We start from the raw sequence: 57,614 nt of genomic DNA, 5'->3' as shown, positions 1-57,614 counted from the left end.
TACTAAGGCAGGTGTATTAAGGTGTATTAAGGTGCACTAAGGCAGGTGTAGTAAGGTGTACTAAGGCAGGTGTATTAAGGTGTACTAAGGTGTACTAAGGCAGGTGTATTAAGGTGTATTAAGGTGCACTAAGGCAGGTGTATTAAGGTGTATTAAGGTGCACTAAGGCAGGTGTATTAAGGTGTACTAAGGTGTACTAAGGCAGGTGTATTAAGGTGTACTAAGGTGCACTAAGGCAGGTGTATTAAGGTGTATTAAGGTGTACTAAGGCAGGTGTATTAAGGTGTACTAAGGTGTACTAAGGCAGGTGTATTAAGGTGTATTAAGGTCCACTAAGGACCATCAAAACTGTAGCCCCCAGCTCCTATTAACTCCCATTGGAAACAAAGGGGGATGAGGCACTTTGGACAAATTTGGGAGTCCATAACTTTGGACTCCCTAAACCAAACCTCACCAAACCTGGGTGGTATCATCAGTAGGGGCTCACGAAAAAACTCTGAAATTTTGGTGCCTCTAGCCTAAAAACAGCTCCCCCTGCAGGCCAAAAACGGAAAACCACCAAAAAATACCCCAATACGAACCCTGCATTTTTGGTGCCCACCACAAAGTGGCGCCCTGGGCACTTTGCCCAATGGGCATTATGCTCCTGTTTTGGGTCCCAGTGGGCAGAAAAACAGGGTTAAAACTCTCGAAATAAATAAAAAGCATCAGCCAAGAATAAATATGTTGAGGGTCACAGGTCGCACATTCGTTATCTGCATGCAGACTCAACAATTGCTTTCCTATGGACTGTCAGACCCTGTCAAAAAGACACTGTTGACTGTGTGTCTGTCAGTTGTTTTGCATTGCATCCTACAAGGTGGACTACTTTGAGAATCACTGCTTCAACATGGCCTTGCCCACCAATTAAAACCTTCACAAGAGTCCCTTTTGGGGGGTTTCTGTGCCGTTAAAGGCCAAGCAGGTGGCTACCAGAAAACGAGCCTTTTTCTGCACTAGCTTGCCGGTCATAGCATTCCCCGCTCCAGTTAAAGCTGTCTGATGCCATTTTTACCATAAGTGAAATCTGTCCTCCTTGTCTTTGCTTTCATTAAAATATCTGCAACAGGGGCATAACGAGGCAAACTGTAGCCCTGGGCAAAACCTGAGTTGGATGCTTTCTTCCACCTTCGCCAAGCCTGGCGGCTGGTCCCCTTCCTCTCCCAAGCAGACCTAGCCACTGTGATCCATGCAACGGTCATCTCCAGATTAGACTATTGTAACTCGCTCTACGCGGGCCTTCCCTTGCGTTTGATCCAGAGATTAAAACTGGTCCAGCATGCAGCGGCGCGTGTGCTGACAGGTAGCACCGCCTGGGATCACATCCAGCCTGTATTGCGCCAGCTGCATTGGCTCCCAGTAGAGTTCCGGATCATCTTCAAGGTGATAAACAAACAAACAAACAAACAAACAAACAAACAAATAAATAAATAAATAAATGCCCCCCCCCAATGGTCAGCTACTTCACCACGATCAAAAAAATTTTTGCACCAGGACATTGGTGCGTGCAGGGGAGCATTTTTAGACATATCAGCACTAAAATTTCAGCGTATCATCAGGAGACTGTCCTTATGCTACCCCCCAAGTTTGGTGAGGTTTGGTTCAAGGAGTCCAAAGTTATGGACTCCCAAAAGGGGTGCCCCATCCCCCATTGTTTCCAATGGGAGCTAATCCCCAAATTGCGTGCCCTATGCAGCCCTTTGTCTGGAGTTAGGTCAAAACTCCTTGGAATCAGCCGCTTGGCTGAGGGCTTTTAGATTCTGGCTGCGAATTCATTTTGTCTCGGACCGTAACTCCCTGGTCCACCGTCTGCTCTCTGACACCCATTCCAACCCCTGGTTTTCCATAATTGAAGAAAAAATGGCCTCTATTGGACTGTCAGTGGATTCACTTTGCCCTTTGTCCTATGCAGAAGCTTATAGGAAATTAAAAGGTCAACTATTGGATAGAGAGTTCTCTACCCTAATCACCGCAGCCGAGAAAACATGCTCCCCCCTGTATTTTTCTCTCCCATTTCAACAGGGCCACTTGGCACACTACCTGTGCTTCATAAACCCTGTTCAAAGGAGAGCCATAATGCTCGCCAGGTTTAATGTTATGCCTTCTGCCTTGTTACATGGCAGATTTAATAAGCAAGAAAAGCTAAAAGATTGTGCCCATGTAATGATGGCTCAGTTGACTCTCTGGCCCACCAATTACTCTGGCCCACCAATGTCTCAGATTGAAGGAAATCAGATCTAAGTATGTGAATCTTACTCCTTTACATTTACCCGACCTCCCCGATTTATTTAGATTACACTACTTGTTGGACAATCCTGATCCTTCTCTCTGTATAATAGTGGCAGACTTTATCTTGGAAATTACTAAACGCTAGTAGATTTCCTTTGACCTAACATTTATTTCCTGTATTGTATATGCTTCTTAATCCATTTTTATTATTGTTGTACGGTTGTCTATGCCAATAAAGGCTTGCAATGGGAGCTAATAGGAGATGGGGGCTACAGTTTTGAGGGTCCATAACTTTGGACCCCCTGAACCAAACCTCACCAAACTTGGTGGGTAGCATAAGGACAGTTTCCTGATGATACACTGAAATTGTGGTGCCAATATGTCTAAAAATTCACCCCCTGCAGCCACCAATGTCGTGGTGCAAAAAAAATTTGGTCGTGGTGGGGTGGCCACCCATGGGGGGGCATCCAACTCAGGTTTTGCCCAGGGCTCCAGCTTGCCTTGTTACACCCCTGGGGTACCCCATCCCCCATTGTTTCCAATGGGAGCTACCAGGAGATGTTAACTTACAAACAGTTAACCCGTTTATGACTGAGGCGTGACAGACACTTGCAAAGACCAGCATTTGGAAAAGAGCCCAGTACTGACAGCAAGATTCTTCCCACAGATTCTTCTCCGGCACAGACAGACAGACTTGGATGCCTCAGCGCATGATGGCTCCACCCCGCTAATCCTGGCTACACGACTGGGGGTCGAAAATGTGGTGGAAGAGCTAGTGGCCAATCATGTAGACGTTGGTGCCACAGACAAGAGAGGTAAACGCTGGTGGATAAAAGAAGAGCTCCGTAGCCCCTTCATGACTGACACAATTTATTCCTGTGTGAGGTTTTTTGTGTTGGAGCTTGCTTCCCGGAGGTGGGATCCAGCAGGTTCTCACAGGTTCCCGAGAGTAGGTTACTGGTTATTTGTGTTTGCCGAGAGGGGGTTACTAATGGGTGATTTTGCCACGTGATTTTTGCCTTAGTTACGCCCCTCCCCTCAGCAGTAGCGCGCAGAACTTGAAGCAGTCTAGCAGGAGGTGCACCCGCGTGCGTGGCAGCCTGCGCCTGCGTGCATTCGTTTCCCGCCCAAGGACTGGCGCAGCGGCTGCGTCCTTGCCACAGCCCCGCCCATGAATGCCCCGCCCCCAGAATGCCCGGCCACGCCCCCAATTGTGCCCCGCCCAGCCCCATTGGCGCTACGCCACAGTTTGAATCCCACCGCCATGGGAACCTGTTACTAAAATGTTTGGATCCCACCAATGTTGCTTCCTTAGATGTGCCGAATGCTGATCGTTCCACCATAAATGCTGTTCTGTTCCTGAGAAAGAAGTAATTGGTTACCGTTGTGGGGCTGGACTGCAGGGTGCGGAGCAGCTTCTCTTGAGTTAAATTAAAAGAACTCTCGTTTTCTACACTCCACTGGGCTGCAGCCGTCAACCACGTACGAGCTGCCGTTGTCCTGCTCCGAAGTGGAGCCGATAAGGATGCCCAGGACCAGCGGGTGAGTGACGCAGTCTCAAAAAGGACGTGGTGCCGTGGGAGGAAGAGCAAGAAATGGGTCACTCAAAAAATCAGGGGGCTACATTGTCTCGATGGTGTTATCTTTCCGAAGGCTACAATGCGGGTAGACGGCTCATTATTTCGGCTGTTTCTCTTTCCCTGCAGGCGCAGGCGCCACTCTTCCTTGCAGCCCAAGAGGGGAGCTACAAAGTGGTTTGCCTCCTCCTACAACACGGTGCCCAGCAGAATGTCCCGGACCACGTGGGCCGCCTGGCAAGAGATGTGGCCCAGGAGCGCCTCCACCATGATATCGTGGCCCTCTTGGACCCGCCCCACCCCTCCCCCCTAACTGGCCAGCCCCCATCACGCAGGCCACGCCCCCACCACAACCGCTCAGCAGCCGACTCCCGCAAATTATCACGGCAGGCCGGCAAATGTCAGCTTCCCCGTCCCAGAAAACGAAATCCCTCTGAAGCGTCTTCCTCCCACCACGTTGCCCACGAGCATATCAGAGGCTGTGCTGCCATCTCCTGAGTGATTCCAACCCCCTCTGGGTGTGGGTGGTTCAGGGGAGGGTGCTGTGGGGCCCAGGGGGCAGCCAACCGAGCCAGGGGTGGGATACTCTGCAGAGAGGTCAGGCAGGGAAGGACTTCAGCGGTCACAGGAAGACGCTAGAAGCTTCCTTGGAGTGGAGGAAGAAGTGCTCTGGTGCCCCTGCATGGAAGAATTAGGACGGCCATGACATCAGAGGAATGTTGGAGAAGAGATCTGATGTCACGCATGATGTCACACGGCAGGAAAGGTGACCGTGCTTATGAATAATGATGCCTCTCCAAAACTGAAGGCTGCACGAAAGGCCTCCTCATCAACTAGATCTGGCTATAGGGAAAGACGAGGGGGCGGTCTCAAGGCAGTGCGTTACGCCACCCCCATTTTTGAGAACTGCCGCTGTTCCTTCCACACTCCTGTGTCTACACTTGGCTTCTGCACTGCGGGTTCCAGTCAGACCAGAGTCCTTTTAAGGAGATGGACCGGGGGTGGATTGAAACCAGGTGACTCCTGTCACCTAGCTGGAAAACGGCCGCATGGTTGTCACTGAGGCATCAACTACACATTATAAAAACCCCTATTGTCCTCTGTATCTGCATGTTCATTATTCCCTGTGTTCCTCTGCCTTTATCTTGTCCGCCAGTCTTCCCTGTGATTGTGTTGCCTTGATGCTTGGTTGTCTATCCACATGTTTTTGACCTGTGCATATCAGCAAGGCAGCAAGAGAACAGTGTCGCCCTCGTGCCAATTTACAAATGTTTTTCTCTGTGGCTTTCAAACCTTTATGAAGAAGAAGAAGAAGAGTTTGGATTTATATCCCCCCTTTCTCTCCTGTAGGAGACTCAAAGGGGCTGACAATCTCCTTGCCCTCCCCCCCTCACAACAAACACCCTGTGAGGTGGGTGGGGCTGAGAGAGCTCCGAGAAGCTGTGACTAGCCCAAGGTCACCCAGCTGGCGTGTGTGGGAGTGCACAGGCTAATCTGAATTCCTCAGAGAAGCCTCCACAACTCAAGCGGCAGAGCAGGGAATCAAACCCGGTTCCTGTGGGGGGGGGGGGGGGTGGGGGGGGGGGGGGGTGGGGGGGGGGGGGGGTGGGGGGGGGGGGGGGTGGGGGGGGGGGGGGGTGGGGGGGGGGGGGGGTGGGGGGGGGGGGGGGTGGGGGGGGGGGGGGGTGGGGGGGGGGGGGGGTGGGGGGGGGGGGGGGTGGGGGGGGGGGGGGGTGGGGGGGGGGGGGGGTGGGGGGGGGGGGGGGTGGGGGGGGGGGGGGGTGGGGGGGGGGGGGGGTGGGGGGGGGGGGGGGTGGGGGGGGGGGGGGGTGGGGGGGGGGGGGGGTGGGGGGGGGGGGGGGTGGGGGGGGGGGGGGGTGGGGGGGGGGGGGGGTGGGGGGGGGGGGGGGTGGGGGGGGGGGGGGGTGGGGGGGGGGGGGGGTGGGGGGGGGGGGGGGTGGGGGGGGGGGGGGGTGGGGGGGGGGGGGGGTGGGGGGGGGGGGGGGTGGGGGGGGGGGGGGGTGGGGGGGGGGGGGGGTGGGGGGGGGGGGGGGTGGGGGGGGGGGGGGGTGGGGGGGGGGGGGGGTGGGGGGGGGGGGGGGTGGGGGGGGGGGGGGGTGGGGGGGGGGGGGGGTGGGGGGGGGGGGGGGTGGGGGGGGGGGGGGGTGGGGGGGGGGGGGGGTGGGGGGGGGGGGGGGTGGGGGGGGGGGGGGGTGGGGGGGGGGGGGGGTGGGGGGGGGGGGGGGTGGGGGGGGGGGGGGGTGGGGGGGGGGGGGGGTGGGGGGGGGGGGGGGTGGGGGGGGGGGGGGGTGGGGGGGGGGGGGGGTGGGGGGGGGGGGGGGTGGGGGGGGGGGGGGGTGGGGGGGGGGGGGGGTGGGGGGGGGGGGGGGTGGGGGGGGGGGGGGGTGGGGGGGGGGGGGGGTGGGGGGGGGGGGGGGTGGGGGGGGGGGGGGGTGGGGGGGGGGGGGGGTGGGGGGGGGGGGGGGTGGGGGGGGGGGGGGGTGGGGGGGGGGGGGGGTGGGGGGGGGGGGGGGTGGGGGGGGGGGGGGGTGGGGGGGGGGGGGGGTGGGGGGGGGGGGGGGTGGGGGGGGGGGGGGGTGGGGGGGGGGGGGGGTGGGGGGGGGGGGGGGTGGGGGGGGGGGGGGGTGGGGGGGGGGGGGGGTGGGGGGGGGGGGGGGTGGGGGGGGGGGGGGGTGGGGGGGGGGGGGGGTGGGGGGGGGGGGGGGTGGGGGGGGGGGGGGGTGGGGGGGGGGGGGGGTGGGGGGGGGGGGGGGTGGGGGGGGGGGGGGGTGGGGGGGGGGGGGGGTGGGGGGGGGGGGGGGTGGGGGGGGGGGGGGGTGGGGGGGGGGGGGGGTGGGGGGGGGGGGGGGTGGGGGGGGGGGGGGGTGGGGGGGGGGGGGGGTGGGGGGGGGGGGGGGTGGGGGGGGGGGGGGGTGGGGGGGGGGGGGGGTGGGGGGGGGGGGGGGTGGGGGGGGGGGGGGGTGGGGGGGGGGGGGGGTGGGGGGGGGGGGGGGTGGGGGGGGGGGGGGGTGGGGGGGGGGGGGGGTGGGGGGGGGGGGGGGTGGGGGGGGGGGGGGGTGGGGGGGGGGGGGGGTGGGGGGGGGGGGGGGTGGGGGGGGGGGGGGGTGGGGGGGGGGGGGGGTGGGGGGGGGGGGGGGTGGGGGGGGGGGGGGGTGGGGGGGGGGGGGGGTGGGGGGGGGGGGGGGTGGGGGGGGGGGGGGGTGGGGGGGGGGGGGGGTGGGGGGGGGGGGGGGTGGGGGGGGGGGGGGGTGGGGGGGGGGGGGGGTGGGGGGGGGGGGGGGTGGGGGGGGGGGGGGGTGGGGGGGGGGGGGGGTGGGGGGGGGGGGGGGTGGGGGGGGGGGGGGGTGGGGGGGGGGGGGGGTGGGGGGGGGGGGGGGTGGGGGGGGGGGGGGGTGGGGGGGGGGGGGGGTGGGGGGGGGGGGGGGTGGGGGGGGGGGGGGGTGGGGGGGGGGGGGGGTGGGGGGGGGGGGGGGTGGGGGGGGGGGGGGGTGGGGGGGGGGGGGGGTGGGGGGGGGGGGGGGTGGGGGGGGGGGGGGGTGGGGGGGGGGGGGGGTGGGGGGGGGGGGGGGTGGGGGGGGGGGGGGGTGGGGGGGGGGGGGGGTGGGGGGGGGGGGGGGTGGGGGGGGGGGGGGGTGGGGGGGGGGGGGGGTGGGGGGGGGGGGGGGTGGGGGGGGGGGGGGGTGGGGGGGGGGGGGGGTGGGGGGGGGGGGGGGTGGGGGGGGGGGGGGGTGGGGGGGGGGGGGGGTGGGGGGGGGGGGGGGTGGGGGGGGGGGGGGGTGGGGGGGGGGGGGGGTGGGGGGGGGGGGGGGTGGGGGGGGGGGGGGGTGGGGGGGGGGGGGGGTGGGGGGGGGGGGGGGTGGGGGGGGGGGGGGGTGGGGGGGGGGGGGGGTGGGGGGGGGGGGGGGTGGGGGGGGGGGGGGGTGGGGGGGGGGGGGGGTGGGGGGGGGGGGGGGTGGGGGGGGGGGGGGGTGGGGGGGGGGGGGGGTGGGGGGGGGGGGGGGTGGGGGGGGGGGGGGGTGGGGGGGGGGGGGGGTGGGGGGGGGGGGGGGTGGGGGGGGGGGGGGGTGGGGGGGGGGGGGGGTGGGGGGGGGGGGGGGTGGGGGGGGGGGGGGGTGGGGGGGGGGGGGGGTGGGGGGGGGGGGGGGTGGGGGGGGGGGGGGGTGGGGGGGGGGGGGGGTGGGGGGGGGGGGGGGTGGGGGGGGGGGGGGGTGGGGGGGGGGGGGGGTGGGGGGGGGGGGGGGTGGGGGGGGGGGGGGGTGGGGGGGGGGGGGGGTGGGGGGGGGGGGGGGTGGGGGGGGGGGGGGGTGGGGGGGGGGGGGGGTGGGGGGGGGGGGGGGTGGGGGGGGGGGGGGGTGGGGGGGGGGGGGGGTGGGGGGGGGGGGGGGTGGGGGGGGGGGGGGGTGGGGGGGGGGGGGGGTGGGGGGGGGGGGGGGTGGGGGGGGGGGGGGGTGGGGGGGGGGGGGGGTGGGGGGGGGGGGGGGTGGGGGGGGGGGGGGGTGGGGGGGGGGGGGGGTGGGGGGGGGGGGGGGTGGGGGGGGGGGGGGGTGGGGGGGGGGGGGGGTGGGGGGGGGGGGGGGTGGGGGGGGGGGGGGGTGGGGGGGGGGGGGGGTGGGGGGGGGGGGGGGTGGGGGGGGGGGGGGGTGGGGGGGGGGGGGGGTGGGGGGGGGGGGGGGTGGGGGGGGGGGGGGGTGGGGGGGGGGGGGGGTGGGGGGGGGGGGGGGTGGGGGGGGGGGGGGGTGGGGGGGGGGGGGGGTGGGGGGGGGGGGGGGTGGGGGGGGGGGGGGGTGGGGGGGGGGGGGGGTGGGGGGGGGGGGGGGTGGGGGGGGGGGGGGGTGGGGGGGGGGGGGGGTGGGGGGGGGGGGGGGTGGGGGGGGGGGGGGGTGGGGGGGGGGGGGGGTGGGGGGGGGGGGGGGTGGGGGGGGGGGGGGGTGGGGGGGGGGGGGGGTGGGGGGGGGGGGGGGTGGGGGGGGGGGGGGGTGGGGGGGGGGGGGGGTGGGGGGGGGGGGGGGTGGGGGGGGGGGGGGGTGGGGGGGGGGGGGGGTGGGGGGGGGGGGGGGTGGGGGGGGGGGGGGGTGGGGGGGGGGGGGGGTGGGGGGGGGGGGGGGTGGGGGGGGGGGGGGGTGGGGGGGGGGGGGGGTGGGGGGGGGGGGGGGTGGGGGGGGGGGGGGGTGGGGGGGGGGGGGGGTGGGGGGGGGGGGGGGTGGGGGGGGGGGGGGGTGGGGGGGGGGGGGGGTGGGGGGGGGGGGGGGTGGGGGGGGGGGGGGGTGGGGGGGGGGGGGGGTGGGGGGGGGGGGGGGTGGGGGGGGGGGGGGGTGGGGGGGGGGGGGGGTGGGGGGGGGGGGGGGTGGGGGGGGGGGGGGGTGGGGGGGGGGGGGGGTGGGGGGGGGGGGGGGTGGGGGGGGGGGGGGGTGGGGGGGGGGGGGGGTGGGGGGGGGGGGGGGTGGGGGGGGGGGGGGGTGGGGGGGGGGGGGGGTGGGGGGGGGGGGGGGTGGGGGGGGGGGGGGGTGGGGGGGGGGGGGGGTGGGGGGGGGGGGGGGTGGGGGGGGGGGGGGGTGGGGGGGGGGGGGGGTGGGGGGGGGGGGGGGTGGGGGGGGGGGGGGGTGGGGGGGGGGGGGGGTGGGGGGGGGGGGGGGTGGGGGGGGGGGGGGGTGGGGGGGGGGGGGGGTGGGGGGGGGGGGGGGTGGGGGGGGGGGGGGGTGGGGGGGGGGGGGGGTGGGGGGGGGGGGGGGTGGGGGGGGGGGGGGGTGGGGGGGGGGGGGGGTGGGGGGGGGGGGGGGTGGGGGGGGGGGGGGGTGGGGGGGGGGGGGGGTGGGGGGGGGGGGGGGTGGGGGGGGGGGGGGGTGGGGGGGGGGGGGGGTGGGGGGGGGGGGGGGTGGGGGGGGGGGGGGGTGGGGGGGGGGGGGGGTGGGGGGGGGGGGGGGTGGGGGGGGGGGGGGGTGGGGGGGGGGGGGGGTGGGGGGGGGGGGGGGTGGGGGGGGGGGGGGGTGGGGGGGGGGGGGGGTGGGGGGGGGGGGGGGTGGGGGGGGGGGGGGGTGGGGGGGGGGGGGGGTGGGGGGGGGGGGGGGTGGGGGGGGGGGGGGGTGGGGGGGGGGGGGGGTGGGGGGGGGGGGGGGTGGGGGGGGGGGGGGGTGGGGGGGGGGGGGGGTGGGGGGGGGGGGGGGTGGGGGGGGGGGGGGGTGGGGGGGGGGGGGGGTGGGGGGGGGGGGGGGTGGGGGGGGGGGGGGGTGGGGGGGGGGGGGGGTGGGGGGGGGGGGGGGTGGGGGGGGGGGGGGGTGGGGGGGGGGGGGGGTGGGGGGGGGGGGGGGTGGGGGGGGGGGGGGGTGGGGGGGGGGGGGGGTGGGGGGGGGGGGGGGTGGGGGGGGGGGGGGGTGGGGGGGGGGGGGGGTGGGGGGGGGGGGGGGTGGGGGGGGGGGGGGGTGGGGGGGGGGGGGGGTGGGGGGGGGGGGGGGTGGGGGGGGGGGGGGGTGGGGGGGGGGGGGGGTGGGGGGGGGGGGGGGTGGGGGGGGGGGGGGGTGGGGGGGGGGGGGGGTGGGGGGGGGGGGGGGTGGGGGGGGGGGGGGGTGGGGGGGGGGGGGGGTGGGGGGGGGGGGGGGTGGGGGGGGGGGGGGGTGGGGGGGGGGGGGGGTGGGGGGGGGGGGGGGTGGGGGGGGGGGGGGGTGGGGGGGGGGGGGGGTGGGGGGGGGGGGGGGTGGGGGGGGGGGGGGGTGGGGGGGGGGGGGGGTGGGGGGGGGGGGGGGTGGGGGGGGGGGGGGGTGGGGGGGGGGGGGGGTGGGGGGGGGGGGGGGTGGGGGGGGGGGGGGGTGGGGGGGGGGGGGGGTGGGGGGGGGGGGGGGTGGGGGGGGGGGGGGGTGGGGGGGGGGGGGGGTGGGGGGGGGGGGGGGTGGGGGGGGGGGGGGGTGGGGGGGGGGGGGGGTGGGGGGGGGGGGGGGTGGGGGGGGGGGGGGGTGGGGGGGGGGGGGGGTGGGGGGGGGGGGGGGTGGGGGGGGGGGGGGGTGGGGGGGGGGGGGGGTGGGGGGGGGGGGGGGTGGGGGGGGGGGGGGGTGGGGGGGGGGGGGGGTGGGGGGGGGGGGGGGTGGGGGGGGGGGGGGGTGGGGGGGGGGGGGGGTGGGGGGGGGGGGGGGTGGGGGGGGGGGGGGGTGGGGGGGGGGGGGGGTGGGGGGGGGGGGGGGTGGGGGGGGGGGGGGGTGGGGGGGGGGGGGGGTGGGGGGGGGGGGGGGTGGGGGGGGGGGGGGGTGGGGGGGGGGGGGGGTGGGGGGGGGGGGGGGTGGGGGGGGGGGGGGGTGGGGGGGGGGGGGGGTGGGGGGGGGGGGGGGTGGGGGGGGGGGGGGGTGGGGGGGGGGGGGGGTGGGGGGGGGGGGGGGTGGGGGGGGGGGGGGGTGGGGGGGGGGGGGGGTGGGGGGGGGGGGGGGTGGGGGGGGGGGGGGGTGGGGGGGGGGGGGGGTGGGGGGGGGGGGGGGTGGGGGGGGGGGGGGGTGGGGGGGGGGGGGGGTGGGGGGGGGGGGGGGTGGGGGGGGGGGGGGGTGGGGGGGGGGGGGGGTGGGGGGGGGGGGGGGTGGGGGGGGGGGGGGGTGGGGGGGGGGGGGGGTGGGGGGGGGGGGGGGTGGGGGGGGGGGGGGGTGGGGGGGGGGGGGGGTGGGGGGGGGGGGGGGTGGGGGGGGGGGGGGGTGGGGGGGGGGGGGGGTGGGGGGGGGGGGGGGTGGGGGGGGGGGGGGGTGGGGGGGGGGGGGGGTGGGGGGGGGGGGGGGTGGGGGGGGGGGGGGGTGGGGGGGGGGGGGGGTGGGGGGGGGGGGGGGTGGGGGGGGGGGGGGGTGGGGGGGGGGGGGGGTGGGGGGGGGGGGGGGTGGGGGGGGGGGGGGGTGGGGGGGGGGGGGGGTGGGGGGGGGGGGGGGTGGGGGGGGGGGGGGGTGGGGGGGGGGGGGGGTGGGGGGGGGGGGGGGTGGGGGGGGGGGGGGGTGGGGGGGGGGGGGGGTGGGGGGGGGGGGGGGTGGGGGGGGGGGGGGGTGGGGGGGGGGGGGGGTGGGGGGGGGGGGGGGTGGGGGGGGGGGGGGGTGGGGGGGGGGGGGGGTGGGGGGGGGGGGGGGTGGGGGGGGGGGGGGGTGGGGGGGGGGGGGGGTGGGGGGGGGGGGGGGTGGGGGGGGGGGGGGGTGGGGGGGGGGGGGGGTGGGGGGGGGGGGGGGTGGGGGGGGGGGGGGGTGGGGGGGGGGGGGGGTGGGGGGGGGGGGGGGTGGGGGGGGGGGGGGGTGGGGGGGGGGGGGGGTGGGGGGGGGGGGGGGTGGGGGGGGGGGGGGGTGGGGGGGGGGGGGGGTGGGGGGGGGGGGGGGTGGGGGGGGGGGGGGGTGGGGGGGGGGGGGGGTGGGGGGGGGGGGGGGTGGGGGGGGGGGGGGGTGGGGGGGGGGGGGGGTGGGGGGGGGGGGGGGTGGGGGGGGGGGGGGGTGGGGGGGGGGGGGGGTGGGGGGGGGGGGGGGTGGGGGGGGGGGGGGGTGGGGGGGGGGGGGGGTGGGGGGGGGGGGGGGTGGGGGGGGGGGGGGGTGGGGGGGGGGGGGGGTGGGGGGGGGGGGGGGTGGGGGGGGGGGGGGGTGGGGGGGGGGGGGGGTGGGGGGGGGGGGGGGTGGGGGGGGGGGGGGGTGGGGGGGGGGGGGGGTGGGGGGGGGGGGGGGTGGGGGGGGGGGGGGGTGGGGGGGGGGGGGGGTGGGGGGGGGGGGGGGTGGGGGGGGGGGGGGGTGGGGGGGGGGGGGGGTGGGGGGGGGGGGGGGTGGGGGGGGGGGGGGGTGGGGGGGGGGGGGGGTGGGGGGGGGGGGGGGTGGGGGGGGGGGGGGGTGGGGGGGGGGGGGGGTGGGGGGGGGGGGGGGTGGGGGGGGGGGGGGGTGGGGGGGGGGGGGGGTGGGGGGGGGGGGGGGTGGGGGGGGGGGGGGGTGGGGGGGGGGGGGGGTGGGGGGGGGGGGGGGTGGGGGGGGGGGGGGGTGGGGGGGGGGGGGGGTGGGGGGGGGGGGGGGTGGGGGGGGGGGGGGGTGGGGGGGGGGGGGGGTGGGGGGGGGGGGGGGTGGGGGGGGGGGGGGGTGGGGGGGGGGGGGGGTGGGGGGGGGGGGGGGTGGGGGGGGGGGGGGGTGGGGGGGGGGGGGGGTGGGGGGGGGGGGGGGTGGGGGGGGGGGGGGGTGGGGGGGGGGGGGGGTGGGGGGGGGGGGGGGTGGGGGGGGGGGGGGGTGGGGGGGGGGGGGGGTGGGGGGGGGGGGGGGTGGGGGGGGGGGGGGGTGGGGGGGGGGGGGGGTGGGGGGGGGGGGGGGTGGGGGGGGGGGGGGGTGGGGGGGGGGGGGGGTGGGGGGGGGGGGGGGTGGGGGGGGGGGGGGGTGGGGGGGGGGGGGGGTGGGGGGGGGGGGGGGTGGGGGGGGGGGGGGGTGGGGGGGGGGGGGGGTGGGGGGGGGGGGGGGTGGGGGGGGGGGGGGGTGGGGGGGGGGGGGGGTGGGGGGGGGGGGGGGTGGGGGGGGGGGGGGGTGGGGGGGGGGGGGGGTGGGGGGGGGGGGGGGTGGGGGGGGGGGGGGGTGGGGGGGGGGGGGGGTGGGGGGGGGGGGGGGTGGGGGGGGGGGGGGGTGGGGGGGGGGGGGGGTGGGGGGGGGGGGGGGTGGGGGGGGGGGGGGGTGGGGGGGGGGGGGGGTGGGGGGGGGGGGGGGTGGGGGGGGGGGGGGGTGGGGGGGGGGGGGGGTGGGGGGGGGGGGGGGTGGGGGGGGGGGGGGGTGGGGGGGGGGGGGGGTGGGGGGGGGGGGGGGTGGGGGGGGGGGGGGGTGGGGGGGGGGGGGGGTGGGGGGGGGGGGGGGTGGGGGGGGGGGGGGGTGGGGGGGGGGGGGGGTGGGGGGGGGGGGGGGTGGGGGGGGGGGGGGGTGGGGGGGGGGGGGGGTGGGGGGGGGGGGGGGTGGGGGGGGGGGGGGGTGGGGGGGGGGGGGGGTGGGGGGGGGGGGGGGTGGGGGGGGGGGGGGGTGGGGGGGGGGGGGGGTGGGGGGGGGGGGGGGTGGGGGGGGGGGGGGGTGGGGGGGGGGGGGGGTGGGGGGGGGGGGGGGTGGGGGGGGGGGGGGGTGGGGGGGGGGGGGGGTGGGGGGGGGGGGGGGTGGGGGGGGGGGGGGGTGGGGGGGGGGGGGGGTGGGGGGGGGGGGGGGTGGGGGGGGGGGGGGGTGGGGGGGGGGGGGGGTGGGGGGGGGGGGGGGTGGGGGGGGGGGGGGGTGGGGGGGGGGGGGGGTGGGGGGGGGGGGGGGTGGGGGGGGGGGGGGGTGGGGGGGGGGGGGGGTGGGGGGGGGGGGGGGTGGGGGGGGGGGGGGGTGGGGGGGGGGGGGGGTGGGGGGGGGGGGGGGTGGGGGGGGGGGGGGGTGGGGGGGGGGGGGGGTGGGGGGGGGGGGGGGTGGGGGGGGGGGGGGGTGGGGGGGGGGGGGGGTGGGGGGGGGGGGGGGTGGGGGGGGGGGGGGGTGGGGGGGGGGGGGGGTGGGGGGGGGGGGGGGTGGGGGGGGGGGGGGGTGGGGGGGGGGGGGGGTGGGGGGGGGGGGGGGTGGGGGGGGGGGGGGGTGGGGGGGGGGGGGGGTGGGGGGGGGGGGGGGTGGGGGGGGGGGGGGGTGGGGGGGGGGGGGGGTGGGGGGGGGGGGGGGTGGGGGGGGGGGGGGGTGGGGGGGGGGGGGGGTGGGGGGGGGGGGGGGTGGGGGGGGGGGGGGGTGGGGGGGGGGGGGGGTGGGGGGGGGGGGGGGTGGGGGGGGGGGGGGGTGGGGGGGGGGGGGGGTGGGGGGGGGGGGGGGTGGGGGGGGGGGGGGGTGGGGGGGGGGGGGGGTGGGGGGGGGGGGGGGTGGGGGGGGGGGGGGGTGGGGGGGGGGGGGGGTGGGGGGGGGGGGGGGTGGGGGGGGGGGGGGGTGGGGGGGGGGGGGGGTGGGGGGGGGGGGGGGTGGGGGGGGGGGGGGGTGGGGGGGGGGGGGGGTGGGGGGGGGGGGGGGTGGGGGGGGGGGGGGGTGGGGGGGGGGGGGGGTGGGGGGGGGGGGGGGTGGGGGGGGGGGGGGGTGGGGGGGGGGGGGGGTGGGGGGGGGGGGGGGTGGGGGGGGGGGGGGGTGGGGGGGGGGGGGGGTGGGGGGGGGGGGGGGTGGGGGGGGGGGGGGGTGGGGGGGGGGGGGGGTGGGGGGGGGGGGGGGTGGGGGGGGGGGGGGGTGGGGGGGGGGGGGGGTGGGGGGGGGGGGGGGTGGGGGGGGGGGGGGGTGGGGGGGGGGGGGGGTGGGGGGGGGGGGGGGTGGGGGGGGGGGGGGGTGGGGGGGGGGGGGGGTGGGGGGGGGGGGGGGTGGGGGGGGGGGGGGGTGGGGGGGGGGGGGGGTGGGGGGGGGGGGGGGTGGGGGGGGGGGGGGGTGGGGGGGGGGGGGGGTGGGGGGGGGGGGGGGTGGGGGGGGGGGGGGGTGGGGGGGGGGGGGGGTGGGGGGGGGGGGGGGTGGGGGGGGGGGGGGGTGGGGGGGGGGGGGGGTGGGGGGGGGGGGGGGTGGGGGGGGGGGGGGGTGGGGGGGGGGGGGGGTGGGGGGGGGGGGGAACAAGAAGAAACTGATAAAATGCAAAGAAACCAAGAAGAAACTGATAAAATGCAAACAACAAAGAAAACAAGAAGAAACTGATAAAATGCAAAGAAACCAAAAAGAAACTAATAAAATGCAAAGAAACCAAAAAGAAACTGATAAAATGCAAACAAAACTAACACAAAACAACAAAACAGCAAAACAACTCCTCCTTCAACTCCTCCTCCACCAACCACAAACAACCACCACCAACTCCTTCGCCTCTCATACACCCACAGAGCTCACCAACCGACCAGGGGTCCAGAGGACCAGCAGGGGGTGATGTCACTAAGGAGGGTGTGCCCTGTCGCTTAGCAACCGGGCTCCACCTGCCTGGCTTTTCCTCTCCCCCCCAGCCATGTGGGGGGGCTTTGGGGGCAGGAGGGATCTAGCCATTAGGGGGCGGGAGGGGGAGAGGCGGCCAGATCTCCACCCAGCACAGATCCGGAGTTGTTGAATGAGACCTTCCTTTAGGCCGTCCAAGCCCACAGTACAAAGCACAGGCCACTTGGCATCAGCAGGATCAGAGGCCCCCAACAGAGCAGACCATTCTGCTCTTCTTCCAAGCTTGGGGGGGAAAGAGGCCTTTTGGCCTGGCCCTGAAGGCATGCGAAGAAGGCAGCCGAGACTCATGGGGGTGTCGTCGAAAGATGGGGTGCCGCCCCTGAAGAAGCGCTGTTTCTAGTCCTCACCCAGCTCACTTCTCACAGGCCGGGGCTGTGGGGCAGGGGTGGGGCAGAGCATAGACAGCAAGGCTTGAGAGGCAGACTTGCAAGAGCTCCACACGGGCCCCAGAGAACCGCTGCCAGTCAATGATGGCCTTGGGGGGACCAGTGGCCCCACTCCTTAGGGGTTCCTGCTTGTGCTTGGGACTTCAGCCCTGCCCAGTGGCTCTGGCCCCGCAGAACTGGGTCTCCGGGAACTCAGGAATGGCTGCTTCCTGGAACTTCAGCTATCCCTTCTCATGGGCAACATGGCCGGTTTTCTGCTACTTGTCCCCAGTGAAACTGGATCTTGATTTTGTCTCTGTGTTGCTTTGGGGGAGGATTTGAAGGGCTGTATTTCCTTGAATGGTTAGCAAAAAGATTAGAACTTTGCCGTTTTTCTTTCATGCCCTCCATAAACATTGACCTGGCTACAACCCCAATGGTTGTCTTGGGCTTTGAGATGATAGAATCATCAGAGTTGGCAGAGACCACAACTACCCTCGTGTCCAACCCCCTGCCATGCACAGAGACGCTATCAGAGCACTCCTGGCAGATGGCCATCCCGTTTCTTTTGGAAAACCTCCCAAGAAGAAGAGTCCGCCACCGTCTGAGTCAGAGTTTTCCACTGTTGAACAGCCCTTGCTGTCAAGAAGTCCCTCCAAATGTTTAAGTGGGATCTCTTTTCTCACCATTTGAACCCACTCATCTGTGTCTCAGTCTCTGGAGTTGCAGAAGACAAGCTTGTTCCAGATGAGTGGTGGCGAACCTATGGCACGGGTGCCAGAGGTGGCACTCAGAGCCCTCTCTGTGGGCACACGCAAACAGAGTGCCCCCCCCCATCTAGGCTGGCCTGGGCCGCTGGGCCCGATTATTAGCATTAAACCCAAGACCAAGTTTTGGGGAAGATGTGTAGGTAACCCTGTCAAGCGCTGGGTTTGCTTGAGCAAAGAAATGCAGCATAGAAATATTTGAATGAATAAATAAAAGTGTGATCTGTGAGTTCTGAAAATACCTCTGAATCAAATTGTAAAACACCCAAATTTTCAAATCCTGATATTTAGATCCCTGTTCTTTTCCTGAGAGGGCTCACTTTAGAAGCACACGTGCAGCTTAATTTCTAAAAATGGAACACTTCAGCCACATTGCATATCAAAGAGGAAGGAAGCGACAGTCCCAGGAAATCTTTGCAAAGTAAACCCGGTGGAGAGCAAGTGACTGGGCCAGAGCCAGAAATACTCTCATGATCTGCCCATTTCTGGTTTGATCCTGCCATGTCTCCCGCCCGGAATGTGGGATCCTTTACTCATCCCCCCCCCCCCCTTTTCATCACTGTGAGTGGATGTACTTCCTCACTCTTTGTAGTTTTGCTCCCTGTAAGAAACAATCCGGACAAAGTTGGTGAAGCAGGTAACAAAGCTTTTATTGGTTCTCGGTCTTGCAAGCCCGGGTGCCCTCTCAGTGAGAGACACACAGTTCCCTGGCTGTGCAGCAGCTTATATTTCCATTTTAGGACCACCCAATCCCTCCCTCTCATCTCCATTGGCAGGAGATAAGAGGGCTTAGCCTATTACAATTCATCTGGACATATTATGTCATATACCAGGTGGCATCTCCTCCAATTAATATTTCTTTATATGGTCAATTCCTGCAATTAGTGTCAACCCTGTCAGTATCTTCATGATATATTTTCTTTCTGTTAGGACATTGTAGGTTCATCCAAAGGTTGCTTATCAGCAGGTGCCTCTCTTGACCCAGGCCTACTAATTGGAACTTGGATCCTGTCCCACCTTCCTATAACTATTGAATCCGGGCTTCAGCAGCATCTTAAAATGTTTCTTTATAAGATTTAAGTCAAAATATTGGATTAAACTGGTAGCTATCGGTCTAAAAGGCTTAATCGGATTTCTCAATAGAGTTTCTGCGGGCCAGCTAGCATCTAGGGCCCTCTCTAAAGGAGCAAACTGCCTTATGAACTGAGAAAAAGACATTTTCTTTGGCTATATCAAAGAGTTATACAAAGATTTTCATAAAGCATGCTCAAAATACATAAATTCTTTAAGTTCCATTACTTAGTTACAATATAGAAGCATTTTAAACATAAAAATGTATTATGAACTTTCCCCTACTAAACTCTTAAACCCTTTTTCCTGCCAGCTCATTAGAGCAAGTATACAGACACGCACACGTTATCGTTACACTCCCTTTTTCTACTAACGGACTTCAAAGAAGGAGATATGACAGTCAAGCCATTAATCTCTCCTTCTGTTCCAATTAGTATCGTTCAGGTGGGATATGATCTCAGAGCAGGTGTGCTTTATCCCAATTAGCCAACAACAAACTTTAAGACTTCTATCTGCTGCCAAGGTCACTATGCTCCCTTCTTGACGGACTTCAAAAGAGGAGACATGATAACCGTGGAGTCAACTGGACTTCTAACATCTTTAAAGTGAACTTTATATGAACTCTACATAAACTTTTATAAAGCTAAATTATAGTGAGTGTTTAACAACCTTTGTATTTTCTGTGAAGGCTATATTCTTTGTGTGTGCACTAAAATATGTTTATCTGTGAAAATACTTATTATAGTCTTACATTTTAGGAAAACACTTAATAATACCTTCTTTGTGTAAAAGCAACATTTTGCCATCTCTCACACTCCCCGAGTAATACCTTATCAATAAGATACTTCCTGTTGTAGTTCTGTGAGTGGGGAGGAATGTAGGTTTTTATGGCTCTGGGAAAGGTTGCATCATGTCTGGACTGCAGCGTGAGAGGGGTGCTATCCCCCCCCCCTTGGAAACTGGTAGTCAGGGGTGGCGTTAAGTGACAGGGGGCATCACGGGGGGGGGGGTATAATGGAGGGCGCTTTGCTGCTGATGCTTCAGTTCCGGCAACAGAGGTCCAAATGCTTATTCCTGATGCTGCACACAGAGTCCGGGGGGGGGGGGGGGGGGGCAGAAACACATAAGTTGAAATGTTAAGTTTTTAAGGTACCACTATTAGAGTTTTGTTTTGGGACCACAGACCAGCACAGCTACTACGCCTTTGCAGCGGTGGACAAGCTCAGCCCAGCCAATTCTTTCCGCCAAGCCAAGCCAGGGTTCGAACCGAGGTCCCCAGTCTAGCGTTGCCAGCTCTTGGAGATTTGGGGTGTGGAAGCTATGAAGGGGAAGGGAGGGCTGAGGAGAGGAGGGACTTCAGGGCGGAATAACGCCACAAAGCCCGCTTCCCAAAGTGCCTATTAATAATAATAATAATAATAATAATGATGATGATGATGATGATGATGATGATAATAATAATAATATGCATTTATTAATAATAGCCACATTTTATGAATAATTATTAATAACTATTAATAACTATAATAACTATTAATAATACCTATTAATAATAATACGCCATAAAGCCCGCTTCTCAAAGCACCTAAATAATAATAACAACAACAACAACACATTTTATTAATAATATGCCATATTTTATTAATAATAATTAATAATAATATGCTTTTATTGTCACGAAATTACAATTTCTGCAAGGTAACTGCTCTCCAGCCACCGCCTGGAGGTTGGCAAGCCCACTCTGCCGCGTTCAGCCCTGACAGGCGCGCCTCTTGCCCCCCCCCCCCCCCCCCCCCCCCCCCACCCCCCCCCCCCCCCCCCCCCCCCCCTGCAAAAGCAGACCCCCCGCCCGCCGGGCTCCCTTCAGGGAATCCACGTGGACCCGGAGAGCCAATCACAAAGAGCGAGGAAAGAGGCGGGATTGGCTGAGAAGGAGCTTGGATTTGCATCGATGAAGTCACCCCAAGAGAAAGGGGTGGGCGTGGGCGGGGCACCGCTTCTGCCCCGCCTATTCTCCTCTCATTGGAGGAGAGGGTCGGAGGAGGCGTGGGGGAGCAATTCGGAGGCGTGGTTCCAGGGAGAAAGAGGCCGGCTGATTGGGCAGTGGGCAAAGAGCGGGGCGGGGCCAGCGGCCTGTCTCCCCTCCCCCAGTTCTCCGTCGACATCTGTCCAGAGGCGCGGAGGAGGCCGGAAGGAGCCGCGTGGGACCCCCCCTCTTCCTGCCCCGCAGGTAGTTTCCCCCCACCTTTGACCCTGCCCCTCCCTTGAACTTTGACCCTCCCGCGAGGCGAAGCACCCCCCCTCCCTCCCTCTGCCCGCCGGAGCGACTCTCGCCCTTCCGCGGAGCCTTCTCCTTTCTCGGGTTTCTCCCCCGCTTACCAGACGAGACCTACAACAGCCCTGCGAGGTAGGCCAGGCTCTGAGGCGCTCATGGGGGGTTTGTTTTCACAACACGCCCCCTGCCAGGTAGGCTAGCGTAAGAGAGAGGGACTCCACCTGCAGGCACAGGGAATGGTTCTATATGCACCTTGGCTGTGGTTTACCTGGACAAGGCGTGACGGTGTTACAGGAATGGATCAGTTCCCTTGTATGTGGTGTCCTGCTGAGCTGCATGAATTAGCCTGGAACAGAGGTGTCAAACTCGTGGCCCTCCAGATGTTGTGGACTACAGTTCCCATAATCCCCTGCCAGCACGATGCTGGCATGGGGATGATGGGAACTGTAGTCCATGACATCTAGAGGGCTGCGAGTTTGACACCTGTGGCCTGGAAGCCAGCATGCAGTCGCTGAAGAGGGTCCCCCAGACCCCTTGCTAGAGGCAGGCGCGGGGCGGAGGGGGCGGCGGTGGCTGTGCTCCTGAGCCTGGAGGCTCTGTGGCCGTGGAGGCGGGCAGACAGGAAGAGCCCAGTCCCCAGCCTACGAGGCTCAGCAGGCGGTCTCTGCCCCCCCCCCCCCCCATCTTGCAGCGCTGATGTTACAGGCTCTTTTGATTTTGGGGGTGAGTCATTGGCGCTCCCTCCTCTCCCATGCAAAATGTTTGGCCGAGTGACAGCTGAGGCAGGAGGGCCTCGCAGTGCGGGGGCGGAGGGCCGAAGGAATGCTGCTGTCGAGAACAGTTTCCTAATCAGTCCTCTGGGCCGCCGTTTCTTCAGGAAAAGAAAACTAGAACAGCCAGGTCCCGGAAGAGTGCTGAGACCTGACCGTCCTGCATCCCCCCGTCCTTTCCCCCCTTACAAAGAATCTTTGTGCTGGAAATACTGACGGCATAATTCACTCTCGGGTGCCACCCTGCCATAGAATGCTAGAGCTGGAGGAGACCCCAAAGGCCATCAAGTCCAAAAACCATTTCAATGCAGGAACACACCATCAAAGCACTCCTGACATGTGGCCACCCAGCCTCTCTTTAAAAACCTCCAAAGAAGGAGACTCCACCACACTCCAGGGTAGTGCATCAGACTGTCACGCAACCCTTGCTGTCAGGAAGGCTTTCCTGATGTTCAGGTGGAATCTCTTTTCCTGCACCTTGAACCCATGACTCCTGGTCCTAGTCCCTGGAGCAGCAGAAAACAAGCTTGCTCCCTCACCGACATGACATCCCTTCAAATATCTAAACAGGGCTATCATGTCACCTCTTCACCTTCCTTTCTCCAGACTAAACATCCCCAGCTCCCTAAGTCTCTCCTCATAGGGCATGGAGTCCAGACCTTTTACCATTTTGGTTACCTGGACCTGATCCAGCTTGTCAATTTCCTTCTTGAATTGCGGTGCCCAGAACTGTACACAATATTCCAGCGGAGGTTTGATCAACGCAGAATAGAAAGGTACTAAGGAGCAGCAGTGGCGTAGGAGGTTAAGAGCTCGTGCATCTAATCTGGAGGAACCGGGTTTGATTCCCAGCTCTGCCGCCTGAGCTGTGGAGGCTTATCTGGGGAATTCAGATTAGCCTGTGCACTCCCACACACGCCAGCTGCGTGACCTTGGGCTAGTCACAGCTTCTCGGAGCTCTCTCAGCCCCACCCACCTCACAGGGTGTTTGTTGTGAGGGGGGAAGGGCAAGGAGATTGTCAGCCCCTTTGAGTCTCCTGCAGGAGAGAAAGGGGGGATATAAATCCAAACTCTTCCTCCTCCTCCTCCTCCTCTTCTTCTTCTACTACTACTTCTACTACTACTTCTACTACTACTACTACTAAGTCCATCTATTCTAGACAGTATACTCCTCTTGATGCAGCCCAGAATTGCATTGGCTTTCTTGGCTGCTGCGTCACACTGCTGACTCATATTTAGTTTATGGTCCACTAAGACTCCCAGATCCCTTTCACATGTTGTGTTGTCAAGCCAGATGCCACCCATCTTAAATCTTTGCACTTCACTTTTTCCACCTAAGTGTAGTATCCTACATTTATCTCTGTTGAAATTCATTTTGTTTGTTTTGGCCCAGTTCTCTCATCTGTCCAGGTCATTTTGAATTCTGACTCTTTCCCCCAGGGTATTAGCTACCCCCTCCTAATTTGGTGTCCTCTGCAAATTTGATTAACATGCCCTCTATGCCATAATCCAAGTCATTGATAAAAAATATTGAATAGCACTGGACCCGGGACAGAACTCTGTGGCCCCCCACTAGTCACTTCTTTCCAGGATGAAGATGAGCCATTAATTAGCACCCATTGGGTTCAGTCAGTCAACCAATTATGAATCCATCTAACAGTAACATTGTCTAGTCCACATTTCACTAGCTTACTTGTGAGAATATTATAGGGCACCTTGCCAGCTCCAAGGTGGGAAATATTTGGTGATTTGGGAGGGTGAGGCCTCGGGGGAGGGGGGAGTTTGGGGAGGGGTCTCAGTGGAGTCCATGTCCATGGACTCCACCCCTCCAAAGCCGTCATCCTACCTTGGTCATGTGGAGGCTGGCAACTCAACTCCCTGCCCCTAACCTTTCCTGTAGGATTTTCCGGTACAGTTTGCCTGTCAGCGTGTTTGTGCAAATAGCTGAGACTTTCAAAAGCTCCCGTGGAAATAAATGCTGTCGGCCTCTAAGGACCTCTTGTTTTCTCGAAGGACCTCTTGTTTTCTTTTGGTGCGGCTGCTCCTTTGCAGCAGCTCCTCAGCCGGGCTGCCTGGGGTCGGGACTGACCGGGACTCCAGCAGGGTCCCCTTTATGCTGAAGCTGTGAGAGTTGACCCCTCTTCAGACCCACCCCCCACCCCCTGCAATTCCATGAAACATCCCGCCCCCGCAAATGCTAATTTTGTCCCACCGGGCGCTTGGAATTCAGCCGTCCGCGGCCAACAGCTGGTGGCGCTCGCTGAAAAGTGAGAGTTTCTGCTTCCTTGAGGTTTCTTTTTCCATTCCACGTCCCCTGTTGGGGTCCCTTGTTTGCTTTCGCCCGCCTGTCTTGTTTCTCTGGTTGCAGCTGCCCCTCTCTGCATATTGTGGCCTGCTGTTCAATCCTGCCTGTCGGAGCTCTTCGAGGCTTCTCCTCCTCTCTGGGAAACTGAAAGTGCTTCGGGATGCCTGCTTGTTTCAGCTGCTTTCATTGCTTTGAGCTGCCCTCCTCCTCCTCCTCCTCCTCCTCCTCCTCCTCCTCTGGGTTTCAGATGGCTCCCCCTCCCTGCCAGATGGATTTGGGTGGGAGTGGTCCTGTGCAGGGCTTCTTGAAGGCACTTCCTCAAAATGGCTTTCTGAATCCAGCCGAAGCTCCATCTGAGCTCCTTTCTTCTGCCTGTGGCCAGCTGGGGGGGAGGACGAAGCAGAGCAGAGCCGCCTCTGGTTGTCGCCAGCTTTTGGGGCACATTTCAGCCTCTGGTGAGACAGGCAGCCACGGGCGTTGGTTTGCTGTTTGGTTGTACGCACACAACCTTGAGGAAGAAGAAGAAGAAGATAAGGGTGTCTAGCATTTATAGTGCTCTTTGTTATTATAAGGGCCAGATATGACATAAATGTGACTAGGTCAGGCTGGGGCTGGGCGTGTGTGTGTGGGGCTGCCTCAGCTGGCCCCAGAACAGCAGCTGGGGTGGGGGAGATCAGGCTTGGACTGGGGAGCCTGCAGCAGCATGGGGGGACTGCCTTGAGAGGGCTTATCAGGGCCACCCCCCCAAATCTGGCCCTGGGTTGCGTGTTTGGCCCCCCTGCTTTGGGCATTCAAAGTGGTGGAGTCTCCTTCTGTGGAGGTTTTTAAGCAGAGGCTGAGTGACCATCTATCTGTCAGAGGTGCTTTGAGTATGCGTTCCTTCATGGCCGGGGGTTGGACTGGATGGCCCTTGGGGGTCTCTTCCAACTTCACGATTCTGTGAAAGCATTCAGTGGAGTTTCTCTGTCACCTTTTCCAACTGTGCCGTGAAGGGGAGGGTAAAACAGCTTGCCTGAGTCACGGAGGTCAGCCTTCTTTGCCCCACTTGCCTCTCTCAGTGGGAGGAAAACGTGGCTGCTCTGGGGGGGGGAGGAGGGGGGGCAGAGCTTTGGTTGGGCTAGAATTACTGACAGCTCTCTGTGAAAATGGGGTGGGCTCTGTTGCCACGGCAACATGTCCGATGGAACCCCTTCTCGGATTTCTTGCTGGGCAGCAAGGGCAACCACCTTCCGATTTGGACTTTTGCACAATGAAGAAAGCCTCAGTTTCTTGCAGTGGACGTGGCAGGGAAGAGCCCCCCCCCCCGCCCCCCGGTGGGCCATATTGTCATTCCCACGAGGCAGTATGAACTAGTGGAGGAAGAGTGGAGTTAGACTTGCTAGACTGCAGTTCCTGTTGTGGCGGCCATGAACTTGGCTGTAGGAGCCGGGCCACCACTGGGCGAGTTGGTTTCACTTCTGAGGCCCGACTTCCCTTCTGCGTGTTTGCAGAGGGCCTGTCTGGAAATATCCGAGGCTGCTGGCAGGCGGCTGGCGGCTGGAAAGGATCCCCGTTAACACCCAGATTAGATCTGTTTGCTCTGCATCTGGCCCAGGGGAAGAGGTGAGCTTACCTGCCCGGAGAGCATTGTTTGTGTCGGGAACTGCTAGGACGTGGGTGTGCTTTACAGGAATCGGCCGGGCGGCAGGACGCAGCAGAAGCAGGCCTTCAGTCAGGGCCTGGGGGTTGGTGAAAAGTGGCAGAGCAGCCTTGCGTGCCAGAAGGGAAGTCGGAGAGAGACGAGAGCTCGGAGCAATAAAAGCAGCACGTTCAGGTTTGACGGTCAGAGGTCCGTGGGGGGGTGAAAGCAGCTGAGCAGAGAACGGTGAGGCAGGAAGAGAACTAGGAACAGGACCCTACACGGATGCAGGTGGACCCTACCAATTGCCGTGGAGGAGGAGGGGGGACTGGCGTTTGTTTCTGGATTGAATCTGGTGTGTGTCCACATTAATGGTGGCTCCCAGCTGTCCCTTGAAGCTTTTAAACTTTCCAGCGAAACTCTGGCCTGGTGCCGTACATTCAAGTTTTGGGCCAGGATTTGTTTTAATCGAGATGAACTGGACTATACATCCCAGGGACGCTCCATCCTCCACACAGCCCAGTGGTGGGTTAAAATCGAAGCCAAACTCAATGAGTTGGGCATTTCCTTGGAGGACCTGCTAATGTTAACAGAGTAGGAGGTCCATGGGGCTATCAAGAAGAGACTTTTTGACAGAGAGTTTCAACAGATGCTAGAGGAAGCTAATGAAACCTGTTCCCCGATCTCTCTGGGAATACCTGTGGATAGATTAATTGTAGCCTGGTACCTTTATCTCCTGGTTGAGGCCCAGTGGCGTAGAGCAATCACCTTAGCTAGGTATAATGCCCTGCCTTCTTCCTTTAGCCTTGGATGCCACCTTGGAATTCCACATAAAGAAAGGAAATGCCCGTGTGGCATGGGTTCTGTGGAAGCAGTATCTCATATGCTGTTGGATTGTCCCTTTTTATGAGATAGGTAGGAAGAAGCACATAATCCCCTTCCTGCATGGAAGTGAAGGCATTACAGATAAACAGAAGGTTATATATCTTTTAAACAGCCACAACTACGAGCTGTTGGAAGCGGTGGCTAAATTTTTAAATGGTGTTATTTTAACTCGTCCGAAGTTGTAAAGGCTGTTATTAAAATTAAAAAAAAAAAAAAACTTTCCAGCAAGGCTTTATTTGCGTGCAGGACTGAGGCTCAGTGAAGAAAGGGTGTGCGTGGTGGGTAGCCAGCGGGATGGAGGGAGGCGGCAGCTGCCAGTCAACCTCATAGACCCTGTTACGCTTCCTGCCAAAACCTGGAGACCGTCAAGGACTCTTGGGAGGTTCCTGGTCTTGGTTAATTCTTGGAAGCCATCCTTCTGCTGGCAGAATTTAAGAAGACTCAGGGGAAAGCTTTGGCGGCAGGCACACTCTAGGCCCCCAGAGCATCAACCAGGGTTGCGACCTCCTTGTCAACCTCAAGGTGGTCTCTGTTGTTTTCAGCCTGCCTGGATGGCCCAGCCTAGCTTGGTTTGGTCAGATCTCAAAAACTAAGCAGGGCAGGCCTTGGTTAGTCATTCAGTGGGAGGCCACCAGGGGAGTGGCAGGGGGGCAGGCAGTGGCAAACCACCTCCCAATGCCACGTGCCGTGGAAACCCTGTGGCGGGTGGCCGTAGGTTGGCTGCAGCTTGATGGTCCTTGAGACACAGGTCAAGAAACCCAGGGCAGAAGAGAAGATATTTTACTTGGACCAGCTAATACAGAAATGGAGGCCACCAGCTCCGAGGTTGCCCTACGCTTGTCTTGAGGCAGCATGTTCTAAATCAGTGGTGGCGAACCTTTGGCACTCCAGATGTTATGGACTACAATTCCCATCAGCCCCTGCCAGCATGGCCAATTGGCCATGCTGGCAGGGGCTGATGGGAATTGTAGTCCATAACATCTGGAGTGCCAAAGGTTCGCCACCACTGGTTTAGCCTGATCTTGTCAGATCTGAAAAGCCACGCAGAGCAGGTCTTTGGACGGGAGGCCACCAACGCAGCCTGTGCAGAAGAAGGCAAAGAGAGCCCACTGCTGCTTCTTGCTGCCTTGACAGCCTCCTGCTGGGGTTGCCGTTCGTCAGTTCCAGCTTGATGGCATCTATGTGGTCACGTCGGGTGGGGAACATTTCTCAGAACAAGGAAGTTAACGGCGCTCAGGGCAAACTGCACGAACATTCGCTTGGAACGCCGTATTTTGTGTCTGATTTTTACCTCCCCCAAAATGTCCTGCCACTGAGTGAGACCCGTCTCTCACAAAAAGAGTGGCCAGTATCTGTGGCAGCTCCCTGCTTGACCGAGACACCTCTATGCGGCATCAAAGTTGTTGTTTTTCGGCACCGAGTTAGAACTCTGTTAGCACATCTGAGAATTTGACGGCTGATTGGTTTTTACCACCTCCTGTGATTTTTTTTGCTTACTTCACTAGATTTTTAATTGCAACTGCATTTCGCCACTTTAAAGTTTTTTATCCACCCTGAAGGATAGCACAGAAGGTACAACAACACGGTTTTAAATAAATAAATAGATACATAAATCCCTCAGTGTGGAAATAGGAGTTTGTGTGGGACTCCAAGAAGCTTTAAATCCAAATTCTTCTTCTTCCTTTTGTCTGAAAGGGCGTTGAGCAGAAGCCCCCGTTCTCACGTTTCTTTTTGTTCCTTCCAGGGCATTTTGTGCTGCAGATGGCGGTGATGGGGATTGCTTGCCAGAATGCCCCCGCCACTGGGCACCCGAAGGAGCTGGCCGCGGGGAAGGGGCCTCCGGAGACGGTGGTCAAGAAGGAGAGCAGCAGCAGCGCTGGCAAAGTTGACAGCCTGGAGGAGAAGGAGCTCCAGGGGCCGTGGAAGATCTTGAGCGACGTGATCGCCAAAGGAACGGCCAAGGAAGACGGCGGGAAAGAGAGTCTGGCTTCTGTGGTCTCCATCATTGCCCAGGCAGAATGTAAGCATGGGATGGCGGAGGAGTAGCACTGAAACCACGCCCTCTCTCTGGCAAAGGAGAACAGAGCTGGCTACAGGTTTGCCGGAGGAGTCGGGGTTCGCAGCGGTATCGGATTCCTTGCTGACCAAGCTGCAGGGAAGCACGCTGGGATCCCCTTTACGCCTCAGCAGACCTGTGAATACACGCTTTTCAGCCCATCTTTCCTTCCTCGTCATTCCTCCTCCTGGTGGTTCCTCCCTCTGTGTAGACGAGAAGCCCCAAGCACGGAGGAGGGAGGCACGGCACGGTGCAGCCAGAACCTTAAGAGCTGTGGAGGCAATACGAGAATTGCAAAAGGTATTATGCGGAAGCCTGTGTGCATGTTGGCATGGCTTTAAAAATAGTTGTGGTGGCTTTCTCCGGCTGTGTGCCGCGGTCCGGTGGATCTTGTTCCCTACCGTTTTGCCTGCATCTGTGGCTGGCATCTTCAGAGGTGTAATACTCTGAAAGAGAAGTCTGCCAATAATTGCTTTTGAAAATGCTCTCAGATTCCAGAAGACGAGCCCGCTAATGAAGTTTGGTTGAGGGTGCACTTTCAGCTGGAGGAAAGAAGTCCAACCCTGCTCCTCTCTTGATCATTCTCTAGATCAGGAGTGGGCAATTATTTTTTCCATGGGGCCGCATAAGAAACAGAAAATATTGGTGGAGGGTCGGGCCAAAAGGCAGGGGCCGAGACGGCTTTTGAAAGCCCCGCATGAAGCCCCGGCAGCCAAGGCAACTGGCTTGCAGGGATAAAGATGCCTCGGGCCCCTCAGCGACGGGCAGGGGGCCAGTCCGGGAGTCATACGGGCTGGGCCGGGATGTGGCCCTCGGGTGCGTATAATGCCCAGGTTCGCTCTAGATTCTACCGGACCTTTTTTTCACTGGTGATCATGACAACTTTATTAAGTGCATGTTGCACAGGACAGTGTACAAAATATGACTATTTGTAACCATTGAGTTTTACAAATTAGCCAGGAGTCCGGACAACACATGCTGACAACACAGAGAAGTTCGAAAAGAAGCACACTCCACGTTCCTAAGAACATCAGGAGAGCCCTGCAGGATTGGGCCAGTGGTCCATCTAGTCCGGCATCTTATCTCACACGGTGACCAACCAGGCCTTCTCCTGATGCTGCCTCCAGGGCTGGTATTCTGAGATTTGCTGCCTCTGAATTTCATCACTGGGGCTCGTAGTGACTGATGGACCTGCCCTCCAAGAATCTGTCCAGTCCCCTTTTAAAGCTTCCGTGGTGGGGGCCATCCCTACGACCTCTATTGGCGTATTAAATTCCACATTTTAATCACTTGTGATTAAATCCCAGAAACAGAATGCTTTGTTTACATTCATTCTAGCTTCCCATTTTAGTCCAGGATTTCAGAAACAGAAAGAAACAGAAAGCCTTTATGGGCATGTTAAAAGAACACCGCAGCTACAAAACAAGAGCTAATACAAGCCAAGAACACATCCAAGTCGCAAAACCCAGAAGACACATCAAGGTCCATGTTCACATCTATCAACAAAAAGAAGGCCACCAATTCACATTCCACTGGGCCCGAACCACCCAACAACAAGCAAATTCTGTCTGCATCATACTGGCCATGTTTGTTATTATTAAAAACCACGTCTCTCTTAGTGCAGGATTTATTTTATTAAAACTGTGGATTCTGCGGTTTGAGGTTTGTTTGTAGAAGACTTGTTTTTTTGGTCTGGATTTCCTTAGGAGTCCAGTCTTGTTTTGCAGTAGTGACAATAATTTTTGTGAGGATGAGGTGGTGGGTTTTTTTGTTTGTTTGTTTGTTTCTTACTCTGTCCCCGTCATGTTTTCTTTCCTGCAGGTGAGAACAGCCAGGAGTTCAGCCCCACATTTTCTGGGAAGCCTTTTATTGCTTGTAAACGATACAGGTAACAGGAGGGTCTGGGCGGTTGGTTTAGTTGAGTTGACTAGGTTTTTAAACTGTTCTCCCCAACTATGCAGGCTCAGAGCAGTCTACATCGCAAGGAAAATCTCATGTTCTCCAGATGTTACTGAAGTTCTTATCATCCCCTGCCAGCAACATGCTGGCAGGGGATGATGGGAAATGTAGTCCATAACATCTGGAGGGCCGCCAGTTTGACACCTGTGGTCTACATCATTTAAAATGCAATAAAACAGGAATACAAAAATATAATAATACAGTAAAGCCATCTAATAGTCTGATACGTAGTGTCCACATTTTTCAGTGAAGATGGAAAAATCCCGGGGGGCGGAGGGCGAGGGGAAGGGAGAAGCAGGCCAGCTACAAGCAGGTAGATGGATCCATTCATCCAGAGGGATTGTGGCAGTAAGGATTTCCAGGGTTTCAATTCTTTTTCAGCTTTGGTAGCCTTGTATGCCCAAGGTGGCAAGCCGTTCTCCAGAACATAAGAACATGAGCCTGCTGGATCAGACCAGAGTCCATCTAGTCCAGCTCTCTGCTACTCGCAGTGGCCCACCAGGTGCCTTTGGGAACTCACGTGCAGGAGGTGAAAGTTTTCAGCCTCAAAGTGATTTCTTTCTCCCCAAAGATGCTGTTCTGGTATATTCTGCCTGTGGTCCCAGTTCAGCTGCGGAGGCCGTCCTCTTTTGGGGAGGAGAGGGCTTTCTAAGATGAAATACCTGAGTGAATGTCTCTTGTTTCAGCCGGTCTTGCAGCTTCGATCAACTCCTTGAAATTAATGTGGGCCGATGCAAGGTCAGGGGAAAATGGCGCCAGCGTATCGGAGGGCTATGCACCGTGGCAAAGCGCGGAAGAATCGGAAGAAGAAGAAAAAGGCCCAGCTAGCTGCGCCAGCTTCCCCAACCCAGAAACCCAGGACTCCCGAACAGGAGAGCGGCGTGCCTGTCCCAGTCCAGGTGGGGTATCCTCCTTGCCTCCGATGTGTCTTCATCAAATCTAGAATACAGATTCCCTCATCTTTGGGCCAAGCTGGACATTAGCAGTTTTAACTGACTGAGTCTGGGCTCCTCAACCTAACCTTCTTGTTCTCGATTATGCCTGACAGGGACGAAACTTAATTTTTCTAAACTGGCAGGATTTAGACTGCAGCGGAGGGGTTGCCTTCATTCCCCTCCCCACCCCTCCCCGCCTGGGTTGTTTTGCTGAGATGAAATTGCCTGGAGGGGTGTGTGTGTGTGTGTGTGTCTGGTTTTCTTTTGGGGGGCTACTCTGTATGTTCACCTCCCCCCCTCCAATCCACAGGGCAAAGGGTGCCACCCGGGGTCATTTTTTTGGGTCCATTAGGAAACAATCACGCTAGGATGGGGGTGACAGTCTGGGGGGCTTGGCTGTGAATGGTTTGCAGGCAAGATATTGGGAAAATGGGGCTGGGCACAGATCTGCTATGGAGGAGGAGGATGGGCCCCCTGCACCCCCCCCCTCCATGACTGACTTGGGGCATCCTTCCAGTCATGGATGTTTCCCATGTTCCATATGATGTGGAATATGTGAATCAAACGCATCAACAGAGCAGGCGGTGTCTGGGATCAGCGGTCCTTTCTGTGGGGTGGGATGGGATTTCCTTCTTGCAGCGCACGCACCAAACCGGCCTAGAATGCCTCGAGGGGGTTGGGCAGTATACAAAACCCATAAACAAACAAACAAACCCGACTCTTGGAAGACGAGGGGCTCCCTGGAGCCACACTGGTGGGGAGGGGGGAATTGGAAGTCTGTTGCAGAAGGAAGCAGTTGGTGAAAATCGTCCTCTCTATTTGCAGAAGTTCTCCTGCCTGGTATTTCAGGAGCTGAGTCTGCTCACAGTCTGGTGATCTCGGAAGCATTTACCTGGGTGGAAATTCTCTGAGGGATCAGGGTAGATTAGCAGAAACCCTGGGCACTTGGTTTCCCAGATTAGCTCTAAAGAAATGGTAACCTGGGAAGTAGGAGTGCAGTTTCACCCCAGTGCAAGATCTGTTGTATTTTTTTGAGGGGGAATAGGGGACCAGTCAGCCTAGGGTTCCTGTCGGCTGGGGTTGTGTTTTCTGCTCGGTCAGCTCTTTCCTTTTCCTCTTAGGAGGACGACTCCCAGCTGGGCACCTTCTTCAGCAGCAGCAGTTCGTGGCGTCCAGAGTCGTGCCAGGATTTGGCCTGTGACCTCGGACTTCTTCCAGGAGAAGCCCAGCCTGGCCTCCCTTCCAGCCAAAGCTGCCCTCTCGCATGAGGGAGGACTCCTCAAGTAAGCTAGAGCTGCACAAGCTGATCCAGGCCCCTGCCTCCAGTGCCTAACCATGTTTGGCGCCACTTACCGCCAGGGCCACTTTGAGCCAGCTTCTGTGTCAGAGGCCTCTGGGCTGGAGCTTTGGGGGCAGATCCTCTGCCTCTCCTCCCCATGGCAGTCAGGACTGGCTCCCCTGCCTTGGAGAGATGCCGACTCTGGGATCGTGACTCTTGGATCGACCTTTTCGCTTCAAGCCAACATGGTGCCTAATGGCTGGGCTGAGCTTGGAGTGAGGCTTCCTCAAATGCAGCCACCAGTCCTCCAAAGCCACCTCAGACTCTGTGGAGGAATTCCTGGTGGACTTTGAAGGGAAGCTGCCATTCTTGGAGAGCCGAGAAACTCTTGGCTGGAGCTGGCCAAGACTTGCTGGGTGCGGAGGCGGCTCAGGTTCCTGAGGAGGGGATGTGGAACTAAGGGCGCTGCTGCTGGTGGAGGTGAGAGCTTCTAGAGCCAGGCACCGGAGGAGGCTGCAGGTTGGGGAGCAGGTTGCCCAGCTCAGTATGGGTAAGTTGAGACAGGGCACCTTTTTTCATTCCCTGAGGCCAGGCTGGACGTGGTTAGAGTCCAGACTCACTGAGGTGCAGCTTTTCTTGGCAACAGCACTTTAGAGCAAGCCAGCACAGCTGTCCCGTGGAGATTCCTCTCCCCTGGTTGGCCATTAAACCCACTTCCCACCAAAACATCTCAACCACAGAAGCATCTGGCATGTTTTAAAGGACATAAGAACAAGCCAGCTGGATCAGACCAGAGTCCCATCTAGTCCAGCCTCTGCTGCACTCGCCAGTGGCCCACTCAGGGGCCCCTTTCGGGGAGCTCACAGGCAGGAGGTGAGAAGCAATGGCCTTTCTGCTGTCAGCAGGCAGCTCCTGGCACCCTAATCTTTGTTATAGGCATGGTAACGATCTGTTCAGGAGGATCAAGATTAGGGCCATAAATCGCATCTTCTCCATCAATCTGTCCAAGTCTCCTTTTTAAAGCTATCCAGGTGAGTGGCCATCACACCACCTCCTGGTGGTAGCATATTCCAACACCACCACAATCACACTGCGTTCATGAAGAAGTGTTTTCCTTTCTTATTAGTCCCTAACTCTTCCCCCAGCATTTTCAATGAATGCCCCCTGGTTCCTGAAGTATTGTGAGAAAGAGAGAAAAATGTCTCTCTGTCAAGCATTTTTTTTCTACCCCGTGCATAATGTTATAGACTTCAATCATATCCACCCTCAGCCGCCTCCTCTCTCCAAACTAAAGAGAGTCCCAAGCGGCTGCAGCCTCTCCTCATAGGAAGGTGCTCCAGTTCCTCAATCATCCTCATTGCCCTCTTCTGCACTTTTTCTATCTCTTCAATATCCTTTTGAGATGTGGCGACCAGGAACCGGACACAGGGACTCCCAAGTGGCACGCACTCACAGCTTTATATACCTTTAAGGAGTCTCAAAGCAGCTGACGAAGTTCTCCCCTCCCTCTCCCCACAGTAGACACCTGGTGAGGCAGGTGGGGCTGAGAGAGTTTGGAGAGAACGGGAACTGGCCCAAGGTCACCCAGCAGGCTTCATGTGTAGGAGTGGGGGAAACAAGCCTGGTCCATTAAGCCCTCAACCACTGTTCCACACTGGCTCCTGTGAACAGAGTGGAGGCCAATCTTAACAGTCAGTGTGAGGGAACAGCCAGCAGAGCCTGACTGGGGAAGGTGTAATGCGCCAGACATCGGTTCAAGTCCTAGGGCTGTAAGTAAGCTTTTGAGGGCGTGCATTGGTGCCTCTCTTGGCATGAACCCACAGCAACATATTGGCTTAAGCCATTGAACTCCAGCTGATTTGGGGTAGTAGGTGGATTTCCCACGACAAGTGGTTCTTCCAGAAGTTGCTCTCTCTCTGGATAGTTTTCAAGGGCAAGCTCCCAGGTGAGTGTGTGTTGCAGTAGTCTGTGCCTTGAACGCATGGCAGCAAGTATCACTGTGGCCCTGGTCAGCTTTGTCCAAAAAACAGAGCAGGTATCCACATGCAAGAGAAAAGCTGGAGGGAACCACTCAATTTGCAGGTAGAGGGCCTCTTTCTGAGGGCGGGGCTGATAAATTAGCCAAGAGGGATTTGTTTAACATGCCCTTGGGGGGAAAGGAGGGAGCCAAGAAGTGCTCTTTAAGTGCTGCCATAATAATAGTGCTCCTGTGCCAGTGGCCCTTCCTCTCTCGGCTGTCAATGCTTGGTTTATTTTTTTCACTGCTTGGCTGCAGAAGGGCCTTTTGGAGCCTGGCTCACAAAAAAGTGGCCTCCTGTGCTAAACAGCCAAGCTGGAAATTGGAACTTGTAGGGGTGGTGAAAGCGTGGGGGGGACAGGTGTCCTAAGTGGATCCTCAGCTTTTGGAGTGTGGGAACGTGGATCACACAGTTTTAGTCCCAGGGTCCCAACCCTTTTGAGCCTCAGGGCTTAATTGGAGTTATGGGACGGGGTGTAAGCCAGGGTGCATCTGTGAAGTTTTAGTATTTTATATATTATTTTATTGTAAATTATGTATTTGATGTTTTAAATTGTTTTAGTGTTGATGGACAATCGCCCTCCCCGAAGGCTCAGGGCGGTGTCCATCAACACTAAAACAATTAAAATTATATAAATATAAACAACAAATAATAAATAAATGAATGAATGAATGAATGAATAAATAAATAAATAAATAAGGTAATGGCTGGGCACAAAATGACTTCCGCAGGGAGGTGAAGGCAGCCAGGCACAAAACGGGCGCTTTCCTGCCGGGTGCATCGCTTTGTCTTGCGTGGGTTTCTGCCTCCGGCACATGGTCCTGCTCTTCACCCGTTTGGCCCCTCAGTGCCCAGAATTCTTAAGCCCCAGAGGCCCCACTCAGAGAGGTTCTGAGTGGGAATACCTCCAGCATCCTGGTGACGACCAGCACCTTTTGCTTTTGCGCATTGCCAAAGTTTCCAACCTTGTTCCGGCTTTTTTTCACTAGAACCTCCAAGCTGTGGACCACTTGTGCACCGCCAAGAGGGCCCACTGGTCCAAGATGCCACCGCTCTGTTTGGCTTGGGGTCCTTGGGGGAGGTGTACATGAGTCCGAAGGACAAGCAGAGACGGGCTTCCAGTGTGCAGAAAGCCAAAAAAAAAGGTAGGCGAGGACGAAGCTTAAGTGCTTGGGAGCATTTGCACCTGAAGGCCCCAGGGAGAGTGGGAAGATCAAAAGAGGGGACTGAAGTCCTCCCTTCCCTTTTGAACTGTCAGGGGAGGGCTTGAGCTTTACGCTGCTCCTGGAAGTCGGGCTGTCACTTGTTTGCTACATCACCAAGGTCAAGGCTGAAAGCTGCCTCTATGATATGTCCAAGCAGTGGAAACCTCACTTGGGTGAGGTGGTGGTGGGTGCAGCAGGTTTTGTGCTGGGGCTGGAATTCCCACCCTGGGAAGTCTCTGCTGTGATTAATCCTCTCCACACCAGAGGGAGAGCCGTGGCTACTGCAAAGATGTGTGCTGCCATCAGCTCTCCTGGAGGGAAGATTTAAGAATATGAACGCTCTAAAAGAGTTTCCGTTCTATGTGATATGACTACGGCCAGAAACACTTTGACCATTCCCCGTTTCTATGTCCCAAACACACAAGATACCCACGAAATACACCTAATTTCATTTTCTTGCAATGCTCCCAGTAAGTAATCTAGTGTTATAAGATACCCAAACTCTGGAACAGCTCTGATGTGTGCTCTTTTGTGAAACTATTGCAAATTTTATAATTTGGAAATTAGGGGTAATTTGAAATCTGTATTTCTAAACTTTGTTTTGTTTTGTAAAATTGGTCCTCCTGGTTTGCGCCAATTAAATGCTTAGTTAGTAAGTTAGTTACCTTTAAGTTCCAAAATAATGCTCAATAGATTACACACACCAGGTGGAACCTTTTGACTATTGGGAGATGACTTTTAAAATATTAAAATGCTCTTGATAGTTGCAAAAAAAGATGACACAGGTTGCTGTATTGTTGGCTCTTGGGGCAGTGATGGGAGGTTCCTACCTGGACTCTCAAGGTGCACAACATCAGCCAGCTGTGCTTAGATCTGTTTGGATCCACTGGGTGATGCTGCTCGGTGGCTGCCAGCCCAGTGGTCCAGGTGTCAGGCTGCGTGGAAATGGCAGCGGGGATGTCCAGGAGATGGTTATTCCTGGCTTCTGTGCCTCTTCAATGTGGGGAGACAGCTGGACATCGTGTCTCGCTGGTGTGCCAATAACCTGGGGTTTGCATTCACCGCTCTCTCCCCGGCTGCAGACCCCCCCCGCACTCTGTGTCTCCTTCATTCCCTTTCCTGTTTCAAGTTCCTGAGCCGAGCAGACACCAGCGGGGGGCGGGTTTCCCCAGTGCGACTCCTCACATTTTCCTCCCTCGTTTATCTCCCGGCAGACGGTCTGCTCGGCTGTTTTTCTGTGCAGCTCTCCTCTTGTTCTGTAGCTGCCCACGATGAGCAAAAAAAAGTGGAATCTTCAAATGTCTGTGTGTTGGAGGAGTCGTGGCACCTACGTTTGGCCATTAACGTGTCCAGCTTCTGTGAAGGGCCTCCTGGCTTTCCCTCAGTGATCACATTTTTTACTTGGAAATCCTGCAGGAGGAGAGGCCAGCCTGGGCTCTGAGGGGGGAACCAGATTCCTCAGCTCCCCAAGTCCTGGTCTTCTAAAGCTCCCTTTGACCTTCCCAGAGCTCCCCTTTGCCCGTCCACAGCTCTTCTCCCTTTTCCGTGTGCTTACTGACACTCCTTGGTCTACCTCCTTCTCTGCCCAGTCAGGGCTGCTGAGGCATCTCAGGTGGGATCCTTTTGGGGCCACCTGCTCCCCACCCTCCTGTCAGATCCGGATTTTTCTGTTCTCTCGTTTGGATTTGCCTTGCTCCCAGGGGGGGCTTCACCTGGTTTTCCCCAGCATGCTTTCTCTTCCCCACTTTCGGATTCTCTGTTTGATGTGTGGCCATATTGTTAATTCATATTGTCCACTTTTTTTTCTCTCGCCTTCTTTTCTTGGTTTGCCCTTTCCTCCCTCCTGCACTTGACTAGTCTGCTCTTCCCAGGGATTTCTTTTTATGGTCTGCTTTGACTGGGGGGGTGGGGGTCTCTTCTCGGCTTCCCTCTGAGCTTCTCGTGGTGCCAGGCCTTGGGCTCTCTGCCCATCCGCACAATTCCTTCTCTTCCAAGGTTCTACTGCTGTGCTATTGTGTGGTTTTTGTCTCTTGGGGAGCAGCAGTGGCGTAGGAGGTTAAGAGCTCGTGTATCTAAATCTGGAGGAACCGAGGATTGATTCTGCACCTCACGCCTCGAGCTGTGGGAGGCATTTATCTGGGGAATTCAACAGATTTCAGCCTGGGCACACCTCCTAATAATACCAGCTGGGTGACCTTGAGGCTAGTCACAGCTTCTTGGAGCTCTCTCAGCCCCACCCACCTCACAGGGTGTTTGTTGTGAGGGGGAAGGGCAGAGAGGTATGCCCTCAGTCTCCCTGTAGGAGAGAGTAGGGACTAAACTGTAAGAGTCTTCTTCTTCTTCCTCCTCTTCTTCTTCACTCCTCTTTTCTCCTCCCTCTCTTCCTCTTCTTCTTCTTCCTTCTTCTTCCTCCCTCTTCTTCCCCTCTTCTTCCCTCACTCCTCCTCCTTCTGAGAAGTGTAGTTCTCGGATGGGTTGACTTGGGGACTGAGGCTTTATCATCAACCTCACTGTTTTCTTTTGCCAGGGACCGTGGTGCATAACCACAGTGCTTGACCTGCCCTTGTTTCTTCAGGTGCGAGTTGAACACTTCGCAGTAGAGGGAGTTGATAAGGACTTGGCTAAGTGACCCATGCCAAAATCCTCCCCTTGTTTGGAGCAGTGAAGGAGGGCCCGTGGGTCACCATTTTCTTGGAGCTGATGGAAGGTATGTGAACACAGGTGTCAGAAACTCAGAGCCCTCAGTCAGCCCCCGGGCCTCGCTGTGGTCCAGGTCAGTCCAGGCTCAAGTGACCCGTAGCCAATCAGAACAGCCGCACAAGGTCCATCCTGCGTTGTCCCAAACAAAACCCCGACTCCTTGCCGAAGAAGCTCAGCTCCCCCCCTTGGATGTGGGATAGCTGTCGTTGGGCTTAAGTATCCCATGGTTGCTTTAAACTTTCATGACTTCGGCGGCTGTTTCTAATTTTTTTTTTTCAACTCCTTCGTTTCTGTCTTCCTAAGTAGCCTGAGCTGGAGTGCCTGCCGCCTCCTTTTCTTTTCCTGCAGCACGCACCCCTCGTGGTTCGCCAGCTGGCTCGCCCTATTATACAGATTCTCCTGCTCCTTAGCCTTTGTTGGGAAGGGAAGGGGGGGGAGATGCTGCTGCCTTGGGGTTTGAAAAGCCAGTGGGCCCAGGAAAGAACATGAGAACATAAGAACGAGCCTGCTGGATCAGACCAGAGTCCATCTAGTCCAGCTCTCGGCTTCAGAGGTGGCTCACGAGGTGCCTTTGGGAGCTCACATGCAGGATGAAAGCAATGGCCTTCTGCTGCTGCTGCTCCTGAGCACCTGGTCTGCTAAGGCATTTGCAATGGTAGCCATAAATTGACTTCTCCTCCATAAATCTGTCCAAGCCCCTTTTAAAGCTATCCAGGTGAGTGGCCATCACCACCTCCTGTGGCAGCATATTCCAAACACCAATCACACACAGAAGCAAGTGTTTCCGCTTTTATTAAGGAGTCCTAATTTCTTCCCCAGTATTTTCATAATGGATTGCACCCCTGGTTCTGAGTACATAGGAGAAAGAGAGAAAATGTATCTCTGTCAACATTTTTCTACCCACCCATGCATAATTTTATAGACTCGGAATCAATATCCCCCTCAAGGACGCCTCTCTCCAAACTAAAGAGTCCCAAACGCTTGCAGTTCTCCTCATAAGGAAGGTGCTCCAATCCTTCCAATCATCCTCAAGCGTCTCCCTTTCTCTGCACTTCTTTTTGTCTCTTTCGAGCATCGCTTTTTTTTTTGAGATGTATACCAGAACTGAACACAGTACCTGGCGCGTGTCGACCTTTTACTTTCGCTTTATATAAGGGCATGACAATCCCGCAGCTCTTATTATCAACCGCTTCTAATTATCCCCCCAGCATATTTGCCTTTTTTTCATAGCTGCCATGTATTGAGTTTGACATTCCTATGGAATCCATTTAAGGCCAGATTTAAATCTTTTCCTTGGTCATTTGTGATCGATAGCACTGACCCTCCTGTAAAGCGTGTATGTGAAGTTTGGATTTTTGTCTCCTATCGTGCATCACTTCTACATTTGCTACATTGAACTGTATTTGCCATTTTTAGCTCCACTCACCTACTCCTCCTATCAGTTCCAGAGACTAACTGAAAAGATTTCTACGCAGCTGCCCAGCTGTTGCCGTTCTTGAGCACCTGGTCATTTGCAATCCCAGATCAAGGAGGATCAAGATTGGTAGCTGTAAGAACATAAGAACTAGCCTACTGGATCAGACCAGAGTCCATTCTAGTCCAGCACTCTGCTACTACGCAGTGGCCCAACAGGTGCCTTCTTTGAGCTCACATGCAGGAGGTGAAAGCAATGGCCTTCTGCTGCTGCTGGCTGCTCCCGAAAGCACCTGGACTGTTAAGGCATTTGCAATCCCAGCAGATCAAGGAGGGATCACCACCTCCTGTGGTGGCATATTCCAAACACCAATCACACGCTATGGAAGCTGTAAGTGTTTCCTTTTATTAGTCCTAATTCTTCTTCCCCCAGCATTTTCAATGGATGCCCCTGGTTCTAGTAGTATTGGCTGGAGAAAGAGAGAAAAATTTATCTCTGTCGACATTTTCTACCCCATGCAAAGTCTTTGCATGCTCCCCTGTGGCACATGGGGCAGTTGCCAAGGCAAGAAGATGTTCAGGTCCCTTTTTGGACAGCGTCATGTTTGAAGTTCAGGAGCCTCGTTCTGTGTGCACACCTGGGATTGCCTGGGTTTTTTTCCTCTCATATACTAAGAGATGTAGAAATCTTTTGAGATTCCAGAGCTCAGTGGTGTTCTTGAGACCTCCAGGGATGTTATGGACTACGACTTCCCATCAGCTCTCGCCAGCATGCTGGCCAATTGGCCATGCTGGCAGGGCTGATGGGAATTGTAGTCCATAACATCTGGAGTGCCAAAGGTTCACCACCACGGGTCTAGATTCTTGCAGCCGCGAGCTGGCAGTGATGAGTCCTTCCCTGCAGGTGGATCACTCAGTCATCTGCTTTCCAAGCAGTCGCTGCTATTTAGTTGCCAGAGGATAGGAGCTCTGACATTACACCTGGGCCCTAGGTGTTGGAAGGCACAAGCGTGATGCATACACTCTCGCAACATCCTCCATGGGGATGTGAAAGGTATGTGCCTTGTTAGCTAAGTCGGGGGTGGGAGGGAGTTTTCACCAAGATAGGTCGGCTTCTGTAGATACTTAGCTGATTTTTAAAAATCCAACCCTAATTTTTTATTGGACATACTGGTTTTCTGCGTGGGTGGTTGGTGCGGAGGTGCCTGGTGTCACATGAGTCCCCATCAGGTTGGTTCGCTGGGTAAGAGATTGTAGCTGAGAAGCAGGCTTAACACCTTGCTGGACAGCCAGGCCTTCATCCCAGTGATGTTCCTGAGTTCTGAGTGCTGTCCTTTTCCCTTGCCAGCCTAATAATGTCCTCTCTTATCCAAAGACAGAGAGGGCTGTGCTGTTCTTGTGACTTTGGCCACGCGGTTCACCTTCAGCCGGATGGCACTGGAAAGTACTTGGTGACAGGTAAGTCGAAACAGATAGTTCAAAATGTTGAAAGGTGTCTCCCTCGAAACCCAAGTTTGGACTTCTCCCTCAGCATTATGTTGTTGAGCAAGCACCCAAAGCCCACTTTGAAAGCCAATATTGTAGGGGAGTTTGCCCCCCCCCCTTTGCAGTAGAAGTGCTGTGGTTAAGAGCAGGTGCACTTAAATCCTGGAGGAACTGGGTTTGATTCCCCACTCTCTCTGCCGCCTGAGCGGTGGGAGGCTTATCCTGGAGAATTCAGATTAGCCTGTACACTCCCCACACATGCCAGCTGGGTGACCTTGGGCTAGTCACAGGAGCCTCTCCCCCAGCTCCCACCTACTCCTCACAGGGGTGTTTGCTTGCCTGATCTGGGAATAATGCCTGCTCCCTCAGAATCGGCCCCACCTAGGTTCTTTTTTTTGAAAGCAGCTCTGCTGTGCTGCCTTACCAGGAGATTACGTTCTTGGCAATGAGACCCACCTGGCCCCTGAGGTGGTGATGGGGAAGCCGTGTGACCTGTCTGTGGATCGCCTTGCCAGCTGCTGCATTATTCTCATTCTGCTGAATGGGTGTCACCCGTGGGATCCGCTACTTCAATCAGCCCTCTGCGCCTCAAGGTAAGCTGCATATTTGCCTACCTGATGCAAAGCCCTAGGAGAAAGCAGTAAGGCGAGGGAGCAGAGAGCTCTCTGTAGGTCTAATCTGGAGGAACCGGGTTTGGATTCCCAGCTCTGCCGCTCTGAGCTGTGGGAGGCTTATCTGGGGAATTCAGATCATCCTGTGCACTCCCACACACTCCATCTGGGTGATCTTGGGCTAGTCACAGTTCTTCTCGAGCCTTCCCTCAGCTCCCACCCACCTCACAGGGTGATTGTTGTGAGGGGGGAAGGGCAAGGAGATTGTAAGCTCCTTTGAGTCTCCTGCAGGAGAGAAAGGGGGGAATGTAAATCCAAACTCTTCTTCTTCTTAGCTGATGGTTAGACCTCTCCAAGCGTTGTACACACTTTGGGGTGCAGATTTGGGGATGCTGTATCCTGAGAGGTAGATGATTTCTGTGTTTCTTTAATTGCTCGGCACATTTGTGTCTGAGCACGATTCGAAATGCTGGCTTTTTTCCTCTTTCAGTCCCCGGATAGGTTGGGGGGGGCCAGGAAGACACTTGAACCCCAGAACTGTCCAGCCTTAGTTGGGATCCTCCTTTCATAGATTTGCCTCCTGCATCTCCCCCTGTAGGAGGTGTGAGGTGGACAGTGGCTGAATCTCAGCTGGGGGCTGGGGGGGGGGGATGTCTGGGGAAAGTTCTGTCCCTCCTGCACCACCTCCGCCTGCTGCCAGTTCCAAACATTTTTTTTTACGCAGACTTTTAACCAAGAGATTCTTTTATCTTGTATTGTATCTGTTTCTGTCTTGAAGGCCAAGAACTTCAGTTTCTAAGGCTGTTTAATGATTCTGCTGTTTTAAGTGCCTACAGCTATACTTGGGAAGTGTTTTAATACTGGTTGACTCGGGCTGTGTTCATACTTGTGGTAATCCTTTTTATTTGTTCGGGCTTCTTTGAGCTACTCTGCAAACAGCCACAAATAGCCACCCTACATAAAAAATAAATACATAGAAAGAATGCTTATCTTTAAAAAAAAACTAATTGTCATGTAAAAAACTAATTCCAAAATGGAGATAATTTTTAAAAATCAAGTTATAATAGGAAAGAGTCTTGTGGCTGCTTTTAACAGATTTATTGGTGGTGTGAGCTTTGGTGCTTTTGTATCCTGTGTGCAGAATTCTATCCTCAGCTGGCAAACGCTAATGCTAACTCACAGGGGAAACTCAGGAAACTGGGTGGGAGCCGAAAGGCCCCAAGTAGAACGGAAGAGCCGCGGTTTCTAGGCATCAGGCAAAAAAGGTGTATTAGATAAGTACAGTGACCACATCTACAACAACGGTAAATTGACCTTGCTTTCTTTGCCAGTCTGATTTAACACCCACAATTAACGCACCTTTGACCTTCTCAGAGCAGCAGCACCTGCTTCTTATGCTATATGACCTTTTGAGTCTAATTTGATCTTTTTTGATATGTTCATCACTTCCCAAATGAATAGAAGGGGTGAAACTTGGGGTCCAGGTATCCCATATAGTCTGTTGCTCCGGAGCCAGTAGACCGTGCATGCTTCCAACCTTCCCCTGTTCTGTGTCTTTGCAGATAGCCAAAGAACCGCCCCCTCTGAGGGATATCCCACCCCTCCTGCCACCCATTCACCACCGATGTGCTTAAGGCGTCGGCCTGCAGAAGGAACCCCTGGAGCGGGCCAGCTCCACACAGCTGAGAGCAAAGGCATTTGCTATGGCTTTTGGAGCAGGGTGAGTGCATTCCAGCCGTGCATAACTGCTGCCTGCCTCTTGTTGGGCACAAAAGCCTGCTTTCAAGTGGGTTCCTGCTTTCATGCGGCCACTGCCAAATCCTGGTGCTGTCGGCTTTCGCGGATCCCAGTGTCTTGTGATGTGGGGACCTGAAATGGGGGGAATGGGAATCGCAGGTGGACGGTAAGCTTCCGTAATTCTTTCCTACATTCTACAACATATGTACATGAATTCTTAGTCATAAGAGCATAAGAATGAACCTGCTGGATCAGACCAGAGTCTATCGGTCCAGTTCTCTGCTACTCGCAGGGGTCCACCTGAATAAATCACAGTCACAAGTTTTCCTTTATTGGGTAAGCAAACAATATACAAAATCAGCATACAAAAATTTGGCCCATTATTGCTCAATACAATTATAGACACTGGTACTAAAATACCAAATACAGGTGCCTTTGGGAGCTCACAGGCAGGATGGGAAAGCAGTACCTGTTGCTGCTGCTGCTGCTCCTCGAAAGCACCTGGTCTGCTGAGGCATTTGCAGTCTGAGATCAAGGATAATCAAGATTGGTAGCGATAGATGTACTTCTCCATAAATCTGTCCAAGCCCCAAAGCTATCCAGGGTTAGTGGCTATCACCACCTCCTGTGGCAGCATATTATTCCAAACACCAATCACACGCTATGCGTGAAGAAGTGTTTCCTTTTATTAGTCCTAATTCTTCCCCCCAGCATTTTCAATGAATGCCCCCTGGTTCCTAGTATTGTGAGAAAGAGAGAAAAATTTCTCTCTGTCAACATTTTCTACCCCAGGCATAATTTTATAGACTTCAATCATATCCCCCCTCAGACGTCTCCTCTCCAAACTAAAGAGAGTCCCGAACGCTGCAGCCTCTCCTCATAGGGAAGGTGCTCCAGTCCCCTCAATCATCCCTCAGTTGCCTTTCTCTGTAATCTTCTTTTTTTTTCATTCTTTTTTGAGATTCCTTTTTTTATAGATGCGGCGACTAGAATTGAAATATAGGACTCCAAGTGCGGTCGCATCTAATGCTTCTTATATATGGGCATGACAATCTTTGCAGTTTTAGTCCCAGCAAAGTTTTACTTCTCCTTTGAACAAACTTGTGCTCTGAACACGCTTTGCCAAAAGTTAAATGGAAGCATGAAGGAAATTTCCTGTCCTTTGTCAATGCAGGCGCAGGCAGGAGGAGGACCTGTCACTCTTCCTTCTTTTTTTATTTTCTTACTATAGGGACCAAAAAAAGATCCAAGCTGTGTCTTTTGTACCTCTGCATGCTCTGAGTTGTGCTGGTTTCTCCCCCTGCCTCACAGAGATTCTCATTTCTTCTCCTTCGTGGCCTCCTCTTGTGTTTTAGTGGGAGGCCTGAAGACCCCCCTGGAGAGGAGAGTACAGGGAACTCCCCGACGCCTCCCGGGGGCAGAAAGCTGCAGTCTTCCAGACCCTCCACACATCCATAACACCGAAGTCTCCCCGGAGTCCCAGGCCTTTTGGCCAGCTTCCAGCCCACCACGGGATCCTCGGAGGCCAGGCAGAGAAGACCCCGTCGGCCGACCCCTGAATCCACACACAAGGAATGGTCCCAGCCGTGGGACCTTTGGCCCAGCCTGCATCAGACAAGGCACCTAAAGATACCTGTTTTAACGGCCAAGGAGCAGGAGCTCCAGAAGCTGGAAATCTGGTAACAGCAGAGTTGTGTGCGGGTTTTCTTCTCTCTTAACTGCCTTCCTGCTTTCTTTCTCCTTATCCTCCTCCTTGGGGTGCCCTTTCACTCAGATTTTTTCTTGGGAAAATCCGGCACATTGGAAGGGCTGTGCAGCTCGGCTACAAAGCAGGATGTATTAAAGTTTGGACGGCTGGCCTCTCTCCCATGTGCTGTGGCCCAGGGGGTTTCTTAGCCCTGCTTTCTAGCAAGAAGGTCCTCCAGTTAGACATTCCAGCTTTCTTTTCTCCCAAGCGAGCCCACTTAGCGTAGTGGTTAAGAGCAGGTGGACTCTAGCCTGGAGAACCAGGCTTGATTCCTCCTCTCCTCCACATGAAGGGTGGACTCTTTTATCTGGTGAACCAGATTTGTTTCTACATTCCTGCTGGGTGATCTTAAAAGCAAGTCAGAGTTTTCGCTGAACTGTCTCAAGTAGCCCCACCTACCTCACAAGGTGTCTGTTGTGGGGAGAGGGACAGAAATGGAGTTTGTCAGCCTGCTTGAGTCTCCCTTTGCAGGAGAGGAAGGCAGGGTGTAAATCCGAACTCCTGCAATTCTTCTTTTTCTTCCTCTGCTTTTTTTTCTTTGGGTAAAAGGGGCTTCCAACCTCCCCGGGAGACTCTGGAAAGAATCCTATGAGCAGCAGTGGCGTAGGAGGTTAAGAGCTCGTGTATCTAATCTGGAGGAACCGGGTTTGATTCTCGGGGCTCTGCTTTTTTCCTGAGCTGTGGAGGCTTATCTGGGGAATTCAGATCAGCCAGTGCACTCCCCACACATGCCAGGCTGGGTGCGACCTTGGGCTAGTCACAGCTTCTCGGAGCCTCTGTCAGCCCCACCCGATCACAGGGTGTTTGTTGTGAGGGGGGGAGGGCAAGGAGATTGTCAGCCCCTTTGAGTCTCCTGCAGGAGAGAAAGGGGGGATATAAATCCAAACTCTTCTTCTTCTTCTTCTTCTGTTTCTTCGGCTGCTGCTGCTGCTGCTGCTTCATAGGGGACTGGAGTTGGTGATGCCGGCAGTCTCTGTTCACCTCCTTCCACATTTCAGACCAGAGGCTAGTTTTCCCCTAGTTTTCACCTCAAGTCGCTCATTTCTTAGTGGGATTCAGAGCCAGGTTTCGGATCCCCCCCCGCCTCCCTTTCTACGGATGCCCATAGACTGTGGGTGGGGTGGGGGTGATTCTTATCCTGGCAGCAGAGTGGCTGGCCCCTGTGGGCTTCCAACAATGCCTGCGGGTGCAGCAAGGGGCAGAAACAGACAGCTGCCAAGTGGCCTTGGGCTTCTGCCTGTAATGCCGGCCTTGTCTCTGTTCCCTAGGAGCTGGTTCCCTTGAACAGTTTGGCTCATCCCTTCTCTCTGGAAGAGCAGGAGCGGATCCTCTCATGCCTCAGCCCAGACAGCCCCCTTCTGCCAGATGTTGATGACCAGGTAAGGGCGGGGGCGGGGCCCCGACCCAGCCAATGGGATCCCAGTGGGGCAGTCATGCAGGCATTGAGCCTCATGCTTACAAGTTTTGTTCACGTTAAGTGAGGTTTAGAAACCGGGTGCTGAATGCTACAAAATGGGAAGGCCCCAGGAGCATCTGCCCCGGCAATTACAGGCCTGGAAGCTGCGAGACCTCCTCAATCCTGTCCTTCTCTCCCCTCATCCCTCCTTGATGGCCTGTAGCTGCTGACGGAGGGCCAGAGGAGGACGCCTGGCTTGGACCCCAGGGCGCACTCCACACCTGAATAATGCACCACCGAGCCATTCTCAGTGCACTTTTGGAGGCCCTTTGCAAGACGAGCTTCCCATGTCACACAGTGAAACCCAACTGGTGGATTGGAAGTGCCCTATTCAGCATGCCTGAAAGTACCCCCGGTTTCCTCCAGCGGGTCTGTTTCCCCTCCCTCCCGCGCAAGATCAATCCTAGGCTTTTAGCCAAAGAAAGTCCTTGGTGAGGCTTTTTATTTCACTGCCTCCCCCCTCCTTGTGGGCTACCACCCAGCCCCCCCACCACTCTTCTAGCCATTTATTACAGTTCATTCTGTATGCAAAAAAAAGCATAAGGTGTACCGCCTTTCTTACACCACTGCCTCCTTTGCTTCAGAGTTACCCCTCCCCAAAGTGGGGGTGGGGCATTTGTAGATATTAGCTTGTTCCGCAGGGGGTGGGTGATGCCCCCGAGCCACTCCGCCTGCCAGGAGAGAAACGGGGCTGCTCTTCCTTTCTGGCTCCTCCAGGGCTCAGTGAAAGCAGCGCCTCTCAGCCTGAAGGACAATCTTCACAAGGAGTTCTGGGGTGCATTCGTGGAGCAGCTAGGTGAATGGGCAGAGCTGCAGCTGGAAATAATAGCTGTTTGCTTCTAGCAGCAGACCGGTGGAGACCCCCCTGCCTTTGGATGGTATGACCCCTTTCCTGGTGACCCCTAGTCAGATACACAAGGGCTTCTTCTGATATATATCCTGAAGACTAGGTCATTTCTAGTAGCGTCATTCTGTCCCATCGCAGGGTCATGTATTAATAATTAAAAAGATTAAAAAAAAATTGTTGGATCTGCTAGATCTTTAATATCAGCATGCAGAGGGGTCAGCAAGTTGGACCTGACGGTCGGGATTAAAATGGTCAGTACAGAAGCATACATGAACCACCTATCTAGCCTGCTTTTATGCTGCAATGGGAGATTCTGTCCCACCCTTAGACGCCTTCCTTGCACCTTGCACTCTCCTAGCCAAAGAGAGAGAGAGAGCTTCAATGGTTGGCAAAGTTAGTTGACTCCTAGGCATTTGGCCTCCCTTGCCTTGTTAAAGGGAATTCCTAAAAAAGGGGGAGAGCAGGGACATATTTCTGTCAGACAGCTGAGGATATCACTGGAATTCCCTGATCACTTAATCTTTGCTATAAGGAGTGAAAGATTTCACGGGTGGATAGCATAGCTAGTGACTGTGGTGTAAATCCCAATGTTGGAACATTTTTACCTCTACTATGGTCCAACAGCTTGAGACTCACTTGTTAATTTTGAGTCCTCAAAGCAAAACAGAGAAGTAGCCACAGAACCTAAATGTAGCAAGCCAGGCTCTCAGCTTCTAAAAGGTGGGTTTAATCTAGTTTCAGGAGTTGTAAAGGGACAGCTTTTAGGGCACACAACATGGTAAACTGAGTAGCTTCTCTAGGAAATGGACAAGGACGTTTAGCTGAGCTGTTCTAAGCAATCTTCAATCCATAAAGAAGTCTTAGGTGGAGTAAATCTACAGACTTACATCTTTGATGCTAGTGCTGGCCTTACTGGCAGCAGGAGAAGGAGTCTTCAATCCATCAGTAGAAAAGCCAGGATCTTACCTGCAAAGAAAATTTTCTTGCTTGCCAATAAATTCAATGAATCTGACCCAGTTGCCCAGCCCTGCTCCCAAGGATGGAACAGTAGCTCTAAGTATTTGAATCGTTTAACTTGCTCCAGGGAATTCCCATTTAAGGACCAGCAGGTGGGCCCCCCAAGCCCTTGTAGGTAGGAGGGATCTTAGATTTCTCGAAGTGCCTAGGGAGCAAGACTTCCTCGCTGGTGCACACAATTGCAACAGGTAAGGAGATTTATTGAGGCCTCGTCTTGGAGCAAGACAGAAGGGCCAAGCGCCATCAATGCAGAGCTAGAGCAGGATATGCACCTGACCTAGTCTTGGGCAATGCTGCGTTCATTTCTAAGCTAATGCAAACCTAAGGTCATTCAAAAAAAGATTAAAAAAGTACAGGGGCCAAAACGCATCCCCTGCTTCATGCCTCTGATAATGGGTATTTTGGGAGTTAGCATTCCAGAAAGATAACATTTGATTTGGCAGGATGTAGCCCTGTAGGAGCAACTTAGATGAAGGCTAAGAGTCTACTATCAGTGCCCAGTCTGGACGAAAGCTTTCTTCCACAAGTCCTGTGATAGACTCCATGTCCCCCTTGAGATCAAGAAAGGCTGTGAAGTTTTGTCTTTGCCTTTCTACTATATTTGCAGATTAGCTTGAGTTTGGATTTATATCCCCCTTTCTCTCCTGTAGGAGACTCAAAGGGGTTGACAATCTCCTTGCCCTTCCCCCCTCACAACAAACACCCTGTGAGGTGGGTGGGGCTGAGGAGAGCTCTTGTAGAGCTGTGACTAGCCCAAGGTCACCCAGAAGCCATGTGTGGGAGTGCACAGGCTAATCTGAATTCCCCCAGATAAGCCTCCACAGCTCAGGGCGGCAGACCTGGGGAATCAAACCAGGTCCCTCCAGATCAGAGTGCACCTGCTCTTAGCCACTGCTCTGCAGCTTCTCACTGCAAAGCCACTGCTTCTCCCTTTAAGGACCTAGTGCAGCTGTCCAAGGTGGATTCTTCCCTCTCTAAAGCTTCTATGCTCCGGCCCTAAGATCTTATTCTGGGAAATCCTTGTATTGAGTTTAACGTAAAGCAAGTCCTTTGCATATGAATTGGCTAAGTTAAGCTGTCCAAGAGCAAAGTATTCAGGAGGTTGGACAAGGCAGCATTAGATTCCCTCAACCCAAGGTATACACCCCAGGATTCAGTCTCCTTCTAAGCTGCTTGCCTCTCTGATCAAAGCCGTCATCAGGATATCCTCCTTGGCCCTGTAGTGCAAGGATATCTGAGTGTGACGACAGGAGGTCTATGCGGTGGTCTTTGCCTTCGCTTCCTTCAAGCGGCGGGAGCTGCCTTCAAAGTTGATTCTTTGGATCTGGGCGGCTGGGTAGATCGGATGGTCGCGAAGGCTCAGGGAATGTAATAATTCCTTTCTGCCTCTGAGTGGTGATCACTGCCAGTCCAAGCCAGTTCTCGCAGCATCTCTACATTGCAGTAAGAGCTCTGGGAGCCACTCTTGCTTCCACGATTGAGGATGCATTTATCAGCACGAAGGTGGGTGGATCTGTGTAGGGTGGGCTTCTGGCTGGAAATGGTCCTGCTTTGGCCCAGGAAGGGGAGAAACAGGTGTAGTCCTGGGTGGGTCCCTCCTTGGGTGTGTGTGTGTTGGATCTCAGTGTTCAATCTCAGCCTATCTGTTTCTGGTTTCAGGGGTGAAAATTGAGATCCACTCTCCTTGCTTGACAGCAGAGTCTCCTCCACATCCGCGAGTGCCATGGAGCCAAGGTGGGGCAGATTGCAACGTGGGATCAGCAGCCAGGTGAGGGCTGGGCGCTTGAGGGGTCTGGCTTGCCACTCTCATGGCTCTCTTCCAACTCCCAGGCTTCCCTGCTGTGGGGGGGGGGGGGGGTTCTGCAGGGGAAGGGTCCCTCCTCTTTTCCCTACAGTGGCCGTAATAATAGCTGGCCTCTGGGCTGCTGGTGGGCCTGGCAAGGGGGACCGGGGGTAAGACTTGTCTTCTCTCAGGACTCCGTGATGTGCTCAATGTCTTTTGCTTCCACAGATCCCGGCCTCCACCTTCAGTTTCTTCTCCAAAGGCGGCCAGCCCGCTCACTGTAGACATGGAGGTCCTCGATTTGGGCATTGAGCTCCTGAGCATCCTCTCTCGGCCCAGACCGCAGTCTCCGGCTTTTGAAGTGGCTTAAGTGGGTTAGCTTGAGACGCGGCTGCAGGGCTGGTGCTGCCTCCTGCTCTCCGTTGCTCTTGGAGGTTTATCTCCCTGCAGCCGGTGGGGAAGTAATGTGCAACTGCAGTACGACCGGTCCCCAGCAACAGGGGGTGGGGGCCCTCAGCTAGGAATTACAGGCTCAGCTCCTCAAAGGCTTTTTGGCTCTTGGCTTCTCGTAGACTCGGCTTCAAAGTGCTGAGCTCCTAGAGGAAAGCCCCTGAAAGGGCTAAATGCATTCTCCTGGGAACTGCTCCGAGAAGCTGCTGGAAGGGACAGAGTGACTCCGGTTCCTCCATTGGACACCTGGTTTCCTAATTCCCATGGCTCCCTGTCCCTGCTGCCCCGAGCCCCTTGGAAGACAGCAGGACGCTCCTGTTGCAGAGAGGGCCCGATCCAGCTGCCACAGGAGCCCGGGGGTGGTGTTAAGCTGTCGCGATTGCCCCGGGCTGCCTTCAGAGGGCTTCCAGGTGGAGAGAAACTGGAGAGCCCTAACCGTGAGCTGCCTGAAAGCCCTTCCAAGGAGAAGCCAGCCGAGGGCCTATCATCTCCCTTGCTGCCAGCGTGCCTCGGGTCAAAACCCTGTGGGAGCCCCACTGACGGCAGCTTTGCTTCTGGGAAGTCTCCCTAGCTGTGCTGGGGCCTCCATGTTAGACCGGGACACTGGCCCTGGAAGTCAGGGCTGGAAGCCAGTTGGTTGCCATCGAGCTCAGGGGAGCCCCCCGCCCACCCCCCCTGTTTGCCCCTCCCTGCTTTCTAAGTGCCAAGTTCCACTTCTTGTGGGAAGCTAAGAAGGGTCTGCATTTGGATGGCAGGGTCCCAAGGAAGAGCAGCAGTGGCTTAGGAGGTTAAGAACTCGTGTATCTAATCTGGAGGAACCGGGTTTGATTCCCGGCTCTGCCTGCTTGAGCTGTGGAGGCTATTCTGGGGAATCTAGACTAGCCTGTGCACTCCCACAGACTGCCAGCTGGGCAGGACTCTTGAGCCAGTCACAGCTTCTCTGGAGCTCTCTCAGCCCCACCTACCTCACAGGGTGTTTGTTGTGAGGTAAAGGGCAAGGAGGTTGTCAGCCCCCTTGAGTCTCCCTGCAGGAGAGCAGAAAGGGGGGATATAAATCCAAACTCCTCTTCTTCTTCTTCTTCTTTTGGGTTGTTGTTCCAGGGCAGCCAGCTGCATTAAACCGGGCCTCTGAGCATCCCTTGCCTGGAAACACACCGAGAAGCACTTAATTAACATAACAGCTGCTCTTCCCTGACTTGACCTCTGCCGTTTCCTCCCTGTGTGAGACTCTCCTCCCCGGGAGTGGGGCTGACCTTGAACGGGAACTCTGGTGGGGAAACCAGACTCCAGCTGCCATAACCATATAGCAATAAAGACTCCCTTTCGTGCAGCAGTTCCCCCTCCTGTCGTGAGGAAAGGGGGCGTGATCGGGATGCCTCCCAGCGCGAAATACCGAAGTTCATTCAGTGTGATGGCTTTGCAGCCCGCCAGGTGCACAATCCTCTTGTCTGCTCATGCAGCTTCCTCCCGTGCTCACCTGTCTCAGCGTTCAAGGGTGGCTTTCCCCACTGGACTGACTCTGCCCAAGGGCTCACTCCATGATTTTACCTGTAGCCCGAGTGCCGCTAGGACAAGCCAGCCCTGTGTTTAAAATGCAGCGGGATTTTTAACTTTATGCTCACGGCTGTGGCCGTCCCTGGGAGAGAGGCAGTGGCCACGGGTCGGTGATCATGGAACCATGCTAATTATGCATGGGGTAGAAAATGTTGACAGAGCGAGAATTTTTTCTCTCTTTCTGCCAATACTAGAACCAGGGGGCATCCATTGAAAATGCTGGGGGGAAGAATTAAGACTAATAAAAGGAAACACTTCTTCACGCAACGTGTGATTGGTGTTTGGAATATGCTGCCAGCTACAGGAGGTGGTGGTGATGGCCACTCACCTGGATAGCTTTAAAAGGGGCTTGGACAGATTTTATGGAGGAGACGCCAATTTATGGCTACCAATCTTGATCCTCTTCTTTGATCTGAGATTGCAAATGCTGCCTGAGCAGACCAGGTGCTCGGAGAGCAGCAGCAGCAGCAGAAGGCCATTGCTTTCCCATCCTGCCTGTGAGCTCCCAAAGGCACCTGGTGGGCCACCGCGAAAGCAGCAGAGCTGGACTAGATGGACTCTGGTCTGATCCAGCTGGCTTTGTTCTTATGTTCTTATTAGCAAACAGGTGACTTGCTCATGGATGATGAGCAGCAGGTGTCTTCCCCTGCAAGGCACACGCTCAGGTGTGGTGGACCCTCCGCCTGCTCAACTCCTGTACTCTCCTCAGCACGGTAGCTGCACGTCCAGGCAGGCAGGAGATGGAGCCCCTGGCAGGGTGAGACGACCACGCCACGAACCAGTTGGGGGGAGGGTGTGTTCTATAACAGGCAATGATGCAGACAGAATCTCTCTGCGTTTCCTGGGTTTCTGGCTTTTGCTTGCCCTTGAGGATCCAGCCTCTGAAAAATAGATGTCACTTCATGGAAAGGGAACTCCATGAATGTTGCCGAGGGCAGGGCCTGTAAAATAAGCATTCACCGTAGGATTCAGTCTGTAACTGAGCTTGGAAGCGAGAAGAAGGCGCCAGCAAAAGCCCGGAAGACAATCCCATGAGGCAGCCGCTTTCTAATCACGGTTGGGCTCCACCTTGAACCTTCGTAGGGGCAGCAGTTTAATTCTCTGAGCTGCAGCCACGTGCCAGGAGACCAGGTCACAGCAGAGTCTTCTGGGCTGAAGGAGCCAGGCTGAGTAAATGTCCAGGGCTTCAGGGAGGGTGAGCAGGCAGATCTATCTCAGCAAGGAACTCAGTCCTGCTGATTGGCCTCTCCGGGCTCTTTCTCAGGTGATAAGTATGTTGGCTCTCAGTGCTAAGAAAGCAGGTCTTCCCAGAAGCAGCCAAAATAATATGGTGGCTGTGATAAGAGCTTCTTAACCCAACAGGTGGGTTTTAACTTGAGTGTCCTTACATAGAGGCCTTTTTCCGCGACGGGTTAGTTAACTGGGGTGTATCGACATAGAACTTGCGAGTGGTGGCGAACCTTTGGCATTCCAGATATTATGGACTACAGTTCCCATCAGCCCCTGCTTAGCTGGGCCAATTCACGGCCATGCGCGCAGGGGCTGATGGGATTTGTAGTCCATAACATCTGGAGTGCCAAAGAAGTTTGCCACCACTGGCGATATACTATGTCGATGCACCCCCGCGGGATCGTTTACATGGACCAGTCCTACCGCGTGCATCGGCCTGGGGCGCAGCCTTAATAGGTTATGCCGCTTCACAACGCGCTATTTTCCCGTCATCTGCCATCGCTGGAGGCCAGGGGACACTGGAGTCAGAGGCCAGGAGGTGTGTCCCCTGGGCTTCACAATGCGACGGCAGATGACTGGTGAGATAAGCGACGGCCACGGCCAGTGGGGGGGGGGGGGAAACCGCCGCTAACTTCCACCCAGTGCCATTTCTGCCTGCCAGCACCAAATGGAAGCCAACATTTGCAAAAAAACCCCACTCCCAGAGCCAGGTTTGAAAACACCGGCGCTCTTTTGGGAGGGGGGGAGAGAGCGCCACTGCATCGATTTGACAGCAGCGCCTGTGCGAAGGCTCCTTTCCAAAACGGAACTTTACCGGATCAAAATAGTTGATTTTGGCCCGCATGAAAGCGGGCCAGAGATTGAAGGCCTTGCCACAAAGTCATCAGTGTGTGTGTGTGGGTGTTTTCAGGAATACATACACCTTCTAAACACCCCCTCCTTCCAATTAGAGGCACATCAGCAGCCAATTTTGCCTTTCCAAAACAGGTGAAATATTAGGAGCAAAATCCGCCCCCCCCCCTCGGTAATGAAAAGAACAGAGCAATTCCCTGGACCACACACTGCCAAAGAAGGGGACGCTTGTGCTAGAGCCCCGCTATAGTGGGATATCTCTCTCTTTCCCCCACCCTTCTGTTGCTGGTAAGTTTGGAGGACAGAGAGGAGGCTTGTTATTTCCCAAGCACTCTCTGTATCCTCTGAAGATGCCAGCCACAGATGCAGGCAAAACGCCAGGAGACGCTACCGGGAATACAACCCGGAAAACACACAACACCCTACTCTCTGTTCTATCGATTCGTCGCACATGCAAATGCAGAGTCGCGTGGTGTGTTTTGGCTAAGCCTCAAGAGCTTAACTTCTTTTCTTTAACTTGGAAAGAGTCGGCAACGCGGAAGAGGGGGTCGGGACCTATGGGGATCACAGAGCCAAGGAGAGGGGAAGGCTGTGGGCAGAGGAAAGATCTCTTGAGGTAAAGCTGTACTCTCTGGCGGTGAAGGGAATGACACGCCATGCTAAAAGTGTAATGGGTTTGCTGCAGAAAGAACGAAGAGTGAAAGCCGCATTCCAGGGACAGGCTCCGTAGAAGAAACCTTGTTGCGGTGGGATACTCGCCCCCGCCACGAAGGCAGAGAGACTCGCGGCGTAATTGGCCCACAATAGCCAACAACAGACAAAGTTCCACTTTACATAAGCTTAAAGCGGTAATGCCCGGTTTTTTCCCTGTGCCTTTGCATTGGAGGGGTTCTCTAGAGATTCTGTAGCTTCCTTGAAGTGCCAGGAGGTGCTGGCTCTTGGACCATTAGCATTCGCCCAGGAGGAGCTGGAGGCACCTTGGGGAGCTCTGAAAAAGCAGAATGTAGTTTATGAAGTCCTGCTGCCCAGCGAGCAAGCATGGCAGCCGGCAGCCTCGGCCACATAACCACAAGCCACCGTTTAAATTCTTCAGAACGCATTTATTATCATCCCTCGGTTCAACTTGCTTTGGATTAAATGCATTTCACATAACTATATATAAAAATAAAAGTATACAAAGCAGCTTATCAGGTAGGGCTTCTGTGATCCTTTTCCTACAAGATTCAAGGCATTTTAAAAAAAACATAACAACACCAGAACATTCACTTCTCCTTCTAGCACCCAGCGGGGAAGCAAGTCATCTGTGCGTCAGGGTGCTATTAGGCCAGGCTGTGACATTTTAAGCCGCTTTCTAAGCTTTCGGAACAAAAAAAGCAATGGGGAAGCGGCAAACGAAGGCTTTTTGAACAGGTGCGCTTCAGGTGGGCTTAAAGGCGTAGCGTGTGGAGACGTAAAGCAGAACGCACCCAGCCTAAACTGTTGAGCATTTGGGTTCAGCGGATTGGGGAGGGGGCAAATGCACGCTGCAGCTATCTGCACTCACTGCTGCTACACATACCATTTTGCTCGTGATTCGCTGCTGCTGGCTTCAGATCGCTCCCAAGAGCCTCGTGTCTGCACCACTATTAATGGTCTAAATTCAGTCTGCCTGCAAGGGGGTGGATTTGGTGATGGCCTTTTACTCCCGCGGTGGGATGGTACAAGAGAAACGGTGCGGTGATCCATAAGAACACAGCGCCCTGTTTTTTCAGCCACAAAACACTGCTGCCCAGAATTTTTGATGAGCACTTCGCGAGGGCGACATGGAGCAGGATTGCTCATCAGGTGCCTGCTAGAGGAGCTCTCCCTGCTTACAAACCAACAGGGACTGCCTGTCCCATAGGTGCAGAATCATTTGTGACGTGGAAAGCCCTTTAGGCCGCTAGACTGTGGAGTGAGGGGATAGGGCACCATCCAGCAGACTGAAGTTAGTGGATCTAGTCCCTGGCCTTCAGAATGTATTGGCCTATCGTGGTTCCCTGAATTTTAATGAAAGGGTGCGCTGTGTCTTTGTGAAGCAATTTTTTTGGCTACTCAGAGGACATGCAGCTGGGGTGTGCTCCCAAGGGGAGCGCTCAGAGAACGGTTCCCGTAAACTGGGGCAAAGTAGGCGGAAGAGCTCCTGGTGGGAGGCCACCCTGTGGCTGGAGAAAGAACATCAACTCCAGCACCCAGTTTGATTGTCTCAAAGCCTTTCTTGCATCAGATCAAGATGGTTCTAAAAAGTTTTGCAGGAATACGATTAAACCCCTGAGATGCTGTCGCAGCGACCGGGCCGGCTTCCTGGGGCTGAAGGACTTACAAGTAGGAACAAGGGGGTCAGGATCATGCAAAAACTTCAAATACACATTCTGCTATCCCCACAGGGAGAAATCTGTATTCTCCAGCACGCCACCGAGCACGCTGGGCACTGCTCATAGTCCGCCTTTGGAAAGACAAAGGGCAGAGAAGGACAGTGATCCACTTTAATTGCAGCCTTCTGGATTTTCTTACAGCTGCCATTTGGTTTCAGTGAACTACAGAAGACTCAAAAAAATAAAAGGGTGGGTTTATAAAAAGAACAGTCGTAGTGGGAGAACAGCCCGGTGAAAATCCCTCTTGGCTGCAAGATCAGACATTCTCAGCTCCACGGAAACAGCAGGGTTGCTGGTGGAGACATCGACTGGCGGGGCCAGCGTCACCACAGTGCCCTCGGAGAAAGGGGCGCAACTCCGGCCGGGATTTCAGAAGCTAAAGAGGCTAAAATGTATTTGTATTTAACGGAGTCCATGGATCTGGCCTCCTTGGCTACTGAGCTCCACGCCTCAGCAACCGGTGATCTCAACAAAGTTACCAACAACTTTTCACAGCTCCACTGTAAAACCAAGCAGCAAGACCCTCACCTCTTCTCTAGGGACCTAGCAAGATTAAAGCAGGATCACGATTTTGCAAAACAAGACAGTAAAAGGAACCAGAGCAGTCTGGGTGGCAAGGTCAAGAGAGCTGTGAGATGCTAGCCCACCGGGTTTCTGTCCTCTTTGGCAGGGGGAGGTAATGCTGGTGGCGCTAAGCGAGGGGCCAGAGCTCTCTTCTGGACCCTCTGCTGTCTCGCTGGATGGTGGCACTGAGCGGACTCCTCTTTGCGCTGACCCCTGATTCGGATCGAAGTCTGGCTCCAGTGAGGCCAAGAACACGTGAAGGTTCAAAAGGAAAGTGAAGCAGGATCGGCCCAAACCCATTGCAGTGTGAGGAGCGGAACTTTGCGAGCGGGGCAGGGGCAGGGCTGTGTGGGCTGTACGAGAACCCACACAAATGGTTTCAGTAGCTGTAGAGAGTGCAGAAGTGGGCAAAAAGGCGGTGCAGACCGTCCTGCCCCTCAAACCCCTGCCAGCCCTTGGCGGCAACAGAAGTTACCGTGAGCCCCTCGCCCCCTTGAC

The 57,614-nt window shown here is 58.3% G+C and overlaps 1 long non-coding RNA gene and 1 pseudogene across 1 annotated transcript; both read left to right on the top strand.

Annotated features, from left to right (window-relative positions):
• The first annotated feature begins 3,721 nt into the window (after nt 1–3,721).
• Nucleotides 3,722–4,950, top strand: LOC125445045. The gene is made up of 2 exons (XR_007246262.1): nt 3,722–3,810; nt 3,975–4,950. It is a non-coding gene; the product is annotated as an uncharacterized LOC125445045 (long non-coding RNA).
• A 17,687-nt stretch (nt 4,951–22,637) lies between these two features.
• LOC125444454 lies at nt 22,638–50,443 on the top strand (annotated as a pseudogene).
• Nucleotides 50,444–57,614: the final 7,171 nt, after the last annotated feature.

The sequence above is a fragment of the Sphaerodactylus townsendi genome, linkage group LG15 (assembly GCF_021028975.2).
Source record: "Sphaerodactylus townsendi isolate TG3544 linkage group LG15, MPM_Stown_v2.3, whole genome shotgun sequence".
Taxonomy (NCBI): domain Eukaryota; kingdom Metazoa; phylum Chordata; class Lepidosauria; order Squamata; family Sphaerodactylidae; genus Sphaerodactylus; species Sphaerodactylus townsendi.
The sequence above is the reverse complement of the archived record's forward strand: the minus strand, read 5'-3'. Positions and strand labels throughout refer to the sequence as shown.